Source organism: Silene latifolia, chromosome 6 (assembly GCF_048544455.1).
Source record: "Silene latifolia isolate original U9 population chromosome 6, ASM4854445v1, whole genome shotgun sequence".
Lineage (NCBI taxonomy): Eukaryota > Viridiplantae > Streptophyta > Magnoliopsida > Caryophyllales > Caryophyllaceae > Silene > Silene latifolia.
The window spans coordinates 11,641,528-11,692,188 of NC_133531.1; the positions used below are offsets into that span (position 1 = coordinate 11,641,528).

Genomic DNA, 50,661 nt, shown 5'->3' on the forward strand with positions numbered 1-50,661 from the left:
GGTAGGAAACAAGAAAACAGTAATATAATGGAGTTACTTGAACAAGATAAAAATAAAAAAAATTCAAAGATGGAACTATAAATTACATTCTGGTGAATATATCATAAACAAAAATAACGGGCAATTTTTGAGAATAAAAGGGATTATAAAATAGAGTTGAGCATATCGCAAAAAAAAAAAAAGAAAAAAAAATATAGGGTTGACCAAGAATCGTATCATAATGGCAAGGTCATATTGTTAGGAGCAAAAAATAGTAGATTGAATAGTGCATTCTTCTGTAGAAGATATCGTATTAAAAATAAGACATTCTAATAGCCAAATAATCAGAAATTTCAAAGCTGATAGTTGGAGACTTGGAGGTGATAATGTGTAATTAACTCAATTTGTAATACTTGACAAATTCTTTGAGAACTTTCAAATATGTGAGGTTAGAACTTCATTTTTTTTTTGAGTAAGTGGTAATTCGTGTCCAAATCTTTCGAGGTGGTTTTAAAGTCGATGACTTCAACTTACCTCGCTCATCCGAAAGATTTAGATAGATTGTTTCTAGCCTTAAAGAATCAATCTAATTGTCTTACCTTATAAAAATTAAAATAAAAATTGAAATTCATCACGAATCGAATATTAGTTTGGTTCGAATAATTGGACACAACCGTATTTGTATTAATCAGTAAGTCTCCCTTAAGATGACACTATCCGTCTTAAGCTCGGAACAAGTCAAGTCGTATTATAAAAATTAAAAATTTGTTTTGTATATATACACAAATGATATAATACTTGACCCGTCTTACACTTAAAACAAATATTACCGTCTTAAAAGAGAATTTGTTTTAATGGGCCAAATACTTCCCTTAAAGTTTGGGCCAGAACTACATAATCAAAAATAGGCCCATACCAAACTTTGACCCAATATTAATGGGCCAAATACGTCCCTTAAAGGGCCTCAAACTCTAAAGCTGCTTTATAAACCAAAAAATTCCGCACATCCACTCTTCCCGTCCTTCTTCTTCTACTGTGCTTCTCAATCAAACTAAAAATCCCTCTTTTTTCTTCGAGTACGTATTATTCTTCCCTAATTTTCTCTTTTTATTTTTTTATTTTATTATAGGTTTTTGTGTTATGTATGCTCGTTTAATTGTTAATTGTTTTTTTTTTTTTGTGGAGTTTAGCAGTGAAATTAGGGTTACGAATTATTAATTGTACTTGTTTTTGAGTAATTAGGGTTACTGAGTTGCAGTTATGAACATAGTTTAGCTGTGTAAAATTGTGTTAATGGTAAAATTAGGGTTACGATTTTATAATTGTTGTTTTTGAGTAATTAGGGTTACTGAGGCGCAGTTATGAACCTAATTTAGCCGTGCATAATCGCATTAGCAGTAAAATTAAGGTTGCGATTTTCTGAGTGTACTTGTTTTTGAGTAATTAGGGTTACTGAGGTACAGTTATGAACCTAATTTGGCCGTGTTGTTATATGAAATTTATTTAGGAGGATAGCGTTTCGCCGCTGTTGAATTCAATGTGTGATCAAAATTTTGTGTAGTTTAGAAGAACTAGATGTGATTGAAGTTGAATTGGTTAGGCGCGTGAATGTTACTGCCAATCTTCGTATAGATATAAGTTAAGGGCGGCTGTAAAGCCTATGCTCGATTTAATAGTCGAATACTATATACTCTGACAGAACGAGTGGCTCAAGCGTTTAACTCTTTAGCATTTGGCGTTATCATTCCCCTAAATTAAGACTAGTAAGGAAAATAAGGTAAAATAGTATTATAAGACAGTAGATTAGATTGTTCTTATGACTTGGACTGTGAGCGTTTTTGGTCTGAATGTGCGATAAAAGGAGGAGAGTTGTGGTAGGTTTGTGACATTCAGCGTAAAACAAGTCTCACTTAATGGACATGAGATAAAGTTTGACAGTTTTACATGATTTTATATGTCCGCCGATCCACTTTCTGGGATTGTCTTTGTTGTTTCTGTTGTTGTCGTTGCCGGTTAGTATAAGTGTATAACTAGTACGGAGTATAAGGTTTATTGGTATATCAATGATATAGATGGGTATTTGTTAACCTACTTATCATCTACAAACTTAAATCAAACTGTTTTATTTAACTTTTTGTTTTGTGTTTATCTTTGGGCTCTTTAAATTGGAAACTAAGTTTTATTATTCTTTTGCAGGACTGCAGAGAATTTCCAAGTGTGAATTTCGATGGCGGTGAGTATTTATTTTTGTAAATGCTATGATAGTAGGATAGATTTTGCTCCGTCATTATACTCATGTTCCTTTATTGTTGACACCCTTTGCGCGAGAAGTTTAACCATGATCTGTGATCCTTGTTTTCTGTAGTGTTTAATTAATATGATCTCCCTTGTGCAGACTGTCCCAGTTAACCCTAAACCTTTCTTGAACAACTTGACTGGGAAACAAGTCATTGTTAAATTGAAGTGGGGAATGGAGTACAAAGGTAATTTCTGTATTCGTCGAAAAAAAAATTCATTTACTGACATTTTTGAAGTTGAACTTGGTATAATTCTTCATCTGTAAATTTGTGCAGGTTATCTTGTCTCTGTGGATGGCTACATGAATTTGCAGGTGCTTATTGATATTGACTAGTTTATTAATTTGTTTGATTGTGTTGCTGTCGAACCTTATTTTGTGTAAGAAGTTGATAATTGTCATTGTTGTTACTTACCTATTCTTGTATGACATGCATGCAGTTGGCAGACACCGAGGAGTATATTGAAGGTGAAATGACTGGAAATCTTGGAGAGATTCTTATCAGGTTAGTTACGCTTTCTGCCAGCTCTTTTTCTTCTTGATGCTTCTTCATGGTGTGATGGAAAACTATAAATTTCTCGATATGTCTTTACTCTCGATATGCTTCTTCATGGTGTGATGGAAAACTTCATCAGTGTGACTGTGTGAGTGTTTATTTTGTGTGGTGTTTTCTTCGTTGTTCGTTAACACCTGGATAATACAATATTCGAAGATGCACTCTATGTCTTAACTGACCATTAGACCATGTGCAGCAACCTTTTTGCTGCCACACTTTCATGCATCTGAACTTTTGAAGAAAAACAAGGGTGCTTCCATTGTGTTACAATGTTTGGATGTAATTCAATGGTGGTAGGTTGGTAGTCTCACATGGAAGAAGTCTCGCACCATTCCCCCTCCCGCCTTTGTCTATTTCTCATGCAATTCTCTTGTAAGGCAGTTTTACAATAAGTTAGGTTAGACCATTTCACTATTGAAAGTACCAGGAGGGAAGCTGAAAATTGTAAATTAGTCACTAATAATGATAATTTCTATGTTTAACTAAATAAAGAAATCATAGGGAACGATTATGTGGAAACTAGTTAAAAAAGGGCTATTGTTGGTTCTAGAAAGAGTTGCTAAAAATATGATTGTACTTGTGAATAAAATGGTATTTCATAGAATAAATTTCCGTAAAACCCTGCCATACATGAATTTTTGTTTTTTAACGTATTGATGCTAATTGCTAGCTGGCAGATGTTGAGTCATTACATGGTATATACTATATAGAGCAAAATACGATCCACCTGCTACCTACTTACAAAACTGCACTAACCACCCATGACCAGCCGCGACACAGCCATCGCGTATCCCCATGAAACCTCCAAAGTCCAAAGTACAAACCCCTAACCCCTGTCAACTTCAACTATTGTGTCAAACTCGATCCACTCAATTACTCATCTTGGCAATTCCAAATATCCAATAAAATGTGTCCTCGGAAGAGATTGGCGTAGGCGTGGACAAGTGTGTCTCACTCCTCTTTCGAGGTCGCAGCACACACCATGAGAGACTGGATAATCAGTGACAATGTGCCCATGAATGCAATGAGAATGGGTGGGTCTTGTTTTTGCCAATTGCTATGTGCGGGGTTCGATGTTTCGGTTTTGTCATTGTTGACAATGGTGACAGGCGGCATGGGAATGCTACCATCAAGATAGCCAAAAAGACTATAACCAAACAAGAGATTTGATATTTGGAATTGCCTGAGTAATTGGTCAGAAGTTTGACACAATTGTTGAAGTTGACAAGGGTGAGGGGTTCAGAGATTTCATGGGGATTTGGGATGGCTGTATCATGGGTGGTTGGTGGGTCGTATTTTGCTCTGATACCATCTAAAGAGTTGAAGATTAGATGATTTCATTGAGACAAGGTGGCAACATATTCATACACAGATGTACATAGATATCAAGTGAGTGACGGAGTATTCGCATAATCGCATGTATGAACTCCTACAATTAATGGAGAATAATTGTTGAAATTATGTGATTGATTCCTTGGTGATTATGAATGATGTTCTCTACATTATTTATAGTGAACTGAAGGAGCACCTTCTACCTTTTTTTTTTTCACTCCGGAAAATAAGGATTAATATTTAGGACGTGCCCAGTAATCAATCACTTGCAAGTTGATGTTTCTTTTTTTTTTTTCTAAAAACCCCGTGCATGTGTGTAGGTGCAACAATGTTCTATATCTTCGAGGGGTACCTGAGGATGAAGAGATGGATGGTGACAGGGACTGACGTAAAAGAGCAGCATTGATGCAGCAGAGGGTTGTGCACTAGTAGTACACGCTCATTCTTGCCAATGACTGATATGTCCTAAGACAGTTACTTTGGCATGATGTCGTATGAAGTCTTCAATTAGATGCGGTAGAATTTGTCATGTAAACTAACCTTTTTGAGATGGCATCTTGTGTTATTTTGACAATGTACTTCGCTCAGATAGTTCTAGGTGGCTTATTGATGTCTTTCGTAATGTTGTTTTATTTCAGTGTCCCTGCTTTGTGAAAGCACTTTTATAAGCATAGTTTGTGTCATCTGGTTACCATTTTAGAACAAAGACGCACTGCATAAAACCAACATGATGACCGAAAATTCCAGAGAATACGGTGACAATATGGTAACATTTTCTTCCACAACTACAACACTACAATAGCATTTAGAAAATGCACTTGTGGAGACTTGAAAGTCGAAAGCCAAGGCTGACAATGAGTTTTCTACATGGTCTTGTGGTCATAGACTCGTAGCTGTAGACCTGTAAAAAAAATGACTAGCTGAAAAACTGACCAAAACTCGCCCCAAAAATAGTCGCTCTTTTCAACCTGAAACCAAAGTGAGGTGAACAATCTAAGTAACTATCTAAGCGTATTTTCATCCAGTTCTTATCATACAACTTTTCACAAGACGTGCCCTTTCTTCTATGAGCAGGCAGCTTGATGGAAGTAAAGTTACTTAGGAGTTGATATTTCCATTTCGCAAGTCCCGGTTATCCAAACAGGGTGGTAAGTGTCGAGTTCAAGCTGTTTCACAATCTGATCCGTCATATGCATGTATGATGAATGGCTTTCTATGATTTGCGTCACATCAACCTGGCCAAGGAAAATACATGCATATAGAGTCGGTTAATCAGTAGTTCCTTAATACAAGCCAAATGCAGTGAACTGGCTTGAATGAAGAGAGTACTTCACAACAAACACAAGGTATTTAGAAGAAAAGGAAAAAAACAATAGAATAATTGAACACAAGGTACCCACATTCTCAATCCCAAATGCATCGACGGGTTGAATTCCTGCTAATCCTTGAGAAACGAGACTGCACAGAAAAACAATACGTACTGAGACGAACATTGAAGAAAATATCAGATTAACATCAATGGCTACATTCAGCAGACTCAAGAAACTAAGCTGTGCACTCGATGTTTTAGATTCAAAAGAGTGTTTTCCCCCATTGACTACATCAAAACAGTCTCTTTGTTCTCCACTACTCTGACCTTGTTAGAACTTAGAGGCGGAACCTTTCAGGCACAAAAGTTATGTTGTTATTGCTGTAGTGTGTTCCCTCACTGCTGAGGGCCATTTTAAGCAATATAAAGACTTGGAAGTCTCAAATATGACCAAAGCACTGTCCTTGGGAAGTAAGCATTATAGGAAGTCCAATCTTACATAATACGAACTAGTCCGAAATAGACGCTTTAAGACCTTATATTGCAATGTGGCATGTTAAGAATTCCATCTAAAAACTTACTTTAGTTAGGTTTGTATATTCATCAAGGCACCACAATCTCTCCTCGTCCCCTCACCCTCACAACCTCATCAAATTCAGATAGGTAGTGAACCAAACATGGTATAAATTATACTATACTTATATACTATCACCTACTTGGAGCGGAAAGCAATTCCCAGAGTCCAATCATTTGTTGAATAAGCATTCACAAACCTCCCCGAGACCATCTGTAAGTTCAAAAATTAGATGAAGAAGGTACTTGTTTGATCATTATGCAAAAGAAAACGGGACAGATTAAATTTCAACAGAAATTCTGCGTATAACTAAATGAAGACGTTGAACAAAAAACAATTACATTATTGCCCTTGCTAGAAAAAAAATTTGTTTCTATTGGCCTTTCATAATTTTTTAAAGCTCATAGTGTTACTCAGAAAGTACCTTTCTTGCAAGAGGCCAGTTCTCATCTTTTAATGAAATTGGTGCGCCAAGAAGCACAACCCTCTCAACAATACCAGCTGACATGATCCAACAGTTAGGCGTTAAAACAGTAAATGCAACGATCTCAATTACCGCGTAATCCTTGCTTAGCAAGTCTTACCCCTCCCAGGGAAAGGCTTCTATAAAGGAAAATTACATTATACTTCGTATTTCTAACCACACGAACTACTCCTATATACCAGAAGCTAACAACGAAATGAAAACATTATGAATACCATTGTCTCCTTCGCTTTCGGCTAGGCACTGGAGACACTTGAATATTACACGGGCGCCAAGAGAAAAGCCTATGAATGTAACAGGTCTGCAAGGGATACAAGTAAAGGAAGTTAAAAAACAAGTGAGCAATCAAACCAAGGTATTATAAATCTCCAAATTTAGGCCGTTACACCTATGTCCATGATGTCCTTCTAGGAGCACCTCTGCAAGCAGCTTTCCGGCTTTATCTGATCTGTAAAAAAAAATGTTGAAACGATCAAGTCTCAACTCCATCATTTTGTCTAAGCTTAGGAACAAAAGAATGCAGCATATCGCTATATCAGTATCAAGCAACAAAAGAGAAGTCATGAAACATATGTCAATATTTCTGAATGGGTAAAATTTTGGGTGTACCCAAGTAAAATAAAAATTCTGTTAAAAGTGCATTGTGAAGTCCAAAACCGTCATGATTCGAAATTTTGTAAACATCTTTTAACCTTGACAGTTTTAGAGATTACCAGGACACAATCCAGACAAATTTAAGTGAGACTGGATAAATGCAGTCTATGATCAAAATTTACCCCAGAGAGATAAAAGGTCCTGCATGAACAGAACTAATTGTGATAGACTTCAATTATTTTTGCATGCAAGAAACTACAGCAGAATTGGACCGTGTAACATAGAGAATCGATTGCACACAAGCAAGAGCTTTAAGTCAATATAAGAAATCATGATCATGCTAAAATGCACAATGGTAACTCCAGCAGATGGACCAGAATGGTGCTCGATGGGCTACCCCGGAAGACCAAGAGGCTTGGACTATGAGCCTGCTTAAAAAACGAGGCTTGGTACGGGGTGCCGGGGTGGATGGTTATGACGTCTCTTTTCACTGTTTGACCAATGTACGAGTGTACGACTGAAGAAATACCTGTCTAATGCAATTGCCCACTTGCTGTCAATAATATCACTTGCTGAGATAAGTGCTGTCGGAACAGCAAGAGCGGCCATAACAGCGCCAATTACAGTTAGCATGGCCCCCACACTTATCAGTTGAGTGGTAATTTCTGCAGAGGTGGCAGTAGAGAAACAACTTAATGCTTAATAGCGGTTGAATATCCATAAAAGGTGATGTACTGATATTGAAGAGGAAAGTTCCAAGTGTCCAACAGCACGTACTTGATGCTATCAAGTCTCTCACTGCAGTACTAACTGCAGCCAAATTATTGTATTCCCAGTGTAATCCATACCTGCAAATATGTCACACTAAGAATCAATCTCATTCCTACAGAAAAAAGCTTCTCAGAAACATCAGGTACATCCAGACACAGTTGAGCTGGAGGAGGAGGAACATTGCATGAGACTAGCATACTGGTGTATCAACAACTACGATGACTACCTAATTACACGGACCCAAGGCTCCTACATTTTGCCAGGAGATATATATATATTCAAGAAGCTAGTAAGCTGTGATGCTAGCTTTTAAAAAATTGGGAAGCACTATAGGAGTCATAGTATTTGAGAAAAGGTTCGATTTAATGTATAGCCCATGGCTCCACAGATACGGTATTAGTATGATCTCTCTCCTTCTCTTGGTAAGCAGAAAGGACGGAACCACCAAAATGTGTTATCAACGTGAGACAAGGTAGTTAAACAAGGACTTTAATTAAAATAATCCCAATTTGAATTCATGATTGATATTTGACGAAAGCATCGTGCTTCCGAAAGCAGGTAACAGATCTGCAATGGAATGAGACCAAGTGCAAAAGGATAAAGGAAGCTCAAGTACTTAACAAAAAGAGGAGAAATAATCCAAATGGTGTACCTCTCCAGGTTGACATTTTGACTTTCCCAAGGTCTCACATAGTCAGCTTCTTCAAAAACTAGTCCAGACACCATAATTCCAACTGCAAGACGCTGCAGATAAATAAATCTTCAATGTTCAAGCAGGGTGAACAACCTTTTGTTAAAATCCCCGACGGTAACCTGCTAGCCCACAACAGCTCAAACTGCATACCGGGGCTTGACTTTCAGGTTCTGCACACCCTTGTTGAGTGATCATCAACAATAATTATGTGCCTTTTCTTTGTGGTAGGAAATTAGGAACTGCCTTAGCGACTTTAATGTCATCAGGAGCAGACGGCTTGTAGCACAGGTCTGGAAAAAGAAAAAAGAGAATACTCTATCGTGTGGAAGAACCTCACCAACTTGCAGATGATAGAGGCACTATGAAACTCGACGGTAAAAATAGACCTACTAAGGCACAAAAAAAAAAAAAAAAAAAAAAAAAATACCCCTTGCATATGGTTATCACCAAATGCGTTGAATTTAAAGTCTTCAATGTCTCCAATTCTTCTGGCCATCTTGCTACCACAAAGTCCAGCCCCAGCAGCTACGAAACCATAAAGTAGACAAAATAAGCATAATAGGAGTGCAAACTAGAAGAAAAACATCCATCCGGGATTAATAATCTGAACACCGAACATTACCATATTACTACAATACTACTGGTAGTAGACATCCTGGACAACTATTTTTACAGACTTGTGAGAGAAACACAGAAATACCTCCAAAAGATGCAGCAATAGCAATAGTGCCACTAACGGATCCAATAGCCGTAGCAGCTGCGGCAAACCCACCTACACCAATGGCCGGTAAAAGACCACCCAGTGTTGGAGCCACAGCACCCAGACCTTGAGCAACTGCTGGAGCAAGTACCCCTGCAACATGAACGAAGGCCTTCAAGTAGCAGAACCAGAAATGCAAGGGTAGAGGATTTATGTTGCCTTAGAAGGTCAGACAACTGGAAATGCCCCACAGACAATCGAAGCATAGTGTCCAACATAAACTGATAAACATAGACAATTGTAGTTCAAAAATCAAAACCATTAAAACATACCACCGGTAGCAGCCAGCAATGCTCCTCCTGCCACAGCAGCTGCACCAATCATTCCTCCTTTCTTCCATGGCTCTGATGGATCAGAGGTATCTCTTTTTTCAATTTCTCCTCTAATTATGTCCATTATAGAGCATGCTAGAATTACTTCTAGGGCTTCCTGTGCAATAAATATCGTATTGACAATATTGACGGAAGTTGATCTCTAATGATGTAAAATACGATTATGTTGCCAGAAAATTATTCAACTGACTAAAACAGACATTTATCCCAGAGAAGAGAGAGTAGTCAAGTTACCATTTGGATCCATTTTACATCCAGCCAGGTTGCTAATAAACGTAAAGCAACACGGTGTCGAGAATCATAACCCTTGACAGAATTCAAATCATTCTTCCTGTCTGTAGTGGTAGCAAGTAGACATGCAGATAGAAGCTCATACAAAACAGTCACTTTCCTATGGCAACTAAGTGACTCTGCATCTTTTACAGGTCTCTCACAAGTCGGGCTTTCACATGTATCTTGCTCCTGTTCTTTAATAGATATATCAATCCTATCTATCTCTGTGGCTTTATCAGATACAGTCTCCGCCCCATGGACCGATTCCAGTTCATCTTTCAACTCTTCCACAGATCTGACCGTGCTATCAGCGGCCTTCAGGCTTGATACCATTGCTTCAACCGCCTTTAAGAGACCAAGTTCTTTGCCACAAGTCTCAGAAGTTGGGACACTTTCATCCGAAAGCAGGTTTATGAACTGTAAATATATATGCACTAACCTATTTAGTGCCACGCTTTCTCGTATATATGCAGTGAAAAGCTCAAACAAACAATTAGATAGATCTTATACTGGATAATCATTTCATAAAAATCACCGCTAAACCTGATCCCAATCACACCTGAAAATTCAGGTGAAGCAATACACATACTAAATACTTCTTAACAAGAGAAATCTATTGCCGGTTCAGGAGAATGTCGAAGGTAGCAGGGAAGAAGGAAGTCGAAAATTCGAAATATGGTGAAGATTGGTTCATTAATTCATTACTGATCTTGATACCCAGAGTATTGACAGAACTACGGAAGTAAATATTAGACAACAGTTACATACCTAAATTACATTCTAATGGACACTTGCTATACATGACTAACTCTTGCTAACGGCTCTATGACAAACAGCTTAATGCCTAAGGGCTAACAGTTCTATTAGAAGTAGATGATGTACTCGTACCAGCTAAAATTGCTATCTTGTAGTTTAAGTCATCCACAAAGCCATGGACTCACAAAAAGCATCAGCTCACAATCTTACGTAACGGTAAACAACCATGCCATATATTTTGTAACAGAACCATTCCAACCAAAAGCTACAGACGATAAATTAAGCCCAAGTAATGGCTTTATAACTAATAACACCCTTCAAAAAGGAAAACTCCATTGGGTCAAGTGTGAATAATTCACATCTAGATTTGTAGTGCTAATGATTATAAAACATTCTAGCCCAAAACCTCTAGGTCACTCAAAGCGTGCAAGTGGCGGAAATAAAAGGGCTAGCGAGGAAGGTTGTCCCCTAAGCAATTAAAAGATTACCTTATTGATAATTGTTGCAATTCTATAACATGTTAAAAACAACCCTAAAACTTTGGAGAGACGGTCTTTCAATAAATTGTTGAAAGACCGGTTTTACGTACCTATTTATATTATTTGTATTTCGTGACCCTTTTGTTGTTGATCTGGCATAGTAATTTTGTACTTATTTACATAATAAATGTACCCATTTTATCTTTAATCAGGATTTATACATATTTTATTACCTTTAATACCACTTTTTCTTACAATTATAAAATAGTCTCTCAATAAACTTTCGTATTGAAAGACCTTTCAGGGAGACCTACTCAAACAACAAAATTGACCAAATAATTACACTATCCGTCTCATTCATCTATTTACATCTCAAAGGTAAACAAATGATTGAGACGGGAGTAAAAAAAAGAAAAAAAAAAAAGAGAGACCTACAGAAGCGACATGATGACTAATTTGCGACGAAGATCCAGCCGTCTCCTTCAATCCATCCCACGCCTTATCATCGACTCTCAAAAACCTAAATCACAAACAAATTTCATCAAAAAAATCGAATACAAATCCAGAAATGAATGAAGAATAAAATCGAATCTCACTTGAAAACAGGAAATAGCAAGCCGGAATCCTGATGAATCCAAAGGTGAGGTCGATCAGAAACGGTGGAAGCGGCGGCGGCGGAAGTAACAACAGCGGAGCCAATCGGCTCCTCGTCGGGAGGAGGAAGAGTAGTAGTAAGACGCCATTGATGATGTTGCGATTGGTTTAACGCGAGTGCGAACAATGCACATGATGCGTATCGTTGCGTTGAATTCAAAATTGATGTCTCCATTGTTGATGAAAAATTGAAAGCTTGTTTTGCAAGTTAACGATTTGAGAGAAATTTGATTAATGGTGGTGCGTTTTGTTTGGGGAAGTGAAAGGTGTAGAGGGGTTTCATTGTTGCGACTTGCGAGAACAATGCGTAGGGAGGATTGTTATTGTGGCGCCACGCAGTTGTTGAATGCAAATTTGCAATGCTACCTTATTCGCGCCACTTGGATATGTTTTGAATGTATGTGCCTAAACGGCTAAACCCGATTGGACACCCGAACTCAAGAGACAAACTTGATCGGAACTCGAATGTCCGGATCTAGTATAACCCAACCTGATTTTTTATTGTTATAAACTAATTATTATCCCCGATTAATGATAACAATTGACCCGAAAATAACTCCAATCGGAATGACGTGGTCGGACCCGGCCCGAAGTCTACAGATCCAAACGACCCGACCCGAACCCAAGGTCTATATACCTCTCGACAGACCGGGCAAATGAGTCATTCTCGAATGTGATCTTATGAAGTTATTCAGAGATAATAGTTAGTATCGGATAATAAACATTCGGGTCTAAATGGGAAGATATGGTCAATTCCGGTGTAGGGTTAAGTTTCGGTTCGGTTCTGTGTTTATGCGAGGGACAAGTTATTATCATTCGTGTGGTAACCCTGCCTTTTTATTCAACACAGATGACATCCTGTCTAAGCTACGAGTTTATTTCCAAAGGTTCAAGGGGCGTTTGGTTCAACTAAGGAAAAGAGAATGAGAAGAGAATGAAATGAGGAAAGAGAAAAGAAGGGAAATATAATAGTCACATTTTTAAGCACCGGAATATGAAATACTCCATCCGTCTTAGTTAATAGTTTACATTTACTAAATTTTTTCTTTACAAAATAAAGAAAATATAAACAATTCACTAAAATGTATAAAATATGAACTTAATTGAGTAGCTATTATGTGAATTTGTTAAGGAAAATGGATAATATATACGACAACCTTTGGCTTATGTGTAGGATAAGGTATGGCCCTTTTCACGAGTTTTAATTAACAGTTAGTCTTGCTGAAGACGGGTCGGAGCAAGTGACGGGTAATGTCACTCACAAAATGGATAGGGGGACAAGGTGGGGGCACCCCTTGTGCTTTCTTCTCTCCTCTATTTGGGTCATTTGTGAGAGAAAATGGTATCCGTCACTTCAAAGTGACGGATACATGCCGTTTTCAATGAGATTTTGTGTTTAACTTATGTCTTAATTTCTTTGCCTTCGTATCCAGCATGTGTTTCGTGAGGTCAATCGGGCATCAGATTGACTAGTTAACTAGTTTTAAGCCCGTGCAAAAAATGCACGGGTTGTTTTTAAAATTCTTTTGTGTTGGAAGTATATTACTACCTCCTATTCTATATGATTTTCCACATTGGTTATCTATTAGAAGATCTTTGTGAATTTTCTGCTTTAGGAAATGTGGAAGATGTTAGTGAATATGAGGGAGTAATTGATTAGATATAAGAATAGGATCAACATGAACATAGGCAGGTGATGACACCGGTCTTGTTTATCGTCTTATTGCAACTAATATGTAAGATATGAATATTAAACAATGTTACATCCATGTTTCATATTAAATAGCTTTAAATTTTATGAATAATGTCAATTAAGTTATTAAAGTTTTATTGAATAAGTTTTTGACGTATTAAACGCAAATGACGATAATAAAATAATTCTACATGTAACCTGCAATTAATGTTAACTAACAATAATAATTAGCATGAAGAGTAATAATGTTACAAATAAGCATTTAGCAAAAGTATTGTGGCAATCTGTCTCATCCATAAAAGCAATGCAATGTAATCCATTTATATGTAGAAAAAATACATAATAGTCTTCTTAATCTCGGCCTATTTATAGGAGTTAAACATTGTGTATTTGTTGAGACGAGCAAAATATCCAATTATCTGGACCAATTCGATAACTGATCTGAAAATAATTTCGAATCGAATATCCATAATTTTCGGATACGGATATTGGTTTTCGAAAAATCGAATATACATATCCGATCCAAAATATTGTTAATATAGTATACGTAGTTTTGAGTATTTCTAATCTTTGGGCCACTGTCAGCCCACACCATATAGACCAAGCAAGTCATATCTATATATCTATATAAAAGAGAGTTTTTTCGAGCGATTCTAGAGCGTCCACATCATCAAAAATTAATTTAGGAAAGTTTCATAAATAATAATTTCAACATAAAAAATAAAGTGGAGAATCTTTTAATTATTATAATATCTATATTTCCTATTTTATATTCATGAGAAGTTTCTAATTTTTATATAAAAACTTTGACATTTCATTTGGCAAAAAAATGTTGTTATAAAAATTATGAAGATAATATAATTAAATTTGTGGTAAAAAAATGCTTTCATTAGAGTATAGATTTCATATGATTTGCACATACAGGTATTAAAGATGGTGTATTTCTTTTAATAACATTGAAAAATAATGTTAGTGTGGTGATTATAATACGTATAAATTATATAATTGTCCCACATCGAAAGATTAAATAAGGTGGGTGATCCTATAATTATAAATAGGAGTCATCATTGGAACCTATATACCAACCAAAAATCTTTTGAGTCTCTTAAGTATTGTTTTGGAGAGCTCTTAAGAGTTTATATCATTATTTTCACAATATGATATATACATATTTTTTCTATATTATGTATTATATTCAAGTGATGTTTATAATCTTTTTATAAAAACTTATACATCTCAATTGTCAAAAAAGTATTATAAAAAAAAACATATGAATATTAAAAAATAGTACTCCCTCCATTCAAGACCAAATACAACATTTTCGTTTACACACTTGCCAAGACACAAATTACAACGTAAATATCTTTAAATTTACATTATAAAAAAAAAATGATATTCTCATTGTACTTTATAGGTGAATCAAATAAGATCTCACATGACCATATTTTGTCTTACATATTACAAGGAATCGTAAAGATTCTATTCGTTCATGAATAGTGTAAAAAAAGGAATGTTGTATTTGGTCTTGAATCGAAGAAGTATAGTATTTGCTCATTATTATTAACCCGGGTTAGATGGCGAATTATGTGCGAAAAATATGGTGTATTTCTAAGTATGTTATTTGTCCCACATTGAAAAATATGTTGGTGTGGTGAATATATTACGTATAAATAATAGAATTGTCCCACATCAAAAGTTTAGCATAAGATGGTTGATCATGTGATTATAAATAGACGACATCCTTAGAACTTAAATACCAACCCAAAACTTTATGAGTCTCCTTGGAGAGTCTTAAGAGTTTATATCATTATCTCTACGATATGATATATATATATATATATATATTTTTTATATTATGTCCAAGTGATGTTTATAAGTTTTATATAAAAACTTATACATCTCATTTAGCAAAAAAGTAACATAATTTATTTTTTTGAAAAATTATATAACTATATTCGTGGTAAATAAAGGCTAGCATTAGAATATAGTATCATACGGAGTATTATTTGCACATATTTTAATTACGATAATAAGTTAAAAAAAATGTACTATACGAATATTAATAAATAGTATAATATTTGCTTATTATTATTAAACTGGGTTTGATGTCGAATTAGGTGCGAAAAAGATGGTGTATTTCTAAGTATATTGTTTGTCCCACATTGAAAAATAATGTAGGTGTGGTAAATATACTACATATAAATAGTTGAATTTTCCCACATTAGAAGGTTATCATGAGGTGAGGTATCACATGATTATAAATATAAGTCATATTTGAAACATAGGGGTATCAACCCAAAATATTTTGAATCGCTTAAAAATTATCTTAGAGAGTTCTTATAAGAGTTTGTATTAAGAACAAACCTTAGTTACAACAATACCATACAAATATTAATCACGTAGATATTTATAAAAGCAATTATATATTACTATATTAGTGATATTATAATGTTTATTTTAAGACAATCGATAGTATAATAACTTTATTTAAGACAAAATCAATAATTAAAAAATAAAATGGGTGCTAAATATACATAAATTTTTTTGTGTCATATAATGATAATCTTTGCACTAAAATAGAAAATATATGATTTATAATAAAATCAAGTGTTGCATAAAAAGATCTTGAATCCACAAACAAATCAATACAGAGCTTTTTTACTTTGATAAATAGTACTCCCTCCATCCCGGTCATTTGTTGTCTTTTGGTTTTGGCACAAAGACCAAAGAAAGAGGGAGGGGGTCAATTACTAAATGACAAGTGGAATAAATTGGGTGTGAATGATCAAATTACTCATCAAATTCATTCTTAAAATAGAAAGGACAACAAATGACTGAGACACCTCAAAATGAAAAAGGACAACAAATGGCCGGGATAGAGAGAGTAGAATTAAATCTTTTTAACTTTCAAATATAGGTAATTATTATCTCATTAGATTTGAGTAACTAAAATATATCATAATTTTTAACCATTAATCAAAATCGCAACAGAAAAAGGAAGTATTATGCATTTGTTTATACATTTTATTGCTCCCTCATTTACATCTTAAAGTCATGTCAGGAAAAAAAATGTAATTTAAATCATATCATTTGTACATATTTTAATTATGACAAAAGATGAAAAAAACGTACGAATATAAATAGATAGTATAATATTTTCTCATTATTAAATCGGGTTGGATATCGAAATAGGTGCAAAAAAGATGGTGTATTTTTTCGTGTGTTATTTGTCCCACATTGAAAAATAATGTAGGTGTGGTAAATATACTACGTATAAATAGTTGAATTATCCCACATCATAAAATTATCATAAGGTGGGGTGATCTTAAAAATTAATTTAGAAAAGTATCTAAATAATATTTTTTGATGTAAAAAACAAAGTGGAGAATCTTTTAATTATTATAATATTTATTTCCTATATTATATTCAAGTGATGTTTCTAATTTTTATATAAAAAATTTAAATTTCATTTGGCAAAAAAATATCGTTAAGAAAATTATGAAAATAACATAATTTGATTCGTGGTAAAAATGATATCATTAGCGTATAGATTTCATATAATTTGTACATATATAAAATTGTGTACTTAGTATGTTATATGTCCCACATTGAAAAATAATATAGGATTATATAAAAATAATAAAATTGTTCCACATCGAAAGATTAACATAAGATGTAGTGGTCTTATGATTATAAATATGAGACATCCTTGGAACTTAGTTATCAACCTAACATCTTTTGCGTCTCTTAAATAAGATGTTTTGACTTTTGATCATATCTAAATAAATGATTAGACATAAGATATAAATATTAAGACATTAATTATAACCTATTTTTTTTTTACTAAGTTAATTATCCCGTTGCAACGCACGGGCATCCAAACTAGTATATAATATAATCCAAATTTTCATCAAAAACCTAAACTTACCCAGCTAAGCTTACTTCTGCCGCCTTCCATCTTTTCTTCCTATTTTTTTTATTCTCTTGTCTCATAAGTCATATCAAAGGTCATAAATTCCTCTTCATATTTTTTTTTATTTTCAATTCCACCACTTTAAAGTTCATCTTCTCCACTTTACAACTTCTAGCTTCACCGTTTTTCATAGTCTGATCTTACCTTTTAAATTTGAACGCGTGAAAATAGTTGTTATTAATATAATTAGTTTCAATTGAAAGAGAAAAAGAAAGAAGCAAACAATAAGATTAAATTTGTGCATGGTACATTAGAGAGAAAACTCTTATGTAACAAATTCAAATTTTGATTAATTTACGGTAGTTTTAAAATAAGTTTTATGACGTTATTTCATCTACAATTACTCTTTTATGATGTTATTTTTCTGTTTATATATTTTTTTTATAAATGTTTCTTTCATATCTATGTGTTAGAATATGAGTATCTATTATCTATGTGCCTTGTTTTGGGAACATTTTATTTGAAGTAAATATTTTTATTTTTGCAAAATTCAATGTATAACCTTTTTTTTTTACATTTTTAAAATTTGTGGTCATATTTTATTCCTTTTTAAGATTTTTTGTCAAGGAATATGATTTTTTTTATTATGTTATCTACTAATTTTATCAACGAAAAAACAAAAATGATTTTCGGACTTTCTTATTTTATTTTATGTTTTCTCAAATATAGATCTAGCAACCAAAAAATATTCGGAGTATAATTCATACGGAGTAGTTCATACTTCATACTTCATACTGTTCATCTCACTGAGTTTATTGATAAAAAAAGTTATTCTACATATTTAATTTATTATTTTGTAATTATTTAGTATTTTGTTTTGTATTCTTAATTCATGTTTTTTTTGGGGTAATTTTTCAACTTTTTAATGCTCACAATTATTTCTTTCTAGATGATTTGTGTATGTATTGAATTGAGAGGACATAGAAAAGAAATTAAATCACCTAGAAACCCATGTTTGATAGGGGGGCCACCTTTTAAAATCTTTTTTTTTCCTGAATTTTATGAACCAACTAGTTTTAAACCCGTGCAAAAAATGCACGGCGTAATAACATGCGCTATCATTGGATATAGGAATATATAAATGTGCGTTACTAAATGTGAATGCCGTGACAATGTAAATAAGTCTTTAATTAGAGATTCAGCGTACATGTAATTTAATTAACGTTTTAAGTAATATGAAAAGAGTATATGACTTTTACAATAAATCTTCCTTGAGACGACACTTTATGTCTTAAACTTAAGACAGGTTTAATACATATCACTTGTGTATATAAGAATGCATTGGATAATGTTCCGGGTGTAATTCCGGAGCAGGATTATGACCACTTGAGCTTGTTGAATGACGTCGTTACTTGTCTCTTCCTTTCACTCTCTCCTGTAAAGATGAACAAACTGAGGGCTCGGCTTGGTACCGAGCGTACTCACTCCGACGCTCAAGTCAGTAAACTTAGAGAGATAAGTTGTATGTTAACTTGGCAAAGTATATTGTAGAGAGATAAGGGAGTTTATACCAGATTAAAATGATTTTCGGATCCTCTTCTCAATGAGAGAAGTGGAGTATTTATAGACTTTCACCTTTTGTCACGTAGTGGCCAAGTGGCATAGCAGGTGGAAAGACCGTTTTACCCTCGGCCGAGAGACCCATGACAGGCCGGCGGACCTGGTTGACTCCATGCCAAGGGGACTGGATGTGAGTACGCGGATATGCCTCTCGGCCGGCTAGTTGCCGAGCCAAGACCCAAGTGACAGGCCGACAGGCTATGTCGGTTAGGCTGTTAATATGTTGACTTGCTGTCTTTTAGTTTTGACCTTGCTCAATGTGTTGACTCGGTCAGCGGGTGCAGAATATGCCCCATCAATTTGCCCCCAGCGTAGTCTATGCCGTGGTATGGACCTTCGATGAGTGTTGAGCGTATTCTGCGTATGTCGAACTTCTTCCTCGGCTTGGTTCTGTTCAGGCCGTACCATATTCCCCCTCCACATGGTTGTGTAATGGACATCGAATGTGGAAAAGGAAACGACGCTCGCCGAAACCAAGGTTGAGAGTGTCGTGTGCTTTTGATTGCCCCCGGCCGGTGCTGCCAAGCTTGGTTGATCAGCTGGTCGTTAGCAAGTAGATACCAAGGAGCGTGTCGAAGAAGATTCATCACTGTATGTCGATTGACATTCCGTGGCTGCATGCTTGACACGTGGCTTGGTGTTGATTGGTGGACGCTTCATGGGCTTTGCTCTGATTGGTCCACTGAATGGGTTTTGCTCTATAAATAGAGCAGTGTGCCCCTCATTTTGACCTGCAAACTTCTTTTTCTCAAAAAATTTCCTCTTTCTAGTTTTTCGAAGCGTTTTCTCTCTCTAATTTTCGAAGCGTTACTCGGCGTAACACTTTCTTTCAAGGTAAACAAACAAATTCTTCCCCAACTTTTTACTTGTTAATTAATTGTTGTCACCATGTCTGCTGCTGATGCTCCGCCTAGTACCTCAACTCCGGGGCGAACCGCCGCATCCTGATGAACAGGAGCCACTGGTTGTCACTCCGATAGGGTTCGGGGGTCGCTTGTCTCCTTCTCCTGAAATTGATGAGAAATTTTTGGAGGATTTTGATGATGATGAGGAGGAAAAGATCCATTCTGATGTAGAGAGGCCGCATTTCTTGTGGCACGGCGAAGCCTGCTCGATTAAACCCGATCGTGTTTGGACGAACAAGTTCGCTAGTGTCTCCGGGCCTGAACTTTTTGAAGACCATTACTCCTTCGGCAGGGGGTATAGAATTATTGTCCCTGAGGGTGATCAGGCAGTCTGTTGCCCTCCCGAAGGCTGTATAGGTGTATATATTAGGCATCTGGAGTATGGCGCTCCGATTTCCTCTTAACGAACACGTCGCGGCCATAATCAAAGCCATGAATGTCGCCGTGACACAACTGCATCCGTTGGCCATTAGGACGATTATTGGCTTCGTATGGCTTTGTCTTTTTAAAGGAGAGGCCCCAACGGTGAACCTTTTCCGCCGGCTCCACCATCTTTGGCAGACTACCCTAGGTGGCACGGGGTGGTACAGCGTGCAGACCGAGCCGGGTTATGTCACCGTTTCCAAGCTGACATCTTGCAAAGACTGGAAGGGGCGGTGGGTATATGTCGATGTTCCGGAGGACTATCCACTGCCCCGGTCCTTCCCAGCGCCGCGTCAATTTGTGGTGTGAGAGTCAGGGGGAGCATGAAAGATATGTCTCCCGTAATAAGATTAAGATGGACGCCAAGAAGGTCTATCTTAAGGACGACGAGGTGCGGGCAATGAGCCTGTTCGAGGCTGAGAGGGATGGCACGCCGAAGGGATGGATGCCTCCGACGCAGATCGTCCTTCAAGACGAGCCGCTTTGTCACGTCGGCCTCATACCGGCCCTCGGTCAGGGTGAGTGGAGTCGGTATGAGGCCCACCTTTGCTTTTTATGCTTCAGTATTTGAGCCTTAGTTTACTTCTTTTGCTTAACTGTTGACTTTGTTTTTTGCAGATCGATTTGGCCGGGATCTCTCCGTCTCCATCCTAAACAAGTTGGGACTTGACCAGGACGGGAGAGTCGTTGAGCTGCACCCTAAGGCCGCGCCGCGTGATCGCAGACCGGCCCCGCACGAACTTATGGAGCAGGCGTTGAAGGCAATGGATGTGGGGGCGACTCAAGCGGAGATTGGCGGTAACGTGCCGCGCCAGAGACCAAAAACAACGTCTACGGCGGCTACGACGTCAACTCCAACTCAATCTCCAATCCCCGCAGTCCAAAAGGATGAAGTGGTCGTCAATGTTGATGAGGACGTCACCGTTCTGGAGGGTCCTCCTGTGGACAGCGGGCCGCCCACGGGGGCGCTTGGTGAGAAACGAAACAAGCGTTTGCATTTTGTATGGAGTCGCCACCAATTTTTATGGGAAATTGGAACCGTTCGAATACCTCGTGTCATGTCAAGACACAAAGTAGTGACATGAACACTAAGCAATCGTTACCCTTAGCATTCTATGTCTAGAATGACTCTCGTGGATGCCAATGAACACGGGTGCTCACGGAGATCTGGAGTAAGGGGTGAGGGTACGTATTAGGAAGCTCTTTTGATCGAACACCTAATCCCGCCCGCCTCGATAGCGGCCTCTACTAATGATTAGGGAAGTTATTCGTACTTGATATATCGTCGGCTATATGCATGCAATGCAACATCCATTAGATTAATCCTAGCATGTGAAGAATTTAGACTAAGTCGGTGGACAATTAATTAGGCAAACAATTGGGTCGAAGTTGGGATTTAATGCTCATTTACATGTGAAAGCATACAAGCAATAAAAGAAATACAATAACTACAAATTACAATAATGAAAATTACATTGATTACAACGGAATAGGCGATTTATGTCGAAAATACCTTTAAAACGGATGATTTGAGAAAACAAATAAAAGAAGAAATAAAATAAACGAACAGAAATTAGCGATATTACGGATAATAGTTAGTTAATACGCTTACTAATTAATTACGTCAAGGCAGAAAAGGAGTTCAGAGGCAGAACTCAACCAGGAACAGGCGCAGCAGAGCTGCGTCCTTTGGAATAGGCGCAGCAGACGCTGCGTCTGTTCCCTGGCTCAGTTTTGGCTGTGAAGCCGTAATTGCAATCCGTTAATGTTAATTGGTGAATTTAATGATCGATTAATGATATTTACTCGGATGAAAGTGATTAACAGGTTATTTAACATATGAATGGGTCATAAAAACAGTAAAATATGAATGAGACGGAATTAAACGAATTAATACATGATGGAATAATGACAGAAGTGAAAAATATTAACAAACTAAACGAATTAAATCAATTAATTAGGTTAGATACGATGGATTAATGACGAATATATGATGAACATGCTAATAGACAGGTGTAAACTATATCAAAGACGAATTCTAGAAACCCAATATTGATGAATTGAATCTCTACAACCCGGAATTGAATTTAATGACGAAAACCCGCAAATATGAGATTATTTGGGATTTAAGTCGGACTTGATGATTAAAACATGCTAATGAATGATGAATTATATACGACATACATATGAATTATAAATTTCCGTGATGAAGAATTAAAGAACAAAACAAAAGAAATAATTTTGGTACGAATTACAGAGGACGGAGGAAGAAGAAAAGAAGCAGGAACTGCGGCAGCCTCACGAAGAGGCGCAGCAGTTGCTGCGTCTTTTCTCGACGTCTGTCTACTGGAAATCCGCAAAAACAGGTTTTAAAGACGGTTTTAGAAATCGATTTTAATGAGGTACTTTCGACATAAACCTTACAATTGTTATACAATAATAAAATACAATAAATAAAAGGAATATACACCCTCAGACTTACATGTTGACGGAACGAGAAGAACTAAGAAGATCGATTAGTGATGCTCGACGCGAATGCAAGGAAAGAGTGCCCTCGTAAGAGGAAAACGATTTAACAAATTGATTAATTAGATTGATTGAGTGTAGTGGTCAAATTGGTCGGTCATGCAACGGAGAGGTGGTACCGGAAGATCCGAGCTTACGTGGTCGGAAGTCCAAGCACGTAGGCGCCAATTAGTAAGAACAAAGTCTAGAATGCAAAGGGAGAAGAGAAGGGCGGACACTCGCGTGAAAAATATGAGGAACGAAGGCTCCTATTTATACTAATTCACGCGGCGGAATTATGGTAAGACTAGGATACGGAAGGAAAGATCCGGAAATAACCGACTTAGGTTAAAACACGGAAACTTGGACAAAAAGAAAGCCCACAGGAAAAGGCGCAGAGGGCTGCGTCCCTTGGAAGAGGCGCAAAGACTTGCGCGTCCTTTCCCGGGTAGGTTCCTCTGCGCGTAGAAAACGCGTTTGACAGCCTGTCGTATTTTAGGCATAACTTTCTCTACAAGACTCGGATTAAGGTGATTTCGGTGGCGTTGGAAAGCTAAGAGAGAGATCTAGAACTTTCTGTCAAATAGGCCTGACCCATAAAACTCGTTATGACCTCGTAAAACGGGCCTAAAGGTCGGGTTATCATTTTAACTAAATGAAATGCACATTTTGTAATGTAAACTTTGAGTTTAGCCTAATGAAGTGACATGGGACTCAAAATGAGATATAATCCCAACATTTTATGACATCCTAACCTTAGGTAGACAATCCCATTGCTTTGACTCGGGATTTGACGGGTTTTAGAAAATGAAGACGGTTTTTGACCCGGACTCCAAATGTACTCTAATTACTGCCAAAACGACCGTATTGGGACGTAGATGACAACTAAGAGGTAGACATTAATATTTGAGCAATCACTTGACGATAAACTTATTGTCACAAATCGTTCCGCGTAGCAAACATGCGGCCCAATCATCACCGGGTGGTTTGCGAGGGGTGCGTAAACGAGGTGTGTCTGAGCCCCCACTTTGACTGAGGCTTGGACAAGGCGAAAGTCAAAGTATAGCCATCAGGTCAATCGAAGATTACAACCTGACGACTATGGCGACGCGAGGCGGCTCAAGGGGTCTGAACCAAGGACCTATCGTCGGGAACATTTTAGAGTCTGTCGACTATCGGGGAGGGTCGTTTAAAGTCCATTAGACTACGTAAGGAGGCTCGCCAGCCATAAGAAGAGACCATACCTGAGACTTCTTTCTCGAGATGCTTCCGGAGTTGCGTAGGAGCTAAGGTTGAGCATGGGAGCTAAGGGTAAGACCTAAAAGATATATAAGGATTGTGCTAGGGTATGGGGCCCTAAAGGAAAGCATTGACGGGAAGGAGGCCTAAACTAAGCTCAACTTAAGGGGTAACCAAGGTTTGGGTATAGGAACTCTAAGGAAGTGATGATCCTAAAGGAATATGATCCTAAAAGGAAAAGGTGATCCTAAGGAATATGATCCTAAGGGTAAAAGGTGATCCTAAAGGAATATGATCCTAAGGGTAGAAGTGTATGAACTCTATGGAGTTTGGGAACTTAAAAGAAGCTATGTGTGTGAACCTGGGTGTACGAACCTAAAAGAACGGCTGGTATGAGAAATTAAAGGCTTGTGAACCTAAGAGGATTTGGGATCCTAGGGTTAAGTTTAGGAACTACTGGGTTACTAATTCTTGTTTTAAACGCGTGCGTTTAAGCTTTCTGAGGCATGAGAACTCCAAAAGGATTTATGGGTTTATGAACCTAAAGATGTTGGTGTGGGAGCTTAAAGGTTTATGAACCTAAAAGAGGCCATTTTGGGATCTAAGAATCTAGGGGTAAGAATCCTAACTTTGGGTTTACGAACCTAAGGAAGGAGGCTTTGGTTTGGGAACTTTCGGAGAACGACACCTTTGCCGAACTCTGTGAGGAAACAGTAATATCGAAGGTAGCAGGACGTCGGTAGAAACTGGCTGGGGAATCGCTGCGTCGGTCTCAAGCGAACTCGGCAAAAACTTGAGGTTGAATCGCTGCGTCGGTCTCAAGCGAACTCTTGTTGGGGAATATATTGACGATTAGGAACATCTTGATCGCCATGGAAGGAATCTTGAGTGAGCAATCTTTGCAAAATATCTTGCTTTGGGACAAATATTTTGACGACTAGGAACATCTTGATCGTCATGGAAGAAATCTTGAGTGAGCAATCGCAAAAAATGCCTTTACTGGGACAAATATTTTGACGACTAGGAACATCTTGATCGTCATGGAAGAAATCTTGAGTGAGCAATACTGCAAAATACTGTTGCGCTGGATAAAGGGATCTGAGCAATACTGCAAAATAATGCTGCGCTGGATAAAGGGATCTGAGCAATACTGCAAAATACTGCTTCTGATACCTACCTGCATGGTTAGTAGCCACACAAGAATGCAATCTAATATATGCACGTAAGCAATTATCGCATGGACCTCGAATGAGGAAACACACAAGCTTTGCAAAAGTTGTTTCTTATAAAAGTCGTTTAAAACTTGTTCAAAGAAGTTTGTCGTTTGTAATGCATTATGCATATTCAATGGGCTTTAGACACGTGACTGACGCGACGTAGACCTTATATGGACGTGAAAATATAGACTTAGGTTTGACTGACGCGACACTAACTTAGATTTGACGCGACATAGGGATGACTTTGACAGACTTTGCTTAAGTATGCGCAACCCCTAGCCAAGTATGGGTAACAATGCGTATCGATTCCAAAGGTAGAATAATTGCAAGAATGATGAAGGCATATTAAAAGTAAGGCATGAGCCATAGATCATCTGTCTACTGGGACATCTTTTACCACCGTTTGCCATAAAAGAGACCCCTCTTGAGGCACGATGACTTGGAGAATTGATCTAAGACCTTTGTCATTGTCCGGACCGAGTACTAGCTAGACTTAGAGGAATAAAGGAAGGGTGACATCTCGGAAGCGAAGCCCCCAGGATGAGAAGATGACTCTGGAATTTGGTAAAAAAGAGGTTGGGCGACAATAAGGAGCCCCCAGTATAGAGATGTTGGTTGTGGAAGGGATGTTAATTGAGGTTGAAAGGTTGAAATAGAGGTAGAAAGTTGATGGTTGAGGTGGCTGATAATTGAGATTGAAAGTTGGAAGTGGGGATGGTTGTGTCCCTGAGGACTGCCTACGTATTCACGTGAAGTGAAATCAAACCAGATCGTAGTTCTGAGGTTTGGTTAATTTTGTTTGGGTGTTGTGGTTGTATCCTTCTTGTGTAAGAAAGGACTGCCTACGTATCCACCTGAAAAGGTGAAATCAAACCATGCTCGTAGTTCAAGTGTGTGCCTAAGCTATGTTGTTAGGACCTTAAAGTGCAGGGTCACAAGGGTGTATTCCTTTGGTGACTCGAAGAGTTGATTTGAGATAACTCCCTCTGATCATAGATCAAAGAAGTATAATTAATTTTGTAAAAAATTTCCTTGTCGTGTGAGCACACTTAGAGTGGACCCTAAGGATGTTGGGTATGTCCCATTCTGGGTAGCAAAGTATTCGAAGACTCCGTGTTTGGGTCAAGGTGAAACTGGATTGGATATTTGGAATTTGGAGCTCGGTAATAAGAGGCTTTTGATGAACAAATCTCTGGAGCTTGATTTTGTGGAGTTAAGGCTTGATGGGATTATGGCTTGTAATATGGCTTAGAAATGGAGTCTCTTGGCTTGATGTAGCCTGAGCACATAAAGGTAGGTTAAAATGACGTGGGATCAAGTTTCCATGTCTTGGCCCTAAAGGATGGGTATATTTGACGAGCTTGAGAGGATTCTCAAAATTCCTAACTGTCTCCCCGTAACGGTCTCGAGAAGGACTTAGGGTGTGTGATGTGTGGAAGGCTAAGTGAGGGTGCTAGCTAACCATCTTAATCGATGTCTTGATTCTATATAGACTTTAGCATTATTCTGCTCAGTATTTGATTTCATACTCGTTCTTGATTTAGACTCAGATTCTTGGTCTAGACTATATCTTGGATTTCTGCTTAGATTCTTGATTTGGGTTTTTGAAGATAACTTTAACTTTGGATATTGACTTGACTTGCTTGATTGAGCTTTCTTCTTTTGACTCTTTTGTCTTGGGCTATAGGCATAACTACGGCTTCGGATATTGATCTTGGGTATTCATCTTGATTGAGCCTTTGTCTTTGATCGTGGCTCGTATCATCTTGGATTTGTTTGCCACCATGGATTTGGGTCAGACTAGCACCTTTTGATGTGAAACGGGTTGGTCTTTTAGTAACACGGGTTGTTTATTGTGGGGAATGGGCTTGCCTTCCGTCATAGATTGCTAACAAGTGAGATGGTCTGGATTCGTCCTAGAATCTTTTGAGATATGCTCGTCCTAGACTAGGGTTATATTGTGGTTTCTATTGCCAGACGTGGAATAGGTAAGGAAAAAGAACACGGAGTTTCAGGTCCTCTACAACTTAGAATGGAACATCATCTAAGTGCACTCACATCGACTGACATGTGTTGTTGTTGTCATTTTAAAAAATGTCTCAAACCAATTCTTGTTGTCACAGGAAAAGGGTAGAGGAAGAGATATGATAGAATATATGGATGAAAAGTGTATTTTTATTGAAATGAGTAGTGAATGTACTTAACATAGACTCGAGAAGACATGTGACTCGTGGGACAGCCCCCAGGTTGTCACTAGGAATGGAAATGGACACGAAGAAAGGCACTAGAACAAATATGAGATAGACAGCCTAAGACTCGGACTCGGACTCGGACTTTGACTCGATTTCAGATCCAGACTCGTAATCATCGGCCCACGCTTGAACGTTTTCTTTTCCAGCAACTGGCTTCGGCATCTGACTTTGAGCATTCACCCATTTGAGCACCCCATCCTCGTTATTGGGAACACTGGAAGGACAACAGTCAAGAAGAGTTTCTTGATAAGTGGTATATCCATGAGGATTGCCTAAGCTACCTTGTGGATTAAAGGTTGAGAGGGACAACCTCCCACTTTCAATCATATCTTGGATCACATGCTTGAGCTTATAACACATCTCTGTATCGTGTCCTTTGCCCCTGTGATACCGGCAATAGACGTTCTCATCCCAGAATTTAGCCTTCTTTTCTGGATCAGGTGTAGGACCGATAGGTTTCAACATTTGTCGTTCTATGAGTCTATGAAGGGCATCGGCGTATCTAATACCAATGTTGGTAAATTTCCTAGGAGGTGTATCCTTCTTCTCGGAAGCCTTTATGAATGACCTTGAAGAGTTGTTAGGTTTCTTTGACGAAGGATCCATGAGGATGCCTTTATTGATTTTGATTCCTGGATGAGAAGAACTAAGAATAGATTGTCCATTTATTGCTTTCTCCTTAGGACTGTCAAGTTGAGGGTTTGTCTGGACATTTTTCATCTTAAGAGGTTGGGCATCAAGCTTCTTACCCATTTCGGCAAACTGGTTCTCTATGTTGGAAAGTCGAGAGTTTAGGATATCAATGGCTCCTTCTATTTTGGAGAATTTATTGTTGAAGGCCATGGAAAGCATGAGCATTCCATTTTGGATATCTTCGTCTTCAAGAACATTGATCTCTTCGTCATCATGATGATTGAGGAGATTATGGCAATCCAGGAATGATTCTTCATCATGTTTGATGATATTAGACCCAAGAGGGTCGATCTTTTTGGATTTCTTGGCGGAAGGTGGCTTAGGAAGCTTGCCCTCTTCGATCATATCTTCGATGGTGTGTTTCAAGAGAAAACACTCTTCAATATCATGGCCTCTACCTTGGTGATATAGGCAATATTTGTTGCCCTTCCAGAGGTTCATCTGTTTCTCCAAAGGTGGATCCGGAGTCGGCCCTATTGGATGTAACATGCCTTGGGCAGAAAGTCTCTTCAAAGCATCGGCATAAGACATGCCTAAATCGGTAAGCACCCTTTGATGCCTCCCAGGTTTTCTTTCAGCTATTTTTGGCTTTCTAGGACGATGGTTATTGCAAGAGGTAAGCTTTGGACGACCTAGACTAGAGGTTTCCCTAGTTGGCATGTTCTTTTCCACCATTCCATTCTCGAGGGTGAGGACGCGAATGCTCAAATTTTCCACTGTAGCTTGAACTCCAAGAACCATGGCATAAACGTCTTGGAGAGACACGGCGATTGTGGCTTGATCTGCCTCGTGACTTTGCTGACTGACGGAACTTGCTGGATTCCTACTCGACAGAAATGACACGCATTACAACTCGATTCGACATGGGATCACTCATACTAAGGCAACAAACAAAGGAAAGGACAAGATGACAAATCTAGACTTGACTTGTGAATTCATGAAATGTCGTGAGCGACTTCTCGTGTTTGAATTCACAGTGCTTTAGTTTAGACTCGAGTGTTGACTTTGACGGAGTGACCCTTATATGATTGACCTTATTGACGGGATTGATGACACGTGTTAATTCTGGACTCGAGGTTTGCTTATAGGTGTTAAGAAGACTGCGGTAGTTTATACTCAAATATGAGGCCCATTGAGACTCGTGTGTTGAGCCTCGGAACGCGTGACTCGAGTGTTTAGATCCTAACTGAATTGGGGTAGGGAGTCCAAAATAATGGCGTGACGCCTTAGGACTTGAAAAAAAAAAGACCCAAAATGTAAAGGAAGACGGGTTCATGACTCGACGGAGTTCCGACTAGGACATAGTCGGTTTGAACTTTGACTCTAACTTAGCCCGATTGAATTTACATATTTTACATTTACACGGTTTGAAAATATTTTGAATAAAACGTTTTTTTTTTTTTTTTTTTTTTTTTTTTTCGGACTCTTTTTTTTTTTGACGTTTTTTTTTTTTTTTTTTTTTTTTGACGTTTTTTTGTTTTGGACTCTTTTCGTTTTTTTCGTTTTTTTTTTTTGGTTTTTTTTGTTGTTGTTGTTGTTTTGTATTTAGTTTTGAAATGGGTTTTAGGCCCGAAGTTTGACTTGACAAACGGACAGAGTTTTGACTGGGTTTTGCGCTAATCAAGGCCTTTTTCGAAATTTTGATTAAAAAACAAAAAGGGTTTGATTTTTGAAAAATCGTCATGGTTTCGTTTAGAAATGGTGATCACGTAAGGTACAAACATTTATACAAGCATTATAACGGGATGCTGAGTGCATTTAAAAGGGTTTTGGTTTAAAGGGTGGGTTGCCATACCGAACCATCAAACCCGAAGTCTGTGGAGAGGCTCGTGCCAAACAAGAGTAAGGCCGATTCCTAGTCCATTTCCTCAAGTAGTGAAGGCCCTTGATACAAACAAGAGTAAGCATCATGGTATGGATGACGTCAATCGCTATCCATCCTTAGGCCCAAATAAGAATTAGGACCGTTTAGACGGGACGATTGGTCGAAAGGGTTGGGTTGGGCCTAGGAAGGCCGAATAAAACGGTCTAGGAAGACCGAGTTATGAAAACCGACAATTGTCTTGTACAAACTTATTCCCTAACCTTGTTCAAGTTTCACCCTTGGCTACACGTAAGTGTATTTATCCCCAGCGGAGTCGCCAAACTGTGGACAGCGGGCCGCCCACGGGGGCGCTTGGTGAGAAACGAAACAAGCGTTTGCATTTTGTATGGAGTCGCCACCAATTTTTATGGGAAATTGGAACCGTTCGAATACCTCGTGTCATGTCAAGACACAAAGTAGTGACATGAACACTAAGCAATCGTTACCCTTAGCATTCTATGTCTAGAATGACTCTCGTGGATGCCAATGAACACGGGTGCTCACGGAGATCTGGAGTAAGGGGTGAGGGTACGTATTAGGAAGCTCTTTTGATCGAACACCTAATCCCGCCCGCCTCGATAGCGGCCTCTACTAATGATTAGGGAAGTTATTCGTACTTGATATATCGTCGGCTATATGCATGCAATGCAACATCCATTAGATTAATCCTAGCATGTGAAGAATTTAGACTAAGTCGGTGGACAATTAATTAGGCAAACAATTGGGTCGAAGTTGGGATTTAATGCTCATTTACATGTGAAAGCATACAAGCAATAAAAGAAATACAATAACTACAAATTACAATAATGAAAATTACATTGATTACAACGGAATAGGCGATTTATGTCGAAAATACCTTTAAAACGGATGATTTGAGAAAACAAATAAAAGAAGAAATAAAATAAACGAACAGAAATTAGCGATATTACGGATAATAGTTAGTTAATACGCTTACTAATTAATTACGTCAAGGCAGAAAAGGAGTTCAGAGGCAGAACTCAACCAGGAACAGGCGCAGCAGAGCTGCGTCCTTTGGAATAGGCGCAGCAGACGCTGCGTCTGTTCCCTGGCTCAGTTTTGGCTGTGAAGCCGTAATTGCAATCCGTTAATGTTAATTGGTGAATTTAATGATCGATTAATGATATTTACTCGGATGAAAGTGATTAACAGGTTATTTAACATATGAATGGGTCATAAAAACAGTAAAATATGAATGAGACGGAATTAAACGAATTAATACATGATGGAATAATGACAGAAGTGAAAAATATTAACAAACTAAACGAATTAAATCAATTAATTAGGTTAGATACGATGGATTAATGACGAATATATGATGAACATGCTAATAGACAGGTGTAAACTATATCAAAGACGAATTCTAGAAACCCAATATTGATGAATTGAATCTCTACAACCCGGAATTGAATTTAATGACGAAAACCCGCAAATATGAGATTATTTGGGATTTAAGTCGGACTTGATGATTAAAACATGCTAATGAATGATGAATTATATACGACATACATATGAATTATAAATTTCCGTGATGAAGAATTAAAGAACAAAACAAAAGAAATAATTTTGGTACGAATTACAGAGGACGGAGGAAGAAGAAAAGAAGCAGGAACTGCGGCAGCCTCACGAAGAGGCGCAGCAGTTGCTGCGTCTTTTCTCGACGTCTGTCTACTGGAAATCCGCAAAAACAGGTTTTAAAGACGGTTTTAGAAATCGATTTTAATGAGGTACTTTCGACATAAACCTTACAATTGTTATACAATAATAAAATACAATAAATAAAAGGAATATACACCCTCAGACTTACATGTTGACGGAACGAGAAGAACTAAGAAGATCGATTAGTGATGCTCGACGCGAATGCAAGGAAAGAGTGCCCTCGTAAGAGGAAAACGATTTAACAAATTGATTAATTAGATTGATTGAGTGTAGTGGTCAAATTGGTCGGTCATGCAACGGAGAGGCTGGTACCCGGAAAGATCCGAGCTTACGTGGTCGGAAGTCCAAGCACGTAGGCGCCAATTAGTAAGAACAAAGTCTAGAATGCAAAGGGAGAAGAGAAGGGCGGACACTCGCGTGAAAAATATGAGGAACGAAGGCTCCTATTTATACTAATTCACGCGGCGGAATTATGGTAAGACTAGGATACGGAAGGAAAGATCCGGAAATAACCGACTTAGGTTAAAACACGGAAACTTGGACAAAAAGAAAGCCCTGGGAAAAGGCGCAGCAGGGCTGCGTCCCTTGGAAGAGGCGCAGCACTTGCTGCGTCCTTTCCCGGGTAGGTTCCTCTGCGCGTAGAAAACGCGTTTGACAGCCTGTCGTATTTTAGGCATAACTTTCTCTACAAGACTCGGATTAAGGTGATTTCGGTGGCGTTGGAAAGCTAAGAGAGAGATCTAGAACTTTCTGTCAAATAGGCCTGACCCATAAAACTCGTTATGACCTCGTAAAACGGGCCTAAAGGTCGGGTTATCATTTTAACTAAATGAAATGCACATTTTGTAATGTAAACTTTGAGTTTAGCCTAATGAAGTGACATGGGACTCAAAATGAGATATAATCCCAACATTTTATGACATCCTAACCTTAGGTAGACAATCCCATTGCTTTGACTCGGGATTTGACGGGTTTTAGAAAATGAAGACGGTTTTTGACCCGGACTCCAAATGTACTCTAATTACTGCCAAAACGACCGTATTGGGACGTAGATGACAACTAAGAGGTAGACATTAATATTTGAGCAATCACTTGACGATAAACTTACGAACTGTCACAAATCGTTCCGCGTATCAAACATGCGGCCCAATCATCACCGGGTGGTTTGCGAGGGGTGCAGAAACGAGGTGTCTACACCTCCTCCTTCAAATAAGAGGAAGGAAACAACGCCTGCTGCTGCTGTTACCGAGGCAGGGAAAGAGAAGGGGTCAGCCGGCCCTCTGTCCAAGAAGGCTAAGACTGGTACGGATCTAACCCATGGCTCGGATTTAGCAGGTTATTTAGGCATTCCTGATGACAGGCTTTCTGATATGTCAATGAATGTTGACATGGATGCTTTGTCTGGGTTTTTTATAGATCAGCCATCGCCGGCTGTCGTTCTCACTGAACGGCAATTGGAGAAGCAGCCTGTGCAGACGGGCGATAAAAATGTCACCGCCGACTCCTCATCCGAGAAGGTTTCCCCCGTTCAGCTTAGGGCGGACGGCATAAGGTTGGCCAAGAGGCTGGTGAAGTGGGCTGAACTAGCTGGCACTCATCTTATCGAGCAAGAAAAGCTCATGGCTCAAACTGCCCCTACGCTCGAACGGCTTAGACTTGAGCTTGCCGCTGCTAAGAAGGAGGCCGAGAGGACGAAAAAGGACTTCCTGGCCACCATGAAGGACTTCCTCGCTGAGCGAAAGCTTAAGGAGGACGCTGAGAAGGTGGTCATGGCCGAGAGAGTTAAGGTCGAGTCTGCGTTGGCTGATGCCGCCAAGCTGCGGGAGGAGAGAGACAAATTTGAGGGCGGCTATAAGGCCATGGTTGAGCAGAGGGAAAGATGGAAGTCCCTGCATTCGGCCGAGGCGAAGGAGCATAAGGGCACAAAGGCTATCCTTGCTAGGTTGTGTTTAGGCTATCCCTATGGGGACGGCCGTCGACTTTGTTTTGCCTCACTTGTAAACATTTTTAATAAAATTTGTTTATTTGCCTTTGGCTTGGCCGAGGCTTTGATCTCATCCTCCATTCAGTTGTCTTTTTACGTTTTTAAACATATTGAGCGCTTTTTCGTTTTTACCTTTGGCTTGGCCGAGGCAGTTAGATTGCGTATCTCAACTGTACTTAAACGTTTTTAGCATATTGGTCGTGTCCCTTGCTGCGCCTGAACAGGCCGAGGTAGCAAGGTTCACGTTTCCCAATCTCCTTAGCAACATGTTGGCATGTTGGTCGCTTCCTCCTCCACTCTCGGTCTGGCCGAGGCGGTCAGATTTGCGCTTCCCAACTGCTGTTGTAAACATGTTAGCATATCGGTCGTTTCCCCATCACCCCCGGCTTTGGCCGAGGCAATCGAAGTTACGGCTCGACTGCATTCGTATCTATAGACATATTGATCGCTTCCTCTGCCACTCCCGGATTGGCCGAGCCAGTCAGATTTGCGTTTCTCAACTGTACTTATACGTTCTTAAGCATGTTGGTCGCTTTCGCGAGTATCAACTGCCATTGTAGTGACTGCCCGGCTTTGGCCGTGGCGTCTACTAGTGACTGCCCGGCTTTGGCCGTGGCGTCTACTTTGGTACGCCTACGGAGGGGACAAGCATTTCGATGGAAAACTTGGATCACTCTTCATAAGATATAATCACGCGTTGGGGTGCCCACAACGGTCTCGGACACCTCCGCCGCTATACGAAATACTTCCTAAGATTGTCCGTGTTCCAGTGGCTCATTAGAGGCACACCCTCCATGTCTGTCGTCAGGTATGTCCCCCAGCCTCATTTCTTCAACCACCCTGTAGGGTCCTTCCCAGTTGGCCGTCATTTTACCATGGATGTTTCCTTTGTTTGTTGCGGCCGACTTTCTCAGGACTAGATCTCCTACTCTTAAGTCCCTTTTGTGGACCCTACGGTTGTATGCTCTTCTCATTCGGTTTTGATATACTGCCAAGTTGAGCCGTGCCGTATCTCGACTTTCTTCGACCAGGTCTAGGGAGGCTCTCAGGCCTTCTTCATTTTCGGCTGGGTTAAAGGTTTGCGTTCTGAATGTCGGCACAGCTGCTTCAATTGGCAGGACGGCCTCAGACCCATAGACTAGGTGGAATGGACTGTACCATGTTGCTTCTTTCTCCGTGGTTCGAAGGGACCACAGGACGCCGGGTAGTTCATCAGCCCATCTTCCTTTTAGATCTTCAACCTTCTTTTTCAACCCGTTCAGTATTGTTTTATTAGCCGCTTCGCCCTTTGCCCGTTGCCGAGGGTGGCAGACGGAGGAGTATCCAAATTTGATACCGAGCTCTTACAACCAATTCATCACCATGTCGCTCCAAAATTCTCGGCCGTGGTCAAATACAATGACTTGGGGCAACCCAAAACGAGTTATGATGTTCTCCCAAATCACCTTTCTTACGGCCGTCGTGGTCTTGGCAGGTACCGCGACAGCCTCGACCCATTTGGTGAAGTAGTCAACGGCGACAATCAGGTACTTCCTTCCTCCGGAGGCCGTCGGAAATGGTCCTAATAAATCCATCCCCCACTGTGCAAATGCTAGGAGACTAAGTACTGGCTGCAGGTCTCGGGAAGGTGCATGTATTACCGGCGCATGCATCTGACAATTCTTGCACTTCTTGGTTTTTGCCCTGGAATCTTTCAGCATGGTAGGCCAGAAGTAGCCGGCTCGGAGAGCTTTGTGGGCTAGCGTTCTCGCCCCCATGTGGTGTCCGCAGATGCCTTCGTGAATCTCTGTCAAGATATGAGCTCCGCGCTTACCGGGCCGACACATTTCAAGAGTGGTCTTATTACGGACCTTCTGTACAATTCTCCTTCGAACACTAAGTAACTTGCAGCGATCCTTCTTATCTTCTGAGACAGACTGCGGTCCTCCGGCAACTCTTTAGTCAGCTTGTATTTCATTATCGGAGTCATCCACGTCGTCTCGGCTTCGATGTCGCCCACCATGCCGACGGTCTCAGTGATGCTTTTAGCATTTCGATATCCACCAAGACGGTTCGATCGACATTCTTGATGCTTGAACTGGCAAGTTTCGAGAGAGCGTCGGCTCTGTTGTTCTCAGACCTGGGGATGCATTGTATTTGGAAAGATTTCAATTTTGAGGTGTCAGCTTTTACCCTCTCTAGGTACCTTACCATCCCATCGTCTCGAGTCTCATACTCTCCTCTGATTTGATTAGTCACTAGGAGCGAGTCTGTTTTCAACACAATGTGCTCCGCCCCGGTAGCTCTAGCTAACTCGACTCCAGTTATCACCGCCTCATATTCGGATTCGTTATTTGAGGCCGAGAAGGTAAACTTCAAGGCGTACTCAAACTCGTCTCCGTTAGGGCTGATGATAAGGATGCCGGCTCTTGAGCTGTTCGCCGTGGAGGACCCGTCGGTATACACTTCCCACACGTCGGGATGTGATTCTTCTTGATATGTGCACTCAGCCAGGAAGTCTGCGAGCGCTTGCCCCTTTATCGAAGGCCTCGGCTTGTACTGAATGTCAAAGCCGGAGAGCTCCACCGCCCATTTGATAAGTCTGCCGGACTTTTCGAATTTTTTTAATGTTTTCTCCAATGGCTGGTCGGTTAAGACCGTCACGGGATGTGCGTCGAAGTAGGGTTTTAGCTTCCTTGCCGCAACGACGACGGCGAAGGCTGCTTTTTCGATCAGTGGGTAATTTCTTTCGGCGGCCAGCAGTGTATGGCTGATAAAGTAGATTGGGTATTGCTGCTTATTTTCTTCCCTGACGATTACGGCACTGACCGTGGCCGAGGTAACTGCTAAGTATAGATATAGCGTCTCCCCCAGCGTCGGCCTGGACAGGGTCGGTAGTGTCAGAAGGTGGGCTTTCAGTTGCTTGAAAGCCGTGCTCTGTTCCTCCTCCCAGCTAAAGTCTTTATTCCCTTTCAGCACTTTAAAGAACGGAGTGCTCTTGTCGGCCGACCGAGAGATGAAACGGGCGAGAGCCGCCATCCTTCCGGTCAGCATCATAACCTCTTTTCGATTTCTCGGCTCCGGTAGGTCTAGTATTGCTTGGACTTTCTCTGGATTGGCATCAATTCCCCTGGCGCTGACAAGCACGCCGAGGAACTTGCCGGCCCGGACACCGAAGTTGCATTTCTTTGGGTTAAGCTTCATTTTATATTTCCTTAGTGAACAAAATGTTTCGCTCAAATCGGCTAAGTGCTCGCTGTCAGACTTGCTTTTTACAATAGCATCATCGACGTAAGCCTCGATGTTTCGCCCTTTTTGATCTTGGAACACTTTGTCCACCAACCTAGTGTAAGTTGCGCCAGCGTTCTTCAAACCGAACGGCATCATTTTATACATGTATGTACCGTGAATGGTGATGAATGCGCACTTAGGCATGTCTTCCTCGGCCATAAATACCTGATGATACCCTGAGAAGGCGTCCAGCAGGCTTAGCATAGTGTAGCCTGCCGTGGCGTCAATTAAACTATCTATTCGAGACAAGGGATAGCAATCTTTAAGGCACGCTTTATTAAGATTGGTAAAATCAACACACATCCTCCACGCCCCTGACGACTTCCTCACCATTACAACATTTGCTAGCCACTCAGGGTAAGTACAAGGCATGATAAAGTCCGCCGCTAATAATTTGTCTACTTCAGCTTTGATGGCCTCATCCTTCTCGGCCGAGGAGTTCCTCATCTTCTGCTTGACAGGCCGAGCGGTGGAGAGTACGTTCAGCTTGTGAACGATCACCTCCCGCTCACGCCGGCATCTCGGCGGCTGAGTATGCGAAGACATCTTTGTTCTTCCTCAGCAGGTCTAGGAGATCAGCTCTGAATTTTGGCTTCAGGTCGACACCGACAGTTACGGTGCGCTCTGGGTCAATTTCCACTTCCTCGGTCTCGGCTCCTTCGACCATGCCGACGTTAGTGTTCATCGGATCGCCCTCCTGCTGCAAGGATAGACTCTTCCCTTTCTCCGACTTCTTCGCCACTTTGAGGTATTGCTTGTTGTACCCCCTAGCAGACACTTGGATATTGACTATTTCATCTCTCTCGTCCTTTGAGACGAGCTTTTGTGCTTCCCTCCGGTCCGAGACGTACATCAATGTCAGGGCCCGGATGGACATCACTGCATCGGCCTTGCTCAAAGTGACTCGGCCTATGAGAACATTGTAGGCAGACGAACCATCAATAACCACGAACTCAGATAAAACATTTTTAGCCGCGTCCGCTTGGCCGAACATCACCGTAGCGATCTGATTGACCCTGGGGGTACCGGCCCGCCCGCAGAAGTCAGAGTATAGCGGGTTAGCGCAGGGGCTCAGGTCTCCAATCTTCAGACCGAGATTAAGAAAGCACTCCCTGAACATGATGTTCGTATAGGCGCCTGTGTCAATCAGGCACCTTTTGACCAAGTGGTTGGCTATATCTAGATGGACTACGAGCGGGTCGCTGTGCGGGGCGACGACTCCTTCGTAGTCCTTCTTTCCGATGGTTATATCGGGGATGCTGACGGCGCCAATTGTTCCGGGTGTAATTCTGGAGCAGGATTATGACCACTTGAGCTTGTTGAATGACGTCGTTACTTGTCTCTTCCTTTCACTCTCTCCTGTAAAGATGAACAAACTGAGGGCTCGGCTTGGTACCGAGCGTACTCACTCCGACGCTCAAGTCAGTAAACTTAGAGAGATAAGTTGTATGTTAACTTGGCAAAGTATATTGTAGAGAGATAAGGGAGTTTATACCAGATTAAAATGATTTTCGGATCCTCTTCTCAATGAGAGAAGTGGAGTATTTATAGACTTTCACCTTTTGTCACGTAGTGGCCAAGTGGCATAGCAGGTGGAAAGACCGTTTTACCCTCGGCCGAGAGACCCATGACAGGCCGGCGGACCTGGTTGACTCCATGCCAAGGAGACTGGATGTGAGTACGCGGATATGCCTCTCGGCCGGCTAGTTGCCGAGCCAAGACCCAAGTGACAGGCCGACAGGCTATGTCGGTTAGGCTGTTAATATGTTGACTTGCTGTCTTTTAGTTTTGACCTTGCTCAATGTGTTGACTCGGTCAGCGGGTGCAGAATATGCCCCATCAGATTAAAAAAAAACATATTTTTCTTAGCTTATATATATACTCAAGTGGTATGATACTTGACCTGTAAGACGGATAGTGTCGTCTTAAGTGAGAATTTGTGTGACGTTTATACTATCATTTAACGATAAATTAAATTTTATGGGTGTTTCTGTATAAACACAAAAAAAATGAATATTGATTAAATATGAATGTTATATATAAATTAATTTTCAAAATATTTGTTTTCAAATTTTAAAATGATAAAAAAAAGAAAAAAGAAAAAATCCCCTTTTGCACAAACTCGTTGCATAAACCCAAGCCCATACACTCACTCAGCTTGTTGCATAACTGCATGAAGCTAATTTACCCTATACAATTTATTACTCTCCTTATTAAAACCCTAAAGCCTCCAATAAGTCTAATTAACACACTGAAATCTTTCATTTGCACTGTGGAAAGTGAAACAAAAAAAATCGTGTCATTCCACACATCTCTCATTAAATTTCCTCAACCTTCATTTCATCCTTACCAATCCGTCTTATCTCTAACTCGTCTACCGTCTCAGTGTCTTTACATATTTGGCTTCAAACTAAGTTCTCAAGTATCAAAATTGTTGTTTTTGTAACGAAAAAAATGTGTCCAAGCATGTCAATCTAGTGATTCTTTTGTAAGTAATAGAGCTTTAATTTGTAAGTATGTTTTACGCATGATTCTTTTTAATTTTTTTGGATAATTTAAAATATTGTTTACATTAATTTTAGCTAGATCTATCATTTTTATCATTATATTTATGTATTGTCTGATTCGTATTTTTTTCATTCAAGAATTCCTTTTTTTTCGAAAAAAGGTTGTTAAATCTTGCTAAATAATTGCTAGATGCAATCTTTTGGTCAATATTTGTTTAGTCATTTTAAAGAAAAATTGGAACTTTATATTTTTTTTTAATGATTCACGATTAATTGATAAGATTTTCACACTAATCTAATGTTATATTTAAAGATTTCTACATTAATTATCCTGTCAATTAAAGTTTACGCTTTTTTTCACAACACAATAATTTTTTTCAGAACAAACACAATAATTTTTACAGTAATTTTAATGTTATTATTACTTATTGTACTGGCATAAATTCTTAAATGGGATTATATCATAGTAAATTTAGATTTTATTTAATTTATGAGAAAGGAGGAGAGAGACTAACTAATTACTTAATGATCATGGGGGGCCCTACATCCAATTCACTCCCTAAAATTCTGCAGCCAATCAGAAGTCAAGAAAAGACTTGGCTTTTATACTATGTAGATAAGAAAGTTTGAAATAACCTAGCTTTTATACTAGGTAGATGAGAGGGTCAATTTCGAAACGACAACTACTTACTTTGATCATCCTTCCGATGGCATTAGCACGATAGGGGTCGTTATTCCCCTTCTAATTCCTAATTAATTTTTTTTGTTTTGTTTTGGGGCTTAGCTGTTTTGGATCCCGTGGTTAGGTGTTTTTATATGTTAAAGTTTTTTTTATCAAATAAATTTTGAGTGACCATATCTCTAGATCACAAATTTCATACTCGACAATTTTTTTTTCAAGTCCTACTCATCGATAAGATAATCAATTTGAAAAAAAAAATCGTCACTTTTTGAGCTCGTAAACACGAGTTATAGCCTCGTAATTTTTTCCCGACTCAAGAAGTTAGGTATTTCGGCCAAAACATCAAAATTCAAGGACAACGCGTGCATTTTCCGAAAAGTATACAGGTCGAATTGAATACCCCCAACTCACTCCTCAGTCCTCACTTCCTCAGTCCTCATCCTCTCTTCTCCCTCCAAATCTCCCTCCTGTATAACCCGACTCCATAACCACTCTGCTTAAATCACCTATATTCCACATTTCCACCCAACACCACCTTTCTCTCAATTACCACCACAAAACCCGAAATCTTAGTCTACTTCTTCTCTTTCAAGAATTATTGCAAGATTTGCAACTCATACATACTATTCTTATCAATCTCCATTGTTAATCTTCATCATTTTTTTCACCTTCTTACTTTCCTAATCATCTTCTAACAATTTTTCAAAAAACATAAAAATGGTCAGGCCGGCTCATTACGTACTGACAATTAATAACGTCTCCAAGTTGATCGAGTTATTACCATTACCGTATTCTTGGCTAAAATGTCACGAATTCGAGGCATGGGGATACACTTGGTATGTTTAATAGATAATAACTTTGATTTTCTTTGAAAGATTTTCTGTAGACACCTCAAAATGTCTACCAAGCCTTAAGGGTATCCGATGATGAGGCTAAACCTAAAATGATTAAATGAAAATTGACAATGTTATAATTAACGGCTATTTACGCTTATATCCCGAAAAGTTACTAACAATGGCATAAAACCATTTATAAGCCTATGCAGGGTTGGGGTCCAAGCACTACCAGATTAAAGGAGTTCTAGAGGATATTTTCTGTCTAACGCCAAATTTTCATTGTCACTGTTTAGCTATGTATGTAGGAAAAATAATGTCGAGGCTCATCTCTTAGCGAGAAGGGCCATGACTATGGCATAAGAATCTTTCTTGCCAGTTGCAAAAAAAAAAAAAAAGCCTATGTTCCATTGTCCAAACTTTAACAACTTACTTTAGAATGGAGCCCTACAATTAATTACCCATTTTTATTAATTTGGCCAAGAAATAAGCTAAGGCAACTCACCTTAATCTATAAAATATTATTAAAAGGCTACCCTAAATTGACTAATAAACGCCACGTAGACAAACCCACCTAGGAACCAAAAATGTCATGTAAATGCCACGTAAATGTAAGCATCAAAACTCATTGCCACGTAATTGTCTTATTTTATAGCTTTAATTCAATTTTCTATAAATTAATTTAATTTATGTAACCCTTACAAATTTACATCAAAATTTCATAATTTATAATCAATGTTGACATTTTAATTGAACTTTTGTAATTAAAACATGTTAATAAATGTCATAATTTATAATTAAAATTGACTTTTTAATTGAAATTTTGGTAATAAAACATGTTAATAAATTAAAACTTTTCATACTTAACATGCACCCACCATTTTTATTAACACTTTTCCTGTTTAATTCATTTTTTTAATTAAACATTATAATAAATTGAATAAAACTCTTCATAATACTTAACACCCACCAAGTTAAATAAAATTTCTTCCTATCTAATTAATTTTTGTAATATAATATGTTAATAAATTGATTAAATTTATTTATACTACTTAATACACATAATTTTCATTAACATTTTCCCCTATTTAATTCACATCTTGAGTTGCTCAACAATCAATTATCTAATTTAATAATACCACAAAATAAATTAAGAATAAAATTAAAAAATGGGAGGCTATGGTTGTGCGATGGCTATAAAACCTATAATACCTATGATAGTTTTTATTCACAATATTTATTTAAAATTTATTGCTCATTTGCCATGAGTTTCTAAGTTGTGGATTATATTTTATGGTTTAATTTATTTATTTGATTATAGAGAGTATATTGAGTATTATTATTTAGTATTGTTGTTGTTATGTCCAATAAAGTATATTTTAATTTGTTATGTTATTGGTTTTATAAATCCTGTGATTTATATTAAAATTCATGTTTTCCATTTGGTTTAATTTCAATGATTTACATGTGACAATGTTGATTCGTTTGTGAAGTTTTTGCCATGTTAATGTTTTACCTTTTGGTCAATATATTTTTATATGAATTTTAAGGCATCGTGAAATGTATGTGAATGCAGATAAGACAAAGCATCACATGGGTAATCTGAACAGGGAAGAAATACAAAAGGCATGAAACTGAGGTAAAATCTATCTATACAATATAATTAAAAGGCTACTTAAAACATTTAATTTTAATTCACATGGCATTTTTACAGAGGTTAATATTAATTCATCTATATTAATTACTTTTTTGAAGGAATCTATATTAATTACTTAATTATTTATTTTTATAAAATATTATAAAAAGGCAAAACTATGTATTAAAAATTAATTATCACCAAAATTGTCAAATGCTTATAAGTACCAACAAAATTTTAAAAAACAGTAGTTGCAATCACTAAAAAACTAATATAAACTCTTTATTTTCCTCTCATAAATTTGGTTATTAATCTACCTATTTATTTAACTTTAATTCCATAAGATATTAAAAAGTAAACGATACTATCTACCATTATTATTTGCATGTCATATTTTAATTTCATAAGAGAATTTCTAAACCATTATCAAGCAAAGTAGATTGTGTAAAATAATAATAATAATAATAATAATAGTAATAGTAATAGTAATAGTAATAGTAATAGTAATAGTAATAGTAATAGTAATAGTAATAGTAGTAGTAATAGTAGTAGTAGTAGTAGTAGTAGTAGTAGTAGTAGTAGTAATAATAATAATAATAATAATAATAATAATAATAATAATAATAATAATAATAATAATAATAATAAAAAAAAAAAAAAAAAAAACCTTTCACATGGTCATTCCAATAATAAAAGGTTTACTAATTGGATGAGATTTTGTGAGGCAAAATATGAACACAAATGTCATTCCAATGGGGTGTTTGTCTCAAAAAAGTTACGATACACATTTTTCCCCAACAGAACGTCAATGAGAATATTTCCCTCCGAGAATGCTTTGTGTTATATATATTCCTTGGAAAGACCCAGTGGCGGATCTTCCTTGTATTGGGCAGGGGCCAGGCCCCCCTGTGATTGTGGCCCAACAGCTATTTCTTCTCTAAACAATACGTAAGTTTTCAGAATGCTAACTGCCTAGCCCCCTCGGAATAAAAAGCCCAAACAAGTCTGTATAATCGTACCTCGTTAAATCCAAAGTAAATAAAAAGCCCAAGTAAATAAAAAAAATGGAAACATTGTCCCTACTTGCATAATGGTACCACGTTAAATCCAAAGTTACATGTTAACAAGAATTATTTTTTCAACAATTCCTATAATCGTCATTCCCTAAAGTTCAATAATTTTAAGGGTTTTAAATATAACATATTTTAGGTAAATTGATTGGTGATTAAGGCAACACAATTTATTAAGCCGTAGTGATAAACAATCTATAAATACTATTAAAAGGCTAGCATAAAAATGCCACGTAGACAATGCCACATGGGATGAAAAAAAGCCACGTACACAATAACAATGTGACTTGGCAAACTAATATGACATGGATTATCAATTTATTCATATATTGCATTAATTTAATTCACTTATTTTCTTTAAAAATTCATCCATATTCCATTAGCTTTAAACTTAATTAACTAAAAAAAACTACAATAAGAAAATACACATTAACTATAAGTTAATAATTCCAAGAAATTTCATATGGATTAGTATTATATGTATTCGAAATAAAAAAAAAAAAAAAAACTGAATACATAAGAAATTAAGAACGAAGAAGAATAAATGAAGTTGAAAACATTTTTTTTTTTTTTTTGTATTGTCAGATTTGTCACTAATTCACGACTTTTTTTTTTAAATGCACCAATTCACTATTGTTGTTATTATAACTTTGTTGTATATAGAAGATGTTTTATAGAACTAATTAATCAACAATTGAGTATTAAATATCATATAAAATATTTTCTTAGGAAAATATAAAATATATGGAAAAAAATATTTACTTAAATTAAGTAATTTACACACAAATTCAGTAAATACTTAAATGAAATTAAACACTAATAATAAAATTCTAAAAGGGGAGTAATATCGTATATTTAGTTCATGAAATTATTTCACGTAAAGGATAAGGTTTCGGAAAATATAAAATATATGGAAAAGAAAATATTTATTTAATTTAAATAATTTACAAACAAATTCTGTAAATACATAAGTAAATTAAACACTAATAATAGAATTTTAAAAGGGTAGTAATACCATGTATTTAGTTCATGAAATTATATCACTTAAATGATAATTTAAATGAGACTTTCTCCATTCCACTTTTATTCTTTAATTATCCATTAAAATTTATTCCAAATTAATTGTTTTTTCAAAATTTAGTATGATGAATGACTTAATTATTAGTATCTATACAATATAATAAGAAGACAAGATGAGTAGTTTATTATTTGACGTGTGTCATGTTAAGCAATTTTAAGTGCCACATTTTATGTTATTTTTCTTTGCATTTAATTTTTAATCCACGTGTAATTTTTCTATTGGTTACTAATAATTCAATTACATTAATTACTTAATTATCTAACTAAAATTAAGTAAGTATCCAACTAAAAGTAATCTCTAAATATCATGTGTTACATGCTTATAAAATACAAAAAAAAAATTAGTGGCAAACACAAAAAACAAATTAATAAAACTCTTTATTTTCCTCTCATAAATTTGGTATTAATCCTATTCATTGAACTTCTTTTTTTCTTTTATTTAATAGATGGTCTTTTGGTTTTTCCTCACAATTATTATACTTTGTATTTATTTCACCATTTTTTATCTCCCCCTTAGTTCACACAAAATTCTTCTTCTCTCAAATAAATTATTGAAATTAATTACAAAAATTCCCTTATATAAATATTATAACAATCCTATTTTTCATTTTTATCCAAAAATTTGGTAGGTAAAGTATGCATATATAACCAATTGAATTATTTAACTTTTTAATTCTTATTATGTTTTGAATTAATTAATAGTTTGAATCTTATATAAATATTATAACAATCCTATTTTTCATTTTTATCCAAAAAGTTGCTAGGTAAAGTATGCATATATAAATAATTGAATTATTTAACTTTTTTATTCTTATTATGTTTTGAAATAATTAATAGTTAAAATTCTAAAAGGGAAGTAATACCGTGTATTTAGTTCATGAAATTATTTCACGTAAAGGATAAGGTTTTGGAAAATATAAAATATATGGAAAAGAAAATACTTATTTAATTTAAATAATTTACAAAAAAATTCTGTAAATACATAAGTAAATTAAACACTAATAATAGAATTATAAAAGGGTAGTAATACCATGTATTTAGTTCATGAAATTATATCACGTAAATTATAATTTAAATGAGACCTTCTCCATTCCACTTTTATTGTTTAATTATCCTTTAAATCCTTTAAATTTTATTCCAAATTAATTGTTTTTTCAAAATTTAGTATGATAAATGACTTAATTATTAGTATCTATACAACATAATAAAAAAGCAAGATGAGTAGTTTATTATTTGACGTGTGTCATGTTAAGCAATTTTAAGTGCCACATTTTATGTTATTTTTCTTTGCATTTAATTTTTAATCCACGTGTAATTTTTCTATTGGTTACTAATAATTCAATTATATTAATTACTTAATTATCTAACTAAAAGTAAGTAATTATTTAACTAAAAGTAATCTCTAAATATCATGTGTTACATGCTTATAAAATACAAAAAATAAAAAAATATTAGTGCTAAACATAAAAAACAAATTAATACAAACTCTTTATTTTCCTCTCATAAATTTGGTATTAATCTACCTATTCATTTAACTTTTTTTTTCACTTTTATTTAATAGATGGGCTTTTGGTTTTTCCTCACAATTATTATATTTTGTATTTATTTCACCATTTTTTATCTCCCCCTTAGTTCACACAATATTCTTCTTCTCTCAAATAAATTACTGAAATTAATTACAAAAATTTCCTTATATAAATATTATAACAATCCTATTTTTCATTTTTATTCAAAAAGTTGGCAGGTAAAGTATGCATATATAACCAATTGAATTATTTAACTTTTTTATTCTTATTATGTTTTGAATTAATTAATAGTTTGAATCTTATATAAATATTACAACAATCCTATTTTTCATTTTTTATCCAAAAAGTTGCTAGGTAAAGTATGCATATATAAACAATTTAATTATTTAACTTTTTTATTCTTATTATATTTTGAATTAATTAATAGTTAAAATTCTAAAAGGGAAGTAATACCGTGTATTTAGTTCATGAAATTATTTCACGTAAAGGATAAGGTTTTGGAAAATATAAAATATATGGAAAAGAAAATATTTATTTAATTTAAATAATTTACAAACAAATTTTGTAAATACATAAGTAAATTAAACACTAATAATAGAATTTTAAAAGGGTAGTAATACCATGTATTTAGTTCATGAAATTATATCACGTAAATTATAATTTAAATGAGACCTTCTCCATTCCACTTTTATTGTTTAATTATCCTTTAAAATTTATTCCAAATTAATTGTTTTTTCAAAATTTAGTATGATAAATGACTTAATTATTAGTATCTATACAACATAATAAAAAAGCAAGATGAGTAGTTTATTATTTGACATGTGTCATGTTAAGCAATTTTAAGTGCCACATTTTATGTTATTTTTCTCTGCATTTAATTTTAATCCACGTGTAATTTTTCTATTGGTTACTAATAATTCAATTATATTAATTACTTAATTATCTAACTAAAAGTAAGTAATTATCTAACTAAAAGTAATCTCTAAATATCATGTGTTACATGCTTATAAAATACAAAAAATAAAAAAATATTAGTGCTAAACACAAAAAACAAATTAATACAAACTCTTTATTTTCCTCTCATAAATTTGGTATTAATCTACCTATTCATTTAACTTTTTTTTTCTTTTATTTAATAGATGGGCTTTTGGTTTTTACTCACAATTATTATATTTTGTATTTATTTCACCATTTTTTATCTCCTCCTTAGTTCACACAACATTCTTCTTCTCTCAAATAAATTATTGAAATTATTTACAAAAATTTCCTTATATAAATATTATAACAATCCTATTTTTTATTTTTATCGAAAAAGTTGGTAGGTAAAGTATGCATATATAACCAATTGAATTATTTAACTTTTTTATTCTTATTATGTTTTGAATTAATTAATAGTTTGAATCTTATATAAATATTACAACAATCCTATTTTTCATTTTTTATCCAAAAAGTTGCTAGGTAAAGTATGCATATATAAACAATTGAATTATTTAACTTTTTTATTCTTATTATGTTTTGAATTAATTAATAGTTAAAATTCTAAAAGGGAAGTAATACCGTGTATTTAGTTCATGAAATTATTTCACGTAAAGGATAAGGTTTTGGAAAATATAAAATATATGGAAAAGAAAATATTTATTTAATTTAAATAATTTACAAACAAATTCTGTAAATACATAAGTAAATTAAACACTAATAATAGAATTTTAAAAGGGTAGTAATACCATGTATTTAGTTCATGAAATTATATCACGTAAATTATAATTTAAATGAGACCTTCTCCATTCCACTTTTATTGTTTAATTATCCTTTAAAATTTATTCCAAATTAATTGTTTTTTCAAAATTTAGTATGATAAATGACTTAATTATTAGTATCTAAACAACATAATAAAAAAGCAAGATGAGTAGTTTATTATTTGAGGGGTGTCATGTTAAGCAATTTTAAGTGCCACATTTTATGTTATTTTTCTTTGCATTTAATTTTAATCCACGTGTAATTTTTCTATTGGTTACTAATAATTCAATTATATTAATTACTTAATTATCTAACTAAAAGTAAGTAATTATCTAACTAAAAGTAATCTCTAAATATCATGTGTTACATGCTTATAAAATACAAAAAGTAAAAAAATATTAGTGCTAAACACAAAAAACAAATTAATACAAACTCTTTATTTTCCTCTCATAAATTTGGTATTATTCTACCTATTCATTTAACTTTTTTTTTTCTTTTATTTAATAAATGGTCTTTTGGTTTTTCCTCACAATTATTATACTTTGTATTTATTTCACCATTTTTTATCTCCCCTTAGTTCACATAACATTCTTCTTCTCTCAAATAAATTATTGAAAATAATTACAAAAATTTTCTTATATAAATATTATAACAATATTATTTTTCATTTTTATCCAAAAAGTTAGTAGGTAAAGTATGCATATATAACCAATTGAATTATTTAACTTTTTTATTCTTATTATGTTTTGAATTAATTAATAGTTTGAATCTTATATAAATATTACAACAATCCTATTTTTTATTTTTATCCAAAAGTTGCTAGGTAAAATATGCATATATAAACAATTGAATTATTTAACTTTTTTATTCTTATTATGTTTTAAATTAATTAATAGTTAGAATCCTATTTAATTATTATTTTTGTATTTGTATTAAAATTGCAGGAGGATGACATACTCACATATCAAAAACATTGCATGAAATCTGGAAATAATGGTTATGAAACTTCTTTGCAATTATCTTTTGACTTGAATAATTTTTCAGTTTCATTGAGTTTTCCTTTTTTTATTATTATGATGATGTATGCGCAATATCAAATTGTACTATGAATCTCTAATTATTGGTGACATGTTACATTATATATTCTAACCCTTAGAATATTAATTGACAAATTTTGTAAATTGTACTAAATTATCTTATACCCTTTCGTGCACTTTATTAGTTTTCCGTGTACTCTTCAACTTGTATTTTGTCAATCAGGTTATAAATCAAATATATTAGTCGACAAACAGGTTATAAATAAAATGTTTTAATGGAAGTGTTGAAGTTATATGCTCCAAGGATATAAATCGGATCTTTTAATGCGGATGAAGGTAAATATTTTGCATGGTTTTTGATTGAAATCCAATGATCATTTTCCAATCCATTGTTCTATTTTGAATGCTTTCAAGCCTTTAAATCATTTTTTTGTTTTCCATCAAATATTTTCTTCTAGCACTCTCAATATTTCTTCGAAAAATATTTACTTTTTTTGCTTGTATATATTTTTGTTTTCTCATAATCAATTGTTACGAATATATTTTAATTATCACCCCACTTCTCTTTTTTTGTCCATTTCTATATTATCACTCTTTTTCTTTAATTTCTACTTTAGGACTTACTTTTTACCAATGATTCTTATAACTTTTTTTTAAAATTACAAAATAATGTCATCGTTTAAGGGTAAAATTCTCGCATTACTCCACCAATTGCAACCTTTTTCCTTTTATTTTCAATTGGTTTTTATCTTTTCTTAATCTTAATTATTGCACACAAGCAAATGAGGTGATAATTAATAAAATGGAAGAAGTATAATAATACAAATTGTGTATCCTTATTTCTTTGAAATTCATTTGGATAGGCGTCAAAGCTCCTCACATAAAAGTTTACCAACAACAAAAGATATAGAGATGGCTCTAATTGACAAGAGATATTTTAGAAATGAAACTAGAATGATGTCCATTGTTTAATAAATACATTTTCTCGTGTATCCTCTCAAAAATTGCTCACATAAAATTTATTTTTAAAATTATGGAATGCGTATTTAGTCTAGAATTTTATTTGTATAAGTCACATGTCATTAACTCCTTGCTAATAATTTAAGTATATCACTTAGGTATTTCGTTATATAAAAATCATTTCAATAATATTTTTCCCAATACGTTGGAAATCAATTGAATTTACAAGGACGGTGTTGCAAGACCGACGAGCCGACAAGAATTGTAAATGTATTATTTGTTAAAAGTTTAACAAACTCCATTGCATTTAAGAAAATAAACTTGTAATTTTAGCCTAATTAGTAAGATAAACATAAGTTGTATTTTAACATAGCGCTTTCTGTGCATTATTCATATCGTCTCTAATTGACTAAAGGCAATATGTAAAATTCAGTTATAAAAATCATTACCATCCATTCATTTATATATTTTACATATTTACTTTATTTTACATTT

The 50,661-nt window shown here is 36.3% G+C and overlaps 2 protein-coding genes across 2 annotated transcripts; one reads left to right on the plus strand and one right to left on the minus strand.

The window, feature by feature from the left end:
• Positions 1-956: 956 nt before the first annotated feature.
• LOC141586348 (putative small nuclear ribonucleoprotein F) lies at positions 957-4,795 on the plus strand. Its single transcript, XM_074407541.1, has 6 exons — positions 957-1,055; positions 2,176-2,212; positions 2,375-2,462; positions 2,553-2,590; positions 2,716-2,780; positions 4,484-4,795. Exons 2-6 carry the CDS (start codon positions 2,207-2,209, stop codon positions 4,548-4,550), a joined length of 264 nt encoding a protein of 87 aa, XP_074263642.1. The 5' UTR covers positions 957-1,055; positions 2,176-2,206; the 3' UTR covers positions 4,551-4,795.
• A 99-nt stretch (positions 4,796-4,894) lies between these two features.
• Positions 4,895-12,152, minus strand: LOC141586345 (transmembrane and coiled-coil domain-containing protein STS1-like). Its single transcript, XM_074407538.1, has 15 exons — positions 11,786-12,152; positions 11,625-11,709; positions 9,916-10,371; positions 9,622-9,778; positions 9,290-9,442; positions 9,017-9,114; positions 8,548-8,639; positions 7,902-7,972; positions 7,654-7,789; positions 6,919-6,978; positions 6,746-6,831; positions 6,471-6,547; positions 6,189-6,259; positions 5,564-5,621; positions 4,895-5,398 (listed from the first exon to the last, which is right to left on the minus strand). Exons 1-15 carry the CDS (start codon positions 12,016-12,018, stop codon positions 5,258-5,260), a joined length of 1,974 nt encoding a protein of 657 aa, XP_074263639.1. The 5' UTR covers positions 12,019-12,152; the 3' UTR covers positions 4,895-5,257.
• Between the last annotated feature and the right edge of the window lie 38,509 nt (positions 12,153-50,661).

What these genes read in the sequence shown, in the direction of transcription:
- LOC141586348 (XM_074407541.1), top strand. An exon ending in GTGGGGAATGGAGTACAAAG is followed by an intron (nt 2,463 to 2,552) that starts GTAATTTCTGTA and finishes AAATTTGTGCAG; the next exon opens with GTTATCTTGTCTCTGTGGAT. An exon ending in CTTGGAGAGATTCTTATCAG is followed by an intron (nt 2,781 to 4,483) that starts GTTAGTTACGCT and finishes GCATGTGTGTAG; the next exon opens with GTGCAACAATGTTCTATATC.
- LOC141586345 (XM_074407538.1), bottom strand. Translation starts at nt 12,018, where the DNA reads ATGGAGACATCAATTTTGAATTCAACGCAACGATACGCATCATGTGCA. An exon ending in CAAAATGTCAACCTGGAGAG is followed by an intron (nt 7,973 to 8,547) that starts GTACACCATTTG and finishes ACATATTTGCAG; the next exon opens with GTATGGATTACACTGGGAAT. An exon ending in ATGCATTTGGGATTGAGAAT is followed by an intron (nt 5,399 to 5,563) that starts GTGGGTACCTTG and finishes TTCCTTGGCCAG; the next exon opens with GTTGATGTGACGCAAATCAT.